This window comes from Silene latifolia, chromosome 9 (assembly GCF_048544455.1).
Source record: "Silene latifolia isolate original U9 population chromosome 9, ASM4854445v1, whole genome shotgun sequence".
NCBI classification, from domain to species: Eukaryota; Viridiplantae; Streptophyta; class Magnoliopsida; order Caryophyllales; family Caryophyllaceae; genus Silene; species Silene latifolia.
This window is the reverse complement of record NC_133534.1, coordinates 180,639,422-180,711,510: the sequence shown is the minus strand read 5'-3', so window position 1 is coordinate 180,711,510 and position 72,089 is coordinate 180,639,422. Positions and strand designations below refer to the sequence as shown.

The window sequence follows — 72,089 nt, the reverse complement described above, 5'->3', positions numbered from 1 at the left end:
GATATATTGTGATGCGATTGGTATGGATGATAATCGTAAATGGATGATGGTGTTGAATGATAATGTTGGATGATGAGAGTTGTGGGCGAACTTCGGGACGAAGTTCATTTTAAGGGGGGAAGACTGTAATACTCCGTATTTTAATAATAAATTGTGAAGATAATTTATGTAATTTATTAATTTATTTAAAAGACATTTCTAATAGTAATTATAATAAGATGTTAATTACATAATAAATTAATAATGCAAGTCGGGAATTGGGTTTGGCTAATATTTGTGCTTTGGGCTTAGTTGTTGATCGAGTGATTGGACCGTGTGTTGTTATTGTATGGGCCGAAATTATTAAATTGGTATTAGAATAATCGGGATTTATATCGGGAATTAATAATAATATAACAAGGAAATAATATTATATAAAGGTAATTATAATTATAATAATAATAATAAAGTTATGGCAATAATAATAAATATTATATGAGGAAATCATAGTGATGGTAGGATTAATAGTATATGATAAATAATAATGATATATAATTATAATGACAATTCCTATATTAATTAGAATAAGGAAAGTTACATAGTTTCCTAATTGGCCTCGTATTCTCTAAATCTTACACTATAAATACCACCTCAAATCTGAGAAATAATTCACAAATTAAAAAGAACAAGCTTTAGGAGACGGAAGAGGAAGGAATTAACATAAACCAATTAATCAACTCGAGGTAATTATCCGTCTTAAATCAATTCATATTCGTTTCATGTGAGCATCTTTAAGACAACTGTATGACTTGTATAGACCGCCATAGGACACGAGATTTGGACCTAGAGCGACCTTGCACTGCATATTTTCTGACTTGACCATAGTTGACCGTCGTTGACCCTGTTACGGTGGCTTTTGGGGCGGTTGAAAGACGGCTGGGCAGAAGGGTTATACGGGTTGGTTGTGGTTATTTGGGATAGTTATTTGACCCACTAATTGGACACGTATTGACCTGGGGTTTGGGTGGTTGATCTTGGCGGCAGGGGGCAGTTGTGCTGGTGGTGTTTGGGTGGTCAGGGATGGTGGTTTGTGCGGTGGTGACGGAAAACAGGGGAGGAGGTGTTGTTCTGGGCAGGCGGTTCTCGGGGGGATTTTGGGGGTTGTTGGTGGCCTGGGTTAGAGGGTTTTTGGGTGGTTCTTATCGAGGGAGGATAGGGGAGTTGATTGGTGGTCGTAGGTGGCGGTGAAGGTGGTGTTAGGTGGTGGTTTTGGGCGTGTTTTATGGGGATGTCAGGTGGGTGTTGTTGGTGTCGTGGGGATTAGGGCGTGCGTGTTTGGGTTCTTGTGGTGTGGGAGGTGGAGGTTGGTGGTTGTCGGGGGGGGGCAGTCTGCAGCTTGGTGTCGGGCTTGGGTGGTGGCTGTGGTGGTTTGTGGTGTCGGGTTTGGTGGGTTTTATGAGGGGTGTCGGTCACGGGTTCTAAACCATGTAGTGGGTAGTGTTTGGTTGTTTGTGACGGGTTTTTAATTAATTATTTTGGGTAACTCGGGTTATAATTGAATCGGGTTTTTAAGTACCGTAGACCTTTAATCATAATAATAAATAATAAATTTGAATAATAAATATAAATTTATAAATAGTAATTTGAAGTAATAAATAATTGAATTGAATTATAATATTTTGATTAGGTGACGGTTGTGAAGAATTATAATCGAATCGGATTGCTTTATTTATTGGATTGATTGAGCTGCGTAATTGGAATTGCTTGCCAGTTAGGATAACTACTCAACTCGTCTTGTCGTTGTTGGTTTGTGGAATTTATAAAAGTATTGTGAAAATTGGATGGATTAATGGATGTGGATTGTATATCGTTGGATTGTTTATTATTGATCATTTATATTGGAATTTCGTTTGCATTGGATACCTCAGCTCGTGTCCGAGATGATTTTTTGTTGGCATGACGTATAATTATAATTGAATACCTCGACTTCGGTTGGGATGATGAATACCTCAACTTCGGTTGGGATGGTGAATACTTCAACTTCGGTTGGAATGATGAATACCCCGGGCCAGGGATTGGCGGGATGAATGGGTGTTTCGGGTGATGAGCTCAGTTGTATTTGTATTATTTATCATATCATTTTACTTTGACTTGTTGTTGGTTATTCCTACTCAACCATTGGTTGACGTGTTTGCTTCTGTGTCAAAATAAAATTGATGCCTGCTTTAATTGATGGCATCCTGTGGTGAACCATTTAATATTTCCGGTTAAATGGGGAGCAGATTTAAATAGCAGGTTTTGAGTTAGCTGACTTGGGAGCATTGGGAAGAGAGCTCGACTTGGAACCTTAGAAGAAGTCTAGATCACATATATAGTTATATCACTTTATTTATTTCCGCTGCGAGATGTATTTATTTTTATAATAAGTTTTAGTTGATTAAAGTTGTAAAACATATGTAATCATTAAAGTTTTATTTAAAGTACTTTGGTATTGTTATACTTTGTTATTCACTTCCTCGGGAAACCGAGATGGTAACAGTCCTATTTATTTGGGAATGTCTAGCTAAAGGCTCCTGAATAAATGGGGGTGTTACAACTAACCCCTCAAAAATTGCCTAAACGTCCACAGTTTCTGACGTGTCGTTCCTTCATCCTTCGGCTTTACAGCTGTTTATCAACTGGCCTCTACATACCGCTTAATTTCACCTTTCTCTCAGTTTTCTGGCACCGACTTACAGATCTAAGCCTAACTTCTCCACTTACGCCTCATTTTTCTACCTTGTTTCACCAACTTGATATGAGGTGTCCTACATGCAATCAACCATCCTTGCCACATTCCTTCTTCCGTTTTGACACCTCATCCCCTTTCCCGCCTAATCTGCCGCCTTTATATCTAACCTTTCTTTCCCGTCCGATCAAATTAACCTACAAATCCCTAACCACAAACCCCTTTCTTTCTTGCGGTACAACAATGGCTTCATCTTCCTCATATCCTACCCCTTGTCATGCGGGAGTCAGTCTAAAATTATCTTTACATCTTTGTGCTGATTTTTCTGGTGTGGATTTCTCGAAGGCTCTCCTTGCAAAGATTCTAGATCAACGCTACCTCGATGTACCCAGAATTTATGACCTTATCTTTAAGCACTGGAAGCTTAATGGCTCTGTTTCCATTAGGGCAATGGAACCACACTACATCTTTGAATTCTCCTCTGCAGTTGATCTTGCCTATTTTCGCCACAGACAGACGGTTAACATTGAAGGGAGTCTTTTTGTTTTTCGCTCTGTTTCCGCTTCAACTATTCCTGATAACCTGCTCTTTCATGTTGTTCCTCTCTGGATCAAGGTTAAACACCTCCTTATTCCTCTGCTAAACACTTCAGTAGCAGCGTTTTTGTTGTCACATGTGGGTGATATTTGTGAGGAGGAATCTTATCCTTCTCTAATTCCGCCTCAGAACTTTGTTCGTGTTAAAGTTTGGGTGGATCTCTCGAAACCACTCATTCCTGGTTGTTACCTTGCTCTTAGTGACCGTGAGCATCAGTGGATTTCTTTCTCTTATGAGGGAGTTTTCCAATTTTGCAAAACTTGTGGACAAGTTGGTCATCGTGTCCCGTTTTGTCCTTCTGGGAAAGTGCAGGGTGCTAGAGGCATTCAATACCGTTTGAATGAACTTGCTTCTCGTGGATTGATGGTCCTCCATGGCCCACCTGGTTCTTCATTTTACTCACCTGACATTCTAGGCCTTCCTGCCCGTTTAAAATATCTCAACTCGGAGATTAAGTTAATCTCTCCCAATGACTCTGTTATCATTGACTCTGGTGGTGCCTCACCAGTGTTTTCCTTCTCATCGTCCCCGTGGGATGATGATCTTAATGGCTCAACTCCTGTTCCCCCACCTGGCTGTGAAATTCATGAAGATCATTCGAGGGAAGTTCTTCTTGAAAACTTTCCACTTGTCAGGGGACCAATTCTGCCAGACCCAGGTTTTGCAACAGTTGGTGAGTCGTCTGCCGCTAGGACGACCTCACCCGCTTTTCGCATGTCCATCCCAGATGAACTAATTGATGCTAATTTAAACTTGGGACTTGGGGAACTGTCAACCCCCCCTCGGTCTGTTGACGTTGGTTGTCTCTTTCGCGTCTCTGTTGCTTCCAACCTTGATGTCCCTGCTATGGATTCTCATGGCAGGAAGGTAAAATTTGTCTACAAACGCAAGGTAGGCATTGGTTTTAACTTTTATAGTCGTACACGTTTCAAAAAATCTAATCGCTCTCAGTTTATGGATTTGGCTGTTGATCAGGACCTTGTTCCTGCGCCATCTGATCTCCTGCTGGGGTTCACTAATATTCCTCCCTTCAATTTTAATGGTCCTGGGATCAACTCTTCCCCTTCGTCAATTCCAATTCTAAATAAAAAACGGTCTCTGGCTCCGTTTGATTTTGAGTTTTTAGATGGGCCTTTGGTTAAGAAACTTCAGCTAGACCAAGTGTTTTTTAACTTCTTACGTATTCATCAGCTAACCTTTGTCTCTTCCTATTGCTCCAGCGATGAAGACAACCTCCCTGTTTTAGGTCTGGTGGCGGACCTTAATTCGCCACCCGTTTTCCAATGAAGATCTTTTGCTGGAATTGTAGAGGGCTAGGTGCAGCGGATGATCCTACAATTCCTTATTTACTTAGATGTGCCCTCCAATATCATCCGTCCATTTTGTTTTTGCAAGAAACTTTGACTTCAACATCAACTGCGTCCTCCAAAACTTCTTACTTGGACCTACCAAACTTTTGTGGGTTAGACTCGATAGGACGTAGTGGTGGCCTGCTTTTGCGTTGGGATGACTCTGTTGTATTAACAACCCTATCTTTAGATCGTCACTATATATTATGTAAAATAGCTTTCACTAGGCCACCTTGTAAAAATTATGTAATGTATATATTATTTATATATGGAGAAGCAAGGTTTGAATATCGACAGTCTTTGTGGAATCATCTTTCGTCTCTAATCACGGGCATCAATCCTTTGTTGTTAATTGGGGACTTCAACCAAGTCGAATTATTCTATGACAAGCGTAATGGTACTTCTTTCATTCGTGGACAACGTGATTTTACTTCATGGAAAATTTCAAATGGCCTTGCGGATCTTCGCTTCTTTGGTCCCAGATTTACCTGGATAAATAGACAGCTTAACTCAAACATTATTATGGAACGACTCGACCGTGCATACGCAACTCAGGACTGGTTTAATCTTTTCCCTAATGCGTCGGTTACTAACCTTCCATATTTTGATTTCGGATCATGCACCTGTTATTTTAGACCTTCTTCCTGTTTCAAAACCGAGAAGAAGACCTTACCGTATCGACAATTGGTGTTTAGCTTTTCCTGAAGTTCAGCAAATCATTCATGAATCTTGGCATACCCCTTTCTATGGTTCACCCATGTTTGTTCTTTCACGTAAGCTGGCCTCGGTTCGTCACTCTATTCTTCAATGGGTACGGCAACATCGAATTTCCTATGGCATTAATTGGTCTGAAATCGAAGGTGATTTGGATTTGGCTACCACACAAATCGTTGATGATCATTCAGCTACATCATTCGTACAAATTCGATCCTCTCGCTTTCACCTTCTACGTACACAAAGAAAATACTGGGTACAACGCTCCAAGATCAACTCTGAAGTTTTGGACGGCTTCCCTACCGGTTTCCTTTACAACAGGGTGAAACAACGTGCAACAAAACACCGCATCCTAGCACTATGTGCTAATGGGGACTGGTTGCACTCTTCTGACTCTATTTCAGCTGAAATCATTAGTTATTTCAATAATTTGTTGTGCCCTCACTATGCTTCGGACGCTGCAGCTCCTCTTGGTCTTATCAACTCTTTTCTTTCTAGCTTACATTTGCCAAAGCTTAGCCCTGCTGAATGCTCCTTGCTATAAGCTCCTTTCACAGAGCATGATGTCCTCCGTGCACTGAAAGGTATGGATGGTTCTAAATCTCCTGGACCGGATGGTATAACACCGAAGTTTTTCCACCTTTTTTGGCCACAAATAGGCCACCTGGTCACCTCGGCTATTTTACGGTTCCTGAACTCCGGAGTTATTTTGAAGGAATAGAATAACACTCTTATAGTCCTTATACCAAAGGTGGATAAACCTGAACTTGTTACGAAATACCACCCGATTAGCCTCTGTAATGTTCTATATCGCTTGGCTTCCAAGTGTCTTGCCAACCGACTCAAATTGGTAATTCCGTCCCTTATCTCTGATTCCCAACAAGCTTTTATTCCCGACTGCCTCATGTCTGATGGTTGTCTTATTGCCCATGAGAGTATGCATTATATCAACAAGACTACACGAGGTACGAACTGCTACTCAGTGCTTAAACTTGATATGCATAAGGCTTTTGATCGTGTATCGTGGCCTTTCCTTATGTCGGTTTTGAGCAATTTGGTTTCCCTACACTCTGGCGTAATATTATTTGGGAGTGTATTTCCACGGTAACCTATAGTGTTATGATTAATGGTGAACCATCGGCTTCTTTCCGCCCCACTTGTGGCTTACGCCAAGGCGACCCGCTTTCCCCTTACCTTTTTATAATGTGTGGAAATTTTGTCCCACCAACTAAGGCAAGCTGAATCTCATCATCAAATTTATGGACTCAAGATATCTCGCTATGCTCCACCTCTTTCACATCTTTTTTACGCGGATGATGCTTTCATTTGCTGTAAGGCGACTCCTTCATCCTTTGAAACCCTCCGTGATATTTTTCAGAGTTTTGAAGCTGCTTCTGGTCAGATGATTAACCTTGATAAATCTTTTATAAAATTTAGCACCAACTCACCTACTGATTTCCGGTCACATATGGTCTCAATTCTAAAGATGAAGGACTCTCCTACCTTTGGTACTTATTTAGGCGTCCCGATGGATCTCCCTAAGCAGAAGACGACTGCTTTTCATGGGCTAATTGATAAGTTAACAACTGTATCTCTTCTTGGTCCTCTCTGCATTTATCCCAAGCTAGCAAATTGGTTATTATCAATTCCATTCTAATTGGATCGATTGCTCATATTCTTGCTATTGTCCCACTACCTCAAGCTATTTCACGCAAGATTGACTCCTAAATCACTGCTTTTTGGTGGAGCAAAGATTCAACAAAACGCTCCATTCATTGGCTATCTCAACCTTATCTGCAAGCTCCAAAGGACAGTGGTGGACTAGGTATTAAGTCCGTAATAACTCTTGGACAGGTAACTCTCATGAAGAATTTTTTGCGCATTCATCATAAACCCACAGGACTACTGGCGAAGTACCTCACTCCGAAATACCGAAAAGACCTCCCTATTCCTGAGTTTAAATCTAAAGTTACTCAACCTTTTTATATTTGGAAAGGAATTTGCCGTGTTGTTGCTTCATGTAAGCCTGCTCTAGTATGGAAGGTGGGTAATGGTGCGTTTTTCGACCTTTTCTCTAGTCTTTGGGTACAAGGCAAACCACCAGTTTGGAAGGAACCTCATCCTTCTTTACTTCCGACTATCTCTGATTTAGTACTTCAGAATGGTTCCTTGAACCACAAGGGTTATCTTCAAGTCTATGGAACCTCCTGTTCTTGCTTCGGATGACTTCCTTTATTGGAAGTATACTGAAGATGGTTGCTACTCTATCCGATCGGGGTATGCGTATTTTTCCTCTAAAGCAACACTTTCAGTCCCATTGCTCCGTCCATTTCCATGGAAGATTATATGGAGACTTCCTTTTTCAAATAAGTTTGCCTTTTTTATTTGGACGCTGGCGCACGACATACTTCCAACTATGGCGACTCTTGCTCACCGGGGTTTACAACTTGATACTACTTGTGTTTTCTGCCGGAGTTCCTCTGAAAATCGAGATCATTTATTCCGCTCATGTGATGCAGTCCAGCATGTTTGGTGCAGCTCGATACTTGGCATACATTCACTTGCCAACCCTGATGTTTCTTTCTTTCGATGGCTAGCTGACCATATTTCGTACCTTCATCGGATTTCACAATCTGGCTCCTCATCCCTCCTCTACTTCTTTTGCGTTCTGAAATCGATCTAGCTCACTCGTAACTCGATTATTTTTTAGCGAAGCAGTGTTGATCATGCACGGATTCTTCACCTCGCTAGCACTTTACAAGGACTGCATTTAGGCCTCCCGACATTACGGAATGATGCTTCTTCGCCCACAGTGAAGCCTTTTACAGCAGGTAACCAAAACGCGTCACCTTTATCCTCCTTTTCTTACTACCTTTGCATTTGCAGGAAGCTTTCCAACAACTACTATATAGCTTCGTCCTTTGACATAAGCTCCGGATGTACTGAGCAGTTCTATGTCCGTGCAACTTCCGTTTTCGTTGCTTACTCACAGGCTTTACTACAGCTTATGCTACAGCCACGTTTGGATGTTTCTGCATCAATCACTTTCTGGATAACCTCCAGAAAACTATCTCTAGTTCTGGCATCTCAAGCGCCAGTACCAATTGTCGCGCAAAATTCATTATGTGAAATTCGCCGTCTTCTTCATCTGTATCGTCATTGGCCAGTCAGCCTTGCGACTGGCTAATTTACTAGCTCTCGGTTTGGTTGTAATAATACTTTTTATTTTATTTATTACATCGGTTTACTATTGTCGAAAAAAAAATACACGGAATTGCATAATAATTCACCTCACTAGCGGCCTTAGTCACCTCAAGGAGACTTGGCTGGCGCCTTAGGCACCTCAAAGGCAACTTGGGCGCTTTGTTGAACTAATTTTTCATTATTAGCAATTCGTCAATTTTATTTTACTGATATGTCACGGTGAGGCATTGTTTTCATCAATTTGGTAATTTGGTAATTTTGCAAAATAATAGTCATGCTTTGATAAAATAAAGGATTAATTAATGGGAATAATCCATACTATGGATGCCCTTCTTATATTACTCCAAACTATCCATTAACTAACTATAATCCTAACTATCCTACACCCTTCTCTAATTGCATTTGTCCACTTTTTTAACCTGCTAATGCCAGTCATCATGTTATTTTCTTCCTAACTGTATCAGGTCTTCTTCTGTGTCTCTTACTTCGTGTCCTTTCTCCATCACCGATCGTTTCCCCCAAATTATCAAAATTATCATACTCCCTCATCAAATTATCTTTACCAAATAATCAATTTAATGAAGCGTTTTACAAGCATATTCCCTCCCATTAGCCTTACAACTAAACAACCAAACGCTCCCAAATCTCCCTTCCCAATAGTCTTAATCTTAAAATAATCATCCTTAAGCTTATTCTCTTAACTACAGATTTGCGTTGCAATATCAATTCACCCAATCCCTTTTAATCATCCTTAAATTAATGAAATTAACAAACATACCCAGAAAAACTAATCAAACCTTGATGCTAAAAGAGAATTTTTTTATAGTAAATGATAAAGAATGAACCTATGAATCGATTAATTGAAAAAAATAGGGGATAGAATTAAGGTTATTTTGAAGGAAAAATTAAATTGTTTAGAAGGGTTTTGGTATAAATTGGGGGAAGAAATGGAGAAAGAAATAGGATGAAAATTTAGGGATTAATTTGATGAACGCTCATGTTGATGATGGTACAATAGGATTGTAACACTCCCATACTCCAAGTGCCTTACCAGGACCACTCAGGTATATGGATACTACCATCTCGGTTACCCGGGGCAATGATAATCATAAGACAATAAAGAAACATATTTAAATAGTAAATATAATTTAAGTGATTACATATCTCAAACCAAAACTGTCAAAGGAATTACAAAGTACTCAATCCGTCTGCTGATAAAACTATCAAGCTACTAGACATCGTCTGACACAGCGGAAGACTTCTAACTGCAACGTGATGACTCATCCCGGCTATCCCGTACGCATCATATCATACCGCTCAATAATCGCTCACCACCCCGAATGGATCACCACGAGTTTTTAAAACATTTAAACGGGGTCGATAATATTTACACAAGTTATATATCAACAAGGTCAACAACCAACACACTCAAGCAATCATACACAATCGGGCACTCCACTCCATCTCCGTCACCGATCGTCCCCTTTGGGACCACCCGATGGGGGACCGCGCACCGTTCCCACCTAAGCCCCGCTCATCATACCGAGCGATAACCCTGTCCCATTAATGTGCACATCCCCTCCCGTGGCGGGTTCCACGGAGGGCGAAACTAGGGCGTGAAGCCACTCCCGCAAGTGACTCCACTCAGCCGAGAACGCATCTCGAGAACCACAGACAAACAATCACAAACACAATATCAACAACCGTCTGAATCAATCAACAATGTATAAGCACAACCGTCTGAATCAATCAATCACACTAATTACAGCACAATCACCACACATTATGTAAGTAATACTGAGTAGGGAAACCCTACCGGAACAAGAACACAATCAGACGGTCTCAACCAGCTGTATCAAAATTCCTCTCCTACGAATCCTCCTCCTAACATATAATCATGCAATTGCTACCAATCAAGAAACATAACAAAAACCCCCAATCCCAAAATTAGGGTTTAACGAAACTTAACGAAATACTATAAAATTGGTATGTAGATCTTACCCTCGACACAAGGATTACAAAGGTATAAAGAACGATGGAATACGACCTCTCGAGCTCCGGGATTTGTCAGTAACACGGATGAATGCGAAGAACGTAACTTGAATCTCTTTTCAATGTGATTAGGTTTGTAAAAGTGTGTTGTAAAGATGACGGAAAGATTTATATATATTAATCCGTGTTATTAACAAAACCCGACAAAACATCACCCGTAAACCGGCTACTCGATCGAGTAACTGACATACTCGATCGAGTGTCAGCTACTCTATCGAGTACCTAAGGCTACTCGATAGAGTACCTGGCTACTCTATCGAGTACCTAAGGCTACTCGATAGAGTACCCTACAGGTCAGAAACTATTTTAAAAAAAAAAAAGCAAAACACCCTTACTCGACAGAGTAAGGCCTACTCGATAGAGTACCCAGAGACTCATAAAACCGTAGTATTACAGTCTTCCCTCCTTAAAAAGAACTTCGTCCCCGAAGTTCAACCCATACATAAAAACAAACATACTAACTCGGTCAAGACGCAATAAAGCTACTAAGAACTCAAAACAAAACCCCAACTTACAAAATATGAAACCATGAACTCTTAACACCAACTCTACCAACTATTCCTACCTCCACACCTCGCTCACGATGTCGTATCAACTACATCATAAACTCTCCCGACACTAACTCCATACATAACCAACTACATAAACATCAAACGGAATGTTATATTCTACCACCCTTAAAAGGAACTTCGTCCTCGAAGTTTACTCACACTCATAACCTCATCATCCAACTGTCAACACTATCGAAGTATTCTCGCATTCCTAACCTCGAACTACTATAAGCACGTCCATGACCTTTTAACACTATCAACCACAACATATAAAAAACCATACCTTATGCTACACCAACACTCTACTTCCAAATATACTACCGTATGTACAACCATCAAAATCTCTTTTATCGCATCCTACTCCTCTTAAGATAAATGTTACGTCCTCGTAACTCACTAATACTAAATCCTAGATATATCTTTCCATTTCCTCATCATCACCGCATGTCAAAGATAATCACCTATAAGCTAAACACTCGCCATGCACATATCCAAGGCTTTCTTACTTCAACATTTTTCATACCTCAACTCATACGGCACACCACCTAATCTATACCATAAAACGCGTGGCAAAAACACCATACTAACTCTCCATTCTTACTGCAAAACAACATACCTCTCTATGTAAGGCACTTATCTCCCAAAAGCATAACTCACGATCTACACTCGTTACGTACACTCACACTAGATCCTCAAGTTCTTTTCTTTATTACCGCAAAACTCATACAAAACTTAACATGACACTAATTCCCCACACCCTACACTCACTGTCCCAAAATCTGATTATGAACCACCTGCAGCGTCCAGATCAGTACAACTCATGTTCCACCAATCACTTACCATGATTATGTCTAAAGCCTCATCTTAAAACAAGATCAAAATCATCAGTAACAACTTCGACAATTGTGTCCCATCACGAATGTCACTATACCATGACAACAACGAAAACATATACAACTCTCTTCCATATCATACTCTACCCTCATACCAAAATTTAACTGGTAAAAAAACATCAATAAACAAAACAACTGTCTATTTGTACAAACTGAAACTCACAGGAAGCAACATCAAACAAAACAACAATCTATGTATGACTGGTATGAACTTTCGAAACTCGAATCATAATCATCCCGCCTACTCCACCACAACCGGTGACGGCATCGCAACACCGCCACCAACAGCCACACCACAGTGCGAAAATACCCGCATCACAATACTAAATACCGTGCCCGGATCACCACCCGAGGCACCACAACCACATCGATAGACATCACAGCTACATACAATTCCCACAAACACTGACTCAAAAGAACTTCTCAGACAAGAAAAACTTATTCAAATCCACTTTACTAAATCACATCGCAACATATTGTATGAATTAAACAGATAACCTCATGAATATCATCCCCTTACCATATCACAGATTAACATGTATCATGAATACCTACAAGCATAACCAGTCACGCCAGATCACTCGAATTATTACCTTTTTGAATACTATTCAATTAGATTAGCGTACCCAACATGCATTACAGAACATTCCAATATGACTTTATAATAATCACACTATACCACTTCTTGTGAGATCAAAACCTCACACAAACATTTATACACATCATAGACCCGTAATCACATCCAACTGGTCAGTCCTGATCACGTAAGTTACCACTCAACATAGGTTACCTGCCGCCCGAGCTTAACTCATATGCCCCTCACAACATTTTCCTCTATTCGCACAACCATCACTTCTTGTCAAGTATAACCATACCATTACTATTCAACTATTAGCATCCGCCTCATCTAACCACATCTTATACCTTCTCACAACTATACACAACAATCAGGTCCCTACCAAATCAACCTCTTTTGAATTGCTACCTTTCTAATATACCATCACTCTTAACCATTAGTCACAAACCATAACACCACCACTTTGCCCGGACATCAAACCTCTTTCACTCATCTCTAAACATCACGATTTCTTTCCTATCTTCGGTTAACATTCCAAATAACTATCATCAAATTCACCAACAAAATTACATCAACGTCATTCCCAATACTATCTTACTCGTATTTTCATCTAACTCTCCACCAATTATCTATTATCGTGCAAATTCTCCACCAACTTCTTACTCCCTTAATTCCTCGAAACTCATGATTAATCATGTTGTCCTGAAATTTCTGTATAATCACTAACTTGCTTACTCTTAATAGTATCATACATCTCGACGATTCTTTACTTTTATGTCACATAACTCCGGTCAACATTTTCCTAGTTTTGCTCCCCTCATTCTTTTCTTGTACACTCGACATAATCAATTATCCATTCAACTCCTTATCACTTCTACCTAACTTTTTAGTGTTCCGGTTACTTTCTCACTGCTCCAAAACTCACATCTAATTATTTCATATCGATATCATCTCACTCTTTCTTATCACAAATATTCTCTTATTATGTCATCAATCACCCTTGCCACTAATCCATCCATAAAATCAACGTTTACTGTTCAACAATTACATCTCTAGAAATCAAAATTCCATTCATACCGCTAATTGCCCAAAGAAATCACACAGTAGTTTCATCTCTTAATAAACCAAATCTCCCAAACTCATTCACTGTCTACAAATCCACCTCGCGACATGTCTCCACAAAATTCACTATATACTACTCTTCTCACCCTTTTAAAACGAACTTTCACTATGTATATTCTTAACCCACACGACTCCTAACCATCCCCCTCCATGATTCTTTACACATCTCAAGATGCCACCATTTGCGTCCCTCATTTCAATCTTTTCATTCTCACGTTCCATAAACTCACATCATCCCTTGCCGACATTCACTTACTTTTACGTTACTCAACACACAACCATATCACTCATCTCATTTCATCTTAGAAAACATGCTTTATGTCTCAATTAAGCCATAACGATCTTCCTTTTCTTTTTCCACTATCTATCACAACCACGTATAACTCATGTCTTCCCATCGAACTCATACTCACCACAGGTGCCACTCACTACACCACAAGATTGGGTAACTTACGCGTCAAGACCAACGTACAAGTAAAACAATGCATAAAGAAGCAAAATAACCACTTTGAATTAAATATAACATGCAACGAATTCAAAAGATAAGCATATGACCCAAAACAGGGGTCACTAGATCGAGTACAGGCCACTCGATCGAGTAAGTGACTTACTCGATCGAGTAGGTGAAGATCAGAAGCACGTAAAACAAATCACCAGTGCTACTCGATCGAGTAACTGAGGTACTCGATCGAGTGCCCCCATACTCGATCGAGTTCCAAGGCTACTCGATCGAGTACCCTACGCAATTCTCAGCATTGTCCAGTTTTCGTAAAACAGTCATAACTCACTCGTTTCTTGGTCGATTTGGGCGTGTGACCTATCGTTAGAATCGTAAAAGGACAAGATATCACCTTTAATTGGAATCACATCAAAATCATTTATGCATCTCAAGTTATAACAGTTTAAAGACAACTTTGTCAATCGACGACAAAACTATTTGATTTTTACTTCTAAACAACTTAGACAACAACCAAGCAAACAAAACCAATCCAAAACTCATAAAACCAGTATTCCTAGTCATATGTTACTATCTTCAAAAGCCAAGCAACAAATAACTCGATGCACATATATCATTCGACTTACCAATCATACAACATGCTTAAAAAAAATATCATATTATCATGCAACACTTATCATCTTTTTCCACCAATTATTCATGCTCTTACTCAAACTTTCGGCTATATAAACTCGTACAACACTACCAACAACATATATGTATACATAACTCTATGTATAACTCAAATCAAACAAATTTTCCTCCCGTATCTCTATAATGCCATATCGTAAAACAACTATCATGCTTTCAATCAATAACTTACGAAATCATATCATTACCATCTTTTCTACACATTACCATTCTCCACATACATACATCCACTGATTCATGCCACACATCACCATATAGGTACACAATTCACAAGATAAACACATAGCGATCCCGACTCATATCCTATGGTGACCGGTTCAAAATTGTAGGGCAAGTTCGCGACTTTAGGACGTCTCCCAAGCCTTTGCATTAGCTCCTACAACCTTTACCCCGGGTTCATTTTAATTGACTCCCTATATTCATTAGATTCATTGGTTACAGGTTTCAGGATCGTCGCTCTGATACCATTTGTAACACCCCCATACTCCAAGTGCCTTACCAGGACCACTCAGGTATAAGGATACTACCATCTCGGTTACCCGAGGCAATGATAATCATAAGACAATAAAGAAACATATTTAAATAGTAAATATAATTTAAGTGATTACATATCTTAAACCAAAACTGTCAAAGGAATTACAAAGTACTCAACCCGTCTCTCGATAAAACTATCAAGCTACTACTAGACATCGTCGACACGGCGGAAGACTTCTAATCGCAACATGATGACTCATCCCGGCTACCCCGTATGCATCATATCATACCGCTCAATAATCGCTCACCACCCCGAATGGATCACCACAGTTTTTAAAACATTTAAACGGGTCGATACTATTTACACAAGTTATATATCAACAAGATAAAGAACCAACACGGCTCAAGCAATCATACACAATCGGGCACTCCACTCCATCTCCGTCACCGATATCCCACTGGACCAGCCACGCCGAGTGGGGGACCGCAGCCGTTCCCACCTAAGCCCCGCTCATCATACCGAGCGATAACCCTGTCCCATTAATGTGCACATCCCCTCCCGTGGCGGGTTCCACGGAGGGCGAAACTAGGGCGTGAAGCCACTCCCGCAAGTGACTCCACTCAGCCGAGAACGCATCTCGAGAACCACAGACAAACAATCACAATCACAATATCAACAACCGTCTGAATCAATCAACAATGTATAAGCACAACCGTCTGAATCAATCAATCACACTAATTACAGCACAACACCACACATTATGTAAGTAATGCGAGTAGGAAACCCTACCGGAACAAAAGAACACAATAAGACGGTCTCAACATCTGTATCAAAATTCCTCTCCTACGAATCCTCCTCCTAACATATAATCATGCAATTGCTACCAATCAAGAAACATAACAAAAACCCCCAATCCCAAAATTAGGGTTTAACGAAACTTAACGAAATACTATAAAATTGGTATGTAGATCTTACCCTCGACACAAGGATTACAAAGGTATAAAGAACGATGGAATACGACCTCTCGAGCTCCGGGATTTGTCGAGAACACGGATGAATGCGAAGAACGTAACTTGAATCTCTTTTCAATGTGATTAGGTTTGTAAAAGTGTGTTGTAAAGATGACGGAAAGATTTATATATATTAATCCGTGTTATTAACAAAACCCGACAAAACATCACCCGTAAACCGGCTACTCGATCGAGTAAGCGACATACTCGATCGAGTGTCGGCTACTCTATCAGTACCTAAGGCTACTCGATAGAGTACCCGCTACTCTATCAGTACCTAAGGCTACTCGATAGAGTACCCTACAGTCGTCGAAACTATTTTAAAAAAAAAAAAAGCAAAACACCCTTACTCGACGAGTAAGGCCTACTCGATAGAGTACCCAGAGACTCATAAAACCGTAGTATTACGGTCTTCCCTCCTTAAAAAGAACTTCGTCCCCGAAGTTCAACCCATACATAAAAACAAACATACTAACTCGGTCAAGACGCAACAAAGCTACTAAGAACTCAAAACAAAACCCCAACTTACAAAATATGAAACCATGAACTCTTAACACCAACTCTACCAACTATTCCTACCTCCACACCTCGCTCACGATGTCGTATCAACTACATCATAAACTCTCCCGACACTAACTCCATACATAACCAACTACATAAACATCAAACGGAATGTTATATTCTACCACCCTTAAAAGGAACTTCGTCCTCGAAGTTTACTCACACTCATAACCTCATCATCCAACTGTCAACACTATCGAAGTATTCTCGCATTCCTAACCTCGAACTACTATAAGCACGTCCATGACCTTTTAACACTATCAACCACAACATATACAAAACCATACCTTATGCTACACCAACACTCTACTTCCAAATATACTACCGTATGTACAACCATCAAAATCTCTTTTATCGCATCCTACTCCTCTTAAGATAAATGTTACGTCCTCGTAACTCACTAATACTAAATCCTAGATATATCTTTCCATTTCCTCATCACCACCGCATGTCAAAGATAATCACCTATAAGCTAAACACTCGCCATGCACATATCCAAGGCTTTCTTACTTCAACATTTTTCATACCTCAACTCATACGGCACACCACCTAATCTATACCATAAAACGCGTGGCAAAAACACCATACTAACTCTCCATTCTTACTGCAAAACAACATACCTCTCTATGTAAGGCACTTATCTCCCAAAAGCATAACTCACGATCTACACTCGTTACGTACACTCACACTAGATCCTCAAGTTCTTTTCTTTATTACCGCAAAACTCATACAAAACTTAACATGACACTAATTCCCCACACCCTACACTCACTGTCCCAAAATCTGATTATGAACCACCTGCGCAGCGTCCGGATCAAGTACAACTCATGTTCCACCAATCACTTACCATGATTATGTCTAAAGCCTCATCTTAAAACAAGATCAAAAATCTCAGTAACAACTTCTGACAACTGTGTCCCATCAACAGAATGTCACTATACCATGACAACAACGAAAACATATACAACTCTCTTCCATATCATACTCTACCCTCATACCAAAACTTAACTGGTAAAAAAACATCAATAAACAAAACAACTGTCTATTTGTACAAATTGAAACTCACAGGAAGCAACATCTAACAAAACAACAATCTATGTATGACTGGTATGAACTTTCGAAACTCGAATCATAATCATCCCGCCTACTCCACCACAACCGGTGACGGCATCGCAACACCGCCACCAACAGCTACACCACATTGCGAAAATACCCGCATCACAATACTAAATACCGTGCCCGGATCACCACCCGAGGCACCACAACCACATCGATAGACATCACAGCTACATACAATTCCCACAAACACTGACTCAAAAGAACTTCTCAGACAAGAAAAACTTATTCAAATCCACTTTACTAAATCACATCGCAACATATTGTATGAATTAAACAGATAACCTCATGAATATCATCCCCTTACCATATCACAGATTAACATGTATCATGAATACCTACAAGCATAACCAGTCACGCCAGATCACTCGAATTATTACCTTTTTGAATACTATTCAATTAGATTAGCGTACCCAACATGCATTACAGAACATTCCAATATGACTTTATAATAATCACACTATACCACTTCTTGTGAGATCAAAACCTCACACAAACATTTATACACATTATAGACCCGTAATCACATCCAACTGGTCAGTCCTGATCACGTAACTTACCACTCAACATAGGTTACCTGCCGCCCGAGCTTAACTCATATGCCCCTCACAACATTTTCCCCTATTCGCACAACCATCACTTCTTGTCAAGTATAACCATACCATTACTATTCAACTATTAGCATCCGCCTCATCTAACCACATCTTATACCTTCTCACAACTATACACAACAATCAGGTCCCTACCAAATCAACCTCTTTTGAATTGCTACCTTTCTAATATACCATCACTCTTAACCATTAGTCACAAACCATAACACCACCACTGTCCAGACATCAAACCTCTTTCACTCATCTCTAAACATCACGATTTCTTTCCTATCTTCGGTTAACATTCCAAATAACTATCATCAAATTCACCAACAAAATTACATCAACGTCATTCCCAATACTATCTTACTCGTATTTTCATCTAACTCTCCACCAATTATCTATTATCGTGCAAATTCTCCACCAACTTCTTACTCTCTTAATTCCTCGAAACTCATGATTAATCATGTTGTCCTGAAATTTCTGTATAATCACTAACTTACTTACTCTTGATAGTATCATACATCTCGACGATTCTTTACTTTTATGTCACATAACTCCGGTCAACATTTTCCTAGTTTTGCTCCCCTCATTCTTTTCTTGTACACTCGACATAATCAATTATCCATTCAACTCCTTATCACTTCTACCTAACTCTTTAGTGTTAGGTTACTTTCTCACCTTTGCTCCAAAACTCACATCTAATTATTTCATATCGATATCATCTCACTCTTTCTTATCACAAATATTCTCTTATTATGTCATCAATCACCCTTGCCACTAATCCATCCATAAAATCAACGTTTACTGTTCAACAATTACATCTCTAGAAATCAAAATTCCTTTCATACCGCTAATTGCCCAAAGAAATCACACAGTAGTTTCATCTCTTAATAAACCAAATCTCCCAAACTCATTCACTGTCTACAAATCCACCTCGCGACATGTCTCCACAAAATTCACTATATACTACTCTTCTCACCCTTTTAAAACGAACTTTCACTATGTATATTCTTAACCCACACGACTCCTAACCATCCCCCTCCATGATTCTTTACACATATCAAGATGCCACCATTTGCGTCCCTCATTTCAATCTTTTCATTCTCACGTTCCATAAACTCACATCATCCCTTGCCCACATTCACTTACTTTTACGTTACTCAACACACAACCATATCACTCATCTCATTTCATCTTAGAAAACATGCTTTATGTCTCAATTAAGCCATAACGATCTTCCTTTTCTTTTTCCACTATCTATCACAACCACGTATAACTCATGTCTTCCCATCGAACTCATACTCACCACAGGTGCCACTCACTACACCACAAGATTGGGTAACTTACGCGTCAAGACCAACGTACAAGTAAAACAATGCATAAAGAAGCAAAATAACCACTTTGAATTAAATATAACATGCAACGAATTCAAAAGATAAGCATATGACCCAAAACAGGGGTCACTAGATCGAAATCTGAGGCCACTCGATCGAGTAAGTGACTTACTCGATCGAGTAGGTGAAGATCAGAAGCACGTAAAACAAATCACCAGTGCTACTCGATCGAGTAACTGAGGTACTCGATCGAGTGCCCCCATACTCGATCGAGTTCCAAGGCTACTCGATCGAGTACCCTACGCAATTCTCAGCATTGTCCAGTTTTCGTAAAACAGTCATAACTCACTCGTTTCTTGGTCGATTTGGGCGTGTGACCTATCGTTAGAATCGTAAAAGGACAAGATATCACCTCCAATTGGAATCACATCAAAATCATTTATGCATCTCAAGTTATAACAGTTTAAAGACAACTTTGCTGTAATCAGACGACAAAACTATTTGATTTTTACTTCTAAACAACTTAGACAACAACCAAGCAAACAAAACCAATCCAAAACTCATAAAACCAGTATTCCTAGTCATATGTTACTATCTTCAAAAGCCAAGCAACAAATAACTCGATGCACATATATCATTCAACTTACCAATCATACAACATGCATAAAAAAAAAATATCATATTATCATGCAACACTTATCATCTTTTTCCACCAATTATTCATGCTCTTACTCAAACTTTCGGCTATATAAACTCGTACAACACTACCAACAACATATATGTATACATAACTCTATGTATAACTCAAATCAAACAAATTTTCCTCCCGTATCTCTATAATGCCATATCGTAAAACAACTATCATGCTTTCAATCAATAACTTACGAAATCATATCATTACCATCTTTTCTACACATTACTATTCTCCACATACATACATCCACTGATTCATGCCACACATCACCATATAGGTACACAATTCACAAGATAAACACATAGCGATCCCGACTCATATCCCATGGTGACCGGTTCAAAATTGTAGGGCAAGTTCGCGACTTTAGGACGTCTCCCAAGCCTTTGCATTAGCTCCTACAACCTTTACCCCGGGTTCATTTTAATTGACTCCCTATATTCATTAGATTCATTGGTTACAGGTTTCAGGATCGTCGCTCTGATACCATTTGTAACACCCCCATACTCCAAGTGCCTTACCAGGACCACTCAGGTATAAGGATACTACCATCTCGGTTACCCGAGGCAATGATAATCATAAGACAATAAAGAAACATATTTAAATAGTAAATATAATTTAAGTGATTACATATCTCAAACCAAAACTGTCAAAGGAATTACAAAGTGCTCAATCCGTCTCTCTCGATAAAACTATCAAGCTACTAGACATCGTCGACAATGGAAGACTTCTAATCGCAACATGATGACTCATCCGGGTACCCCGTACGCATCATATCATACCGCTCAATAATCGCTCACCACCCCGAATGGATCACCACGAGTTTTTAAAACATTTAAACGGGGTCGATTACTATTTACACAAGTTATATATCAACGATCTGACAACCAACACGGCTCAAGCAATCATACACAATCGGGCACTCCACTCCATCTCCGTCACCGATCGTCCACTTTGGACCGACCCGCGAGTGGGGGACCGCAACCGTTCCCACCTAAGCCCCGCTCATCATACCGAGCGATAACCCTGTCCCATTAATGTGCACATCCCCTCCCGTGGCGGGTTCCACGGAGGGCGAAACTAGGGCGTGAAGCCACTCCCGCAAGTGACTCCACTCAGCCGAGAACGCATCTCGAGAACCACAGACAAACAATCATAATCACAATATCAACAACCGTCTGAATCAATCAACAATGTATAAGCACAACCGTCTGAATCAATCAATCACACTAATTACAAAGACAATCACCACACATTATGTAAGTAATACCGAGTAGGAAACCCACGGAACAAGAACACAATCGACGGTCTCAACATTTGTATCAAAATTCCTCTCCTACGAATCCTCCTCCTAACATATAATCATGCAATTGCTACCAATCAAGAAACATAACAAAAACCCCCAATCCCAAATTTAGGGTTTAACGAAACTTAACGAAATACTATAAAATTGGTATGTAGATCTTACCCTCGACACAAGGATTACAAAGGTATAAAGAACGATGGAATCCGACCTCTCGAGCTCCGGGATTTGTCAGTAACACGGATGAATGCGAAGAACGTAACTTGAATCTCTTTTCAATGTGATTAGGTTTGTAAAAGTGTGTTGTAAAGATGACGGAAAGATTTATATATATTAATCCGTGTTATTAACAAAACCCGACAAAACATCACCCGTAAATCGGCTACTCGATAGAGTAACTGACATACTCGATCGAGTGTCGGCTACTCTATCGAGTACCTAAGGCTACTCGATGGAGTACCCGGCTACTCTATCGAGTACCTAAGGCTACTCGATAGAGTACCCTACAGGTCAGAAACTATTTTAAAAAAAAGCAAAACATCCTTACTCGACAGAGTAAGGCCTACTCGATAGAGTACCCAGAGACTCATAAAACCGTAGTATTACAAGGATTCTGATGAGGATCAATGGCGAAAGGAGGACAGATGAAACTAGGCGAGGAAAGAGATGAAGGGCTAACCTGTTCTTCAGGTAGCCAGTTAGTTAGGTGCAATTAGGGAAGGGTTTATGATAGTTAGGATTATAGTCGGTTAATGTATGGTTTGAAGTAATATAGAAAGGGCATCTATAGTATGGATTATTCCCATTAATTAATCCTAAAATAAACCGTTATTTAAGGAATAAGCAAACATATGTTTGCTTGAAAAATACTCCCTCCATCCCGATCATTTGTTATTCTTTGGTTTTGGCATAAAGACCAAAAAAAAGGGGAGGGGACCAATTACCAAAGAACAAGTGGAATAAATTGAGTGTGAATGATCAAATTACTCATCAAATTCATTCTTAAAATAGAAAGGCCAACAAATAGCTGAGACACCCCAAAATGGAAAAGGACAATGGTAACATAATCTTCGACAAACAGTGGCTTGTACAAGACAGTGTAATATCTTGCGTAATTGAATTAAAAATCGGATAATCCATACGGTAACCTTGAATTTTGTCACTTTGCACAAAATACCCAAATTTTTGATCCGGAAAACATAAAAAGGCCATAACTCGTGTTCATGAACTCAGAACGTAAAGATTTTTTTTTTTTCAAATCAATCAACTTTCCGAGAACTACCATTTGAAAAAAAAATTTGACGAGTTTGGAACTCGTAACCAAGAGATATGATCACTCAAAGTTTGTTCGGTCGAAAAGACTTTGAGGCACAATAACTCCTAGTAATGCGATCAAAATGCGACAAATTTTGTTTTCAAATAGTAGTTTCGGAAAGATGAACGATTTAGAAAAAAATTCGTCATTTTCTGAACTCGTAAACACTAGTTATAACCTCTTTAAATTTTCCGGATTAAAAATTTGGGTATTTCGTGCAAAGTTGCAAAACTCAAGGGTACCGCTTGAATTATCCGATTAAAAATTTATCAAAACATAATCTTGATCGAAAAAAAGAAAACTAAATTCCATGCCAAGATCAACTTCAACTTTCCCAAATTAAACCCCAAAACAAATTGAGCAACAAGTAGTAACTGCAGAATCAAGGCATCTCATCATGTAATATACAGCAAAACAAAGACTTTCAAATTGAAAAAAAATAAGGATTATTTAATAGAAATAATTCAAACTATACTTCGTCTTCTCATATTTATCCGTACTCCAATTTAACTCAAAATAAACCATATTATTAAAAGAACAAAATAAAAAAGAGAGAGAGAACCTGGATTTCTGGGTATTGGGAGATTGATTACGAAGAGGCAAGACACCCTTAGATCGCAATCAATAAACATTCCTACTATAGACATTGTCGCCATCTTTTATATATATATATATATATATATATATATATATATATATATATAGAGAGAGAGAGAGAGAGAGAGACAGAGAGAGAGAGAGTCAGGTTCTTGTGAGTTTTGGTTCTTATGGTTAGTTGTGAGTTTGTGCTTGGAAATCTCAGCCACTATATTATATTAGAGATGAATGGTCAAGATCTAATCTTACATGTCATATAAAATCACTGTCATTTACTTATTTTCTCTTTTTTCTAGTGCTACTCTTTTTTTTTACTAGTGCTACTCTTTTTTTTTACTTTAATTTTTTTTATCTCCTTTTTTTTTACCTCATGTTATTATGCTTTTTTTTTACAACTTTGATTTTTTTTTCTATTATATTTTTATCTAATTTTCTCATTATGTTACCTTTTTTTCTTCTTTTTTTGTACCATATTTTTTTTTTACTTGAAATTTTTTTTACTATTATTTTTTTACCTCGTGTTATTATGCTGTTATTGTGCTTTTTTTACTTTGATTTTTTAATGACTTTGATTTTTGTACTCTTTTTTTTACCACATGTTATTGTTATTGTGATGTTATTCTGCTGTTACTTTGATTTTTTTTACGACTTTGATTTTTTTTTCTTTTTTTACCACGTGTTATTGCGCTATTATTCTACTGTTATTCTGCTGTTATTGTGATATTATTCCGGTGTCACTTTGATTTTTTTACTTTTATTTTTTTTACTACTTTAATTTTTTACTCTTTTTTTACGCATGTTATTGTGTTGTTATTCTGGTGTTATTGTGATATTATTCCGGTGCCACTTTGATTTTTTTAACGACTTTGATTTTTTTTCTTTTTTTTTTTTACCACGTGTTATTGTGTTGTTATTCTACTGTTATTTTGTTGTTGTTGTGATGTTATTCCGGTGTCACTTTGATTTTTTACTACTTTGATTTTTTTTACTACATTGATTTTTTACTCTTTTTTCACCGCATGTTATTGTGCTGTTATTCTGGTGTTATTGTGATGTTATTCCGGTGCCACTTTGATTTTTTTACGACTTTGATTTTTTTTTTTTTTTTTTTTACCACGTGGTATTGTATTGTTATTCTACTGTTATTCTGCTGTTATTGTGATGTTATTTCGGTGTCACTTTGATTTTTTTTACTACTTTGGTTTTTTTACTCTTTTTTTACCATGTGTTATTGTGCTGTTATTCTAGTGGTATTGTTATTCTGGTGTTATTGTGATGTTATTCCGGTGTCACTTTGATTTTTTTTACTACTTTGATTTTTTTTTTCTCTTTTTTTTTCCCGCGTTATTGTGCTGTTATTGAGTGTTATTCTGGTGTTATTCTAATATTATTACACTGTTATTCTAGTGTTATTATAGTGTTATTCTTATGTTATCGTGGTGTTACTCTGATATTATTGTACTGTTATTGTGATGTTATTCTTCTGTTATTTTCACGCTTCTCTAATTTTCTTATTATTCTAATGTACCCCATTGTCATTCCGTGTTACTCTTATGTTATTCAATATTAACTATTATTGTTCCACAACCGAGTCAAAAAAAAGTTAAATGAAAGTAAAACGATTTTGAATCAAATGAAAAGGGCTAATCAAGTTGACAAATGAGAGTAACCAGACTGTTCGGTTAGGATAATTGTCTAGCAACTATTAACTCCCAAAGTGACAAGGCCGCGGTTCCTGATCAAATAGTCCAACCATTCCCTTAAATAGCAATGAATCGAAATAATGGAGCAATTAATTGAGTAGTGGCACCCTTCGTTTAGCAAGCAATTAATTCCCCTTTCTCCAGAAATGCATCTGACCGATCACAAATTCAGTCATTTGTGACGGCGATATTCGTCACAAGCTTGTGACGGATACCGTTTCCTCTCACAAAATGCCCATTGCGAGGTGAGTGGGAAGCACATGGGGGGTGCCCCCACCTTATCCCCTCTCCCTTTTTGTGAGAGGTCACAAGCTTGTGACGGGATTAGCTAGTCACAAGCAAGACTAGTTGCTGACCGATTCAGTCATTTTATGAAAGGATCACTCCACATAACCTCTCCCTAAAGAAATATGGAGTAAAAGAAAAGCACGACAGCATGGTGATGATCTTTATTTTAGAAAATTTATCACAGATAGCTTGCTTCACAAAAATGAAGAATGGATATACCTAGTATATAACAGTCAACATCCCTAGTGTCAGACGATGTAGGAAGCTTGCAAGAGTAACATAGCTTGATTAACAAACTGGTCAATAAATCCTTACATTCTAAGACTACGTCTCAGTAACTATTCAACCGGATTTTTCATACTTTAAGGACCCACAGGTTAATAACCGAACTTGAGTTTTATCACAGCAAAAAATTTGAATGCTTTAATACAGCTATATTTCAAAAGAACAGATAACAGTAGAATTCAATTCAAGTAATCTATCTAATCCAACTATTCAGAAAACAAAATAATGGTATAAGCAGATGAAGTTATTTCCAGTGGAATAAATACCATACAGAGAAAGAATGCTGATTATAAATGCGCATTGAGGATAAAAGCACACGTTGAATAGTTTCCATATGAACAAAAGGCAAGAATCTAACGGCGGTACAAGCACAAGACATGCTTACAGGATAGAAGTGTGTGAAGTCTTGGATTCGGAGTGGCTTTCCTTCACATTTGCCGCTTACTATCATGATATCCTCGATTAATCAGCCAAAGCAACCCCAAAATTTGAAATCTCCAAGATACACCATTGATCAGGAATAGTGATACAAAGACCCAATTACTTCAAAATTTCAAAGAATCAGTTCCTAGCTTCTTCTTATTTGGTGTCATGGGAGCTACAAGGAAAACTCTGATGCTGACCACTATGAACAACCCTCAGTTTGACCACTATGAACAACCCGCAACCGAGTTCGAACCAATCAACTCACCACGACAACCTTCAACATATCATCATCCCATGCCAAATTAGCCAAACACCCCAACGCATTCTCCCTGAAAACCGTCGTAGCAGACCGCAACAATGCCAGCAAGACTGAAACCGTACCCTCCTCAACAAAATTCTCTTTAATCACATCATATCTCGCTAAATTCCTCAACACAACTACCGCAACACCTTGAGAACTTAGTGGACCTCCATCATTGTGATACCCGTACCTAATTCAATTACCCTAATTAACTGATTAAGCAAGGTTAATCCTAACCCATTTTTACTCGATTCAACAATGGAAACGCTAGCAATCGCGGAAACAACCTTTTCCTTATATCAAACGCTATAAATCGTCAATAACACCGCCTGCAGCATAATTAAAATTAACATTTACCTACAAAATTAATTATTAATTGACCACAAAAACCCATATATATAATAAAAGAGATTAAATCGAGTAATTAACCAGAATGAATGCAAGAGAGAACATAATGAGCACTGAGAGTATCAATGTTGATGTCGGAAAAGGTAGAAGTGGGACCTGAAGGTGTATGAACATGTTTGATCAAATTTGAGTACTAAATTTGACGCCGGAAATCTTGAATATTTCTTGTATAAACTCAATGATTGATACAACGAAAATTATTTATTTTTAACATTATAAATAGCGCGATGGAGATTGATGATTGCGATTGACGGCTGCCAAAGCGATGACGGAGCTAGAGCTTTTATTTTGGTTAGCTGCCATGGTTGAAGAGGAGAGAGAAAGTTCAATTAGGCGAATGACTATACTGCGAAAGTACGTTTTAAAAGAATCGGTTATTTTATTTTGAGACTCATCTCAGCCGTATATCTACCCCTCATCCAATGGGTTAGATTTATGAGCACACAAACTCACAACTCACCGTAAGAACAAAACTCACGAGATCCCGCCTATATATATATATATATATATATATATATATATATATATATATATATATATATATATATATATATATATATATATATATAAAGCTGGTTGAAAATTGTGGATGTGCCACGTGTCATATACAGCCTTAATGACAAGCATTAATTATAGATAATCATTTAATATGAACATAATAAATGTTGTATAAATCTCAGTAAAATATTAATTATAGGTCGATAAATTTTATTATAAAATTATATTAAATAATTACTGTGATTTGAATGTAAATTTATTATAAAATTATTTTGATAAATATTCTAAAATGTAAATAATTATGTTCATTGCGAAAAATGCTTTAAATTGAGTATAATTGTCATTATATTTATTGAAATATTTTGATATGTAGAGATGATTAAAGTTAGTGTCTCGCAATTTTACATTTTTGTAAAAAAACATTTTGAGAAAGTATAAAACTTATACCACAAAATCCATTAAGGAAAATATATTTGAAGTCATTGTATTTTATTAAAAATAGAACTCAAAGAAAACTATTAAGAGATAAGCTTTTATAGTGTGGGAATGAAAAAAATTATATTACGAGAAATTGAATACATATGAGATATTGATAACGTTAAATAGTGTGATAACGAGTATGTATGTACACAGTGATCGCGAGTGCATTTAAATGTCATCGCGAGTGCATTTGAATAATCAAAACAAAAGTAATGATTATTAAGTAATATAGTGTTATAAACGACATTAAAAACTAGAAAACACGTTACATTTTTTTTAAAATCTTCAACTAAATATGTATACATTAGTATAAAATATTGATTATGACTAACTAAATATTATTTTTAGTTAAATATGTTATATGTTATCTTTTAAATACTTTGAAGTTAAACCTCAAAAAATAATATTTGTGAAAGTGCGACCTATTTTATTTACAGATAAACTCTTAAACGCCATTATATATAATTGTTTAAAAAAAAAGGTGCAAATTTCTTATAGATATGTTTGACACGTAGGCCATAGCACATGCAACATATAATTAAAACATTTGAACAAGTTGAGTTTGGACCATATATGTTTGATACATAAATATCACAAGTTATACATAAAAAATAAAAAATTACATAAAATTATATTCACATAATTTTGAATAAATATTAATTAGTTTGGAACATTACATATTGTGAAATGAGATTATGGAGCAGGAGGTTTGTACTAATGAAGCACCATGACTGCCACCAGCAAGAAGCTTCTAATTGCTTCCAGAAACTAACGAATTCCACCTCATGGACAGCTGGCTTGTTGACCTTGTAACTAACTTTGACTAATAGTTTTTTTAGGAATGGTCTTGTATATAAACTAACACCTGTAACAAACTTGATTAAGTTAATACATTCTACACATTCTACACATTCTATTTACTCTTTCTTCTCTATCATACTCTCTCTCCCAAATTATGTTTTAGATATTTTCTTCATCATTAAGCTTTCAATCACCATTAATGGCGTCCTCAAGCTCCTCTAATGGAAGCTCAATCTGTTACCATGCTCATTTTCACATGGTATCAAAGCAGGAATAGCCTGTTTCTACTTACCTTTACGTTTTACTTCCGCATTTACTCTGATTTTGTTCAAAATTAAAGTTTTTTTTTCTCTTTTTCTTCGTTTTTCTTCGCGATTCTTCGCTCATATCAAAATTGACAATCGCTCCTCTTCTCACTATTTTTCCTGATATTTTGATCAAATTTTCAAAATTAGTAAAACATGACAACTTCAGCTACAAACACTGAAGCTTCTTATGTCAATCCTTATGATGAACCTACTTTTCTTGCTAATTCGGATTCAACTTCCATGGAGTTGGGAAATCTGAAGTTTTCTGGTAAAAACTTCTTATCTTGGAGCAAATGTGTGGTCATGGCCTTAGGAACGAAGAATAAGGAAGGATTTCTTACTGGCGTTGTTCCTATGCCTGCACTCATGTCTCAAAAGTATCAGCAATGGCAGAGGAGTGATAATATGGTGCGTTGCTATTGAATTCCATTGCTCCTTAGCTCAAAGAGAATTTCATTTCATGTAAGTCTGCTAAGAGTTTATAGACAGATCTCTGTGAAAGGTATGGCCAGTCTAATGCTCCATTACTTTTTCAATTAAAGAAGGAATTGAGGAATATGACACAAGGAAATGATTCGGTTGTTGAATATTTCACAAAGTTGAAGCGTTATTGGGATGATATTGATGAATTAGAAGTCATACCTGAATATAGTTGTGGAGCAATGGCAGCTTGTACTTGTAATCTGTATAAGAAAATGCTTGATTTAGCTGTCAGAGAGAAAGTTTTGTATTTCCTTATGGGATTAAGTGATGCATATGAACATCCTAGGTCAAATATTCTTGCTATGGAACCTTTACCCCCTCTTAATCGTGTCTATTCAATCATTCAGCAAATTGAGAGTCAAAAGATAATTTCTAGTATTTTTAATAACTCACAAGATGTTAGTGCTATGAATGCTGCTAAATCTGGTGGTAAAACACCTTGGAATGTATGGAGAAGGGAGGATAAGAAGCCTAAGGCAGATGATAACAGGTGGTGTTATCATTGCAATAAGAAAGGACATCTTTCTGAAGATTGTTTTGTCAAGTTCCCTGAGTTAAAGGCAAAGTATTTTACAAGGTTTTCTGGTAATGTTGTCAATGGACCTGCTTATGGACAGCAGACTAACTCTTCTTCTTCTCAGTATGTTCCTCAGTATGTTCAAGGGACTAATTCTCACAGTCAGCAAGGATTTGTTACTGCTGCACAGCATCAGCAGGGTGCAATGCAGGCAGGGGCGTGTTGGGTTCATATACCCTTATTAGACTCTTCTAATGGTGATTTTAATTAACTTGTTAATATAAACCTTGTGGATCTAATGCATGCATAACAAAATAAAGAAAAAAATCACATTTCTTACATTGAATATGGTTCGAATTTTGGGGCACAAGTAAGACCTCCCACCTTCACTTGTTCTTGAGCTCAATACATTTGGAATGATCCTCCAAGATCTTCAAACATTCAAAGTATAATGTCTCCTCATAGTTGCACCCAAGGCTCTTACCCAAACACCAATACTATTATTAACTAGATAATAGGATTAGTAACCTTAAATATTATTTCTAATATTCATATTTGATGTGGGTGATGTCGTCGGGTCACATCCAATCAAACACATTTATAATACTCAACAAACAACTAGTTAGTGGTAAGTCGAGGTCGATCCATGGGACGGTGTGCTTTGGGTTCTAAGTCTATCTATCTCAATTTATGCTAGTGTCACAATTGATTTGGGTTTGTAGTTGTGTTCTAGACTAATAAAAGCAATAAAGTAAAACAAGCAATAAAAGGAAGGATGTAAACAAATGATTAAAAGTGCTAGGATATCATGGGTTCATAAGGAAATCATGGGAGTTGATCATACAAACATGTTTACAAAGTTGCAAGCAATTAATGTTGTGGAGGAATCGAGTCTGTTTATGTCTTACGGTTCATAGGAAGACTTGGGTCTCGGAGTCGAATCGATTAGATTGTACAACACCTACAAGTCGACTTACTTTCCTCCTATTCAACTTCTATGCATGGTCTAACAAGACTCGAGTTGGTTTATATCTTACAAGTCAAGTTGAGTAGATAAGAGATGGTAAAAATGCAAGGATTCATAGGCTTAGCATTTCATCAAACATAACATGTGCATAAAGTTGACATCATAACAAGCAAGCAATTTAATTATGAAAACATTTTAGATTAAGCATGATTAATCCCATGTTGGTTTCCCCTAATTACTCACTAATCCTAGTTAAGAGACTACTCACTTATTATCATGGTAAACATGTCATTAATGGCGTCAATCATCACAACAAGTATGAACATGATAATAGAATGAAGAAAAGAACAATAAAGAGTAAAGGGTAAAAGAATTATACCAAACTTGAGATGATTCCAAATAATAAAGCAAAGAATAATAGAAGAACTTGATGATTGATGGAAGGTTGTCAATCTCCCAATAAACCCAATAATCTTCAATTACCCAATAATAAACTTGAATAATAAACTTGAACAATAATTAAGGAGAGATTAATGTGAGATTAGTGGAATGATTAAAGAGTAATCTATTCTAATCTACTCCTAATCTAATCTAAGGAAGGATTGATTTAACCTAATGAAAACTTCATGATTTGATTATTACAAATGGGGTATATATAATAGAGCATCATTAGGTTAAGCAAGGGTAAAATAGTAATTTAACAATGCTAATTGTTGGGTAGGGAATCGCCGGTCTCAAGAGAGACTCCGGTCTCCTTTTCGCCGGTCTTTGAAAAATACTAGGTAGTATCCCGCGCTTCGCGCGGCCTGTTTTAAAATTTAATTATTTTAATTGAAGAAAAATAATATAATTCAAATATGATATTTAATATTTTTACTTAGAAATAAAAATAATTTAATTTTTCTCAAATTTAATTTTTTTTAGGTTTAACTTCAATATTTTAAAATAAAATACATACAATTTTAATTATTAAAACTAATAAGTGATAATTAATTATGCATGATAAACGTTTTATAAATAAATTTGTTACTTATCCAATATCATACTCTCTCCGTACCAGACCAAAGGTAACACTTACTATAAATGGACGTACCACACCAAAGGTAACATTCCTTATTTGGCCCACAACATTACCAAGTTATCCTTATACCCATTTGATATTTACACAATATGTCATTACATACCCCACCTATCAACCCACAAATAAACCCACAATTACATACCCCACCTATTTTTTCCCTCTTTACCCTTACTTTTTCCAACTTTTCTTAAATACTCCATTTTTCCCTACGTTACCTTTGGTGTGGTACGGAGGGAGTATTAATTAAAATAAAATTTATTCGAATAACGCAACGATGAACATTAAGTTCTAACATTATATTATTTAACGATACATTATGTCACGAATCAGTTAATATTTGTTTAAAATGATGTGAATATAATTTTATGTAATTTAAATTTTTTATGTATAACGTGTGTTATTCATGTATCAAACATATAGCGTCCAAACTCAACTTATTCAATTCTTTTGATTGTGTGCTGCAAGTGCTATGTGTCAGACATATCTATAAGAAATTTAACCTTTTGTTTTTTAAACAACTATCAATTATATTATTTTTCTACAATGATGTTTAATAAATTACCTGTAAATAAAATAGGTTGAACTTTCTCAATTTTTTTTTGAGGTTTAACTTCAAAGTATTTAAAAGATAACATATAAAATATTTAACTAAAAGTAATATTTAGTTAGTCATAATCAATATTTTATACTTGACGCATACATATTTAATTGAATATATCAAAGAAAAATATAACGTGTTTTCTACTTTTTCATGGCGTTTATAATACTATATTACTTAATAGGGTTTTTTGATAACTACTACCATTGTATTACAGTGTTTTAAGAACTACTACCAAAATAATTTTCGTTTAAAAACTACTACCAGTAAGTTTGAATTTTTTAAAAACACTACCAAGTCTAATCCAAACCTCAATAAAACACAATCTCGGCCATTTACTTTTGAATTTTCATCTTAATTTGTACATTTTATCCCTTTAACACTACCAATACTACCGCTTGTCAATCATTTTGGGGCAAAATCACTTTAACCTAGTTTCATCTAATTTACCTATCTAAGGTAAAAAAGTTGGTTAAACTTCATCAAAGTAAGTGGTTGAAGCGATAAAACTCACTACTTAGGATGAAAATTCAAAAATAAATGGCTGAAATTATGTTTTATTGGTTTTAGATGAGATTTGGTAGTGTTTTTAAAAAAAATCAAACTTATTGGTAGTAGTTTTTAAACGAAAATTATTTTGGTAGTAGTTCTTAAAACAGTGTACTACAAAAGTAGCAGTTATAAAAAAACCCTACTTAATAATCATTACTTTTGTTTTGATTATTTAAATTTACTCGCGATCAATGTGTTACTATGTACATACATACTCCTTATCACACTATTTAAACCTATAAAAATCTCACATGTATTCAATTTCTCGCAATATAATTTTTTTTCATTCTCACATTATAAAAATTTATCTCTTAGTAGTTTTCTTTAAGTTCTATTTTTAATAAATACAATGATTCTCCCAAATATATTTTTCTTACCAGATTTAATGGTCTAAGTTTATAACTTTTTCAAAATATTTTGTTACGTAAATGTAAAATATCAAAATATTTTAATAAATATAATCAAAACTATACTCAATTGAAAGCATTTTTCGCAATGAATGTAATTATTTACATTTTAGAATTTTTATCAAAATAATTTTTTACTAAATTCAGAATCATATTACCGTAATTTTTTTATGTAATTTTATAATAAATTTATTAAATTATAATAATATTTTGCTGAGATTTATACAGCATTTATTATGCCCATATTAAATGATTAGTTTGTAATTAATGCTTGTCATTAATTTGTATAGGACACGTGGCGCATCCACGTTGTTTCAACTGATTATATATATATATATATATATATATATATATATATATATATATATATATATATATATATATATATATATATATATATATATATATATATATATAAGATGCGCATCCTTCATAGAACAAGAAGAACACGAAAGTTGCTGTAAGGGAATCCGAGCGGATTGGTCTCGGGACGCTCGGATTCTGGGCTGTGTAATTATTTTTTTCTTTATGTCTAACAATCCGAGCGTCTTGAGGGGAAGACGGGCGGATTGGGTGAATCCGAGCGTCTTGAGGGGAATCCGAGCGTCTTGTGTCCCAGGAATCCGAGCGTCTTGTGTCTCGGGACGAGCGGATTGGCGGACAGCTTCATTGTTTGACCTTGGATTATAAAACGGACGTCATTTTCTCATCCGGACTCCTATTGGAGTGATTCAAAAGCCTAGATCACTTGTTTTTTCGACGCCGTTCCATCTAGCATACTTTCAGAGCCAAAGGAGCAACTCTTGGTTTGGGTCCGAGCAATTTCTTCTTGCATTGACTTCCTTCTCGTCATCCTTGCTTTTTAACCCTATGATCCTTCTATATACTCTTTATTCCTACATCTTTGGTCATCATTCTTGCCTCCTCTTCATACTAGTCCATCCAATATCATCAAAAATCTTCCAAATATGCAAGAAAGACGGGGATTTCCGCCTTATTATCTCCTTTTCTACAAAACATATGAAATGCGCTAGAAAAGCAAATAGGAAGGTTTTGCCGGATAAAATGGCCATGAAATGATATAATAGTATGCAAAATGGGTTCAATTAAGGGACTAAATGTGCGCAAATAATGTTCACATCAATATTATTACTACACTAGTAATCTTCAATTTTTATTAGATTTTGAACAAATTTTATACATAAACAAGTTATGTATTTTTATGAGAGAGTAAGAGAGATATTCATCAAACATATGAATAAGAGTAAGTAAGAAAAATGAGAACATCACTTCTCATCTAATAGGGCTCTGGTTTTTCAAGTGATGGGAAGACCAATTTTTTTTCTTCTCAATGCCCTTTTTGTCTTACCAAAATACTAGAGTAGGACCCTTAGGTTAAGCATGCTATAAGTGTCATCATGATTTCCTTAAGCATGCAATAAACTAATGACAAAAAATCACCCACTAACCCTTAGTCCCACCTGTTTTTATACATAAAATGGACCTCCATTTTACCTTTGTAATTTGTCATTTGTAATATGTTGTGACATGTGACATGTGACATGTAACATGTCATTAGTAATATAAATGCATATTTAACTAATTAAATATCATTTCAAATTAAATAAATTACATTTAACAAATTAACAAGTAATTCATAATTACATGTATATAAAATGGGTCACATTAAGATTAGTTAATATAATCTACAATTTCTTGTAATTATAACTAACTAATTACTCTTATCTCTAATGTTTCATAAACATTAATCAATCTTAGTAATATGACAAATTAATTACTAACTTGAATGTTATTTAATCACATTACAATAAGATTTATAATTCTCACTTATAAATAAATTTGTTCAATTTAAGGATTTAATTAATCCGTATCAATATACGATTAATTAACTTTTCAGTTTGGGAATCGTCCTATAGGTGTGACTTTAAGGGATCAACTGATCACCACTGTCAAATGACAGTAATGTCAAACTCTAGTTAGCCAATTATTACCGATTAATGTTGATCAATTGACTATATAATTGAATCATCCCTTTTGTATTCTTGTTATGAGATTTAATATGTGATCGCACTATTGTTGAGGACACATACTCAAACAATCTCCCACTTGTCCGAGACAAGTGTGCGTCACCAATTCTCTTGTCCTATTACATCATCTCCCACTCAATGAAAGGTGTCTTGCAGGTCGTACTTGCATTTGATTATATCTTGAGTGGTTTCCTCGATCTGGAGAGTAACTGGTTGACCGGAATTATCTACCGTAGATACCTTCCGAGCGTGGCCACGCATTTTCAGTTCACTACTCCTCGAGTGGCCCTGAGATTTTAGATAACCCTGAGAAGGGGATGGACAATTCCTATCGCACTATTCCCTTCGTACAGCCACAGTTCATCATGACCCAAAAGATACCCATTTGACTTCAGTTACGACAGCCGTAGAGCATAAATCAAAGCCAATCAGAACTGTGCCAACTTGGGCGAACAACCTTTAGTCAAAGAATCGACTCATAAGAATGCTATAGTAGCTCTTGCCACGACCAGGCTGTATATGAATTACCAGAACTCTATAAGCGGTCACTGCCCGATAGAGTGTCCCTTTAGTTCACTTCAATAGGGTTCAACGTTGTCCATACAACCTATTTGGATATAACAAAGCAATAAAAGAGTTTTTAATAAAACTCAAACACTGAATGCATTATCACATATGTAAAATTGATTCCATATCAATTACTACATAATCTATAATCCATACTTAATATTATATATAAATATACATCTCAACTCAATTGAAATGGCATGACTTCTCATGCTTAGCCTATGAAAAAGCATTGGTTAGCAAGTTTTAGCAACACTTTGCACTTTCCCTAACCTTACTATATACTATTTCCCATTCTTGTAAATAATCTTGTATTATAAGAACTTATTTGAGTACGTGTCAAGATCCAATCTGGACATAGGCTCTCTTGCGTTTGAATAACTCCCACTGTCCTCACAGTGTGTAGGGATAGGACCTTTGGTGAACGAACTACCATAGTTCCTCCAATTCATAAAATCGAATCCTAATATGATCCCCTCCTTCTTGCATATGTCATTATTGCAAGTGTATTCAATTTTCGTTGTGTATATCTCATTGTTCAACTGCCTAGGATGTTTCTAGCAGATATCTTCCTTAAATAATATAGCCAAGATGGTTCTCTAACCATCCTTATGTGTTTAGAATATGGTTTTTGTGTAACTCCTTGTACATAAATCCATCTCATTTCTAAATGTTTAGCTTCATATCTTTAGTACTTCTTGAGTACTAACTAATGAAGTATGTGGATATATAGAGACTTCTCTCAAAGATTCGATTTGTAACTTCACGTCATACTCCAAGTATACGAAGTTTAAGAATGGTGATACATCTTAGCGTAATGAATTAATCCCGTAGCGAAAGCATGTGGATTCAATTTCTACATGTTCAATACTTTTGAACTTGTCAAGATTCTTATTAACATAACAATATTCATTCAACGCTAATATTCTCTTAGAACTATCTTTATAGGTCTGGATACCTAAGAGATGTATTATTCTTCTCCTAAGTCTTCCATTATACACAATGATCAATATGTCCCTTACATATAAGACTACTAACACCACATTACTCCCACTAAACTCCATGTATAAATAGAACTACTCGACAATTCGAGAAAAGTTTATCACATGACTGAAACATATCATTCAACTCCTTGACTTTTACTTAAGATTTCTTCTTTAGTTTCCATCCTACCTTAGGATAGTTGCGATTTTCAAAAATTATGCAAGATGATTTTAAAATCCAACTGTCAAATAATATTATGAAATCCGAATTAACGAAGCGTTGCAATTGGTGTAAATCTCTTACCACCAATCAACCAAGTTATAGAAATATCTTTTATGTTTAGTCGGACTATTGCGGAGTTGAAGCTATATAAAGCATCTTAATAAGTTACAGGATTGTTACTTTCAAAAGGTGACATGACTCCTGTCAACTTAGGTTTCGAAGAAATGATCACTGATTTTGACCAAGAAGGAACGTCTTCCCACGTCTTATTCTCAGTTTGTGGCTCTTGAACATTTTCCCCCACTTTGTCTTTAAGAAATAATCCTCTTTTCTTTCATAGACAACATCACGAGCCACAAACCCTTTGTTCTCGTGATCATGTAGGGAAAATGAGCACATGTTTACTATCGAAACAAGCTACAACTTAGGTGCCTGGCCTAACCATATATCATATGAATTGTACTTGATTGCTTTAACTATATTCTGTTTTAGTGGAAAAAATAAAAAAAAATTCTAGACAAATTTGCAACAGAAACTATCTCCAACTTTATAGCAAAGATTAAATCATATCGTATAGGATTCTTTGTAACTTTCTAATACACCTTATCTTGATAAGGTGTGATTATGAAAGTGATCTTGTGATACCATATCACACTCTATATGGTGCAGATAAAAGTCATCACTTTATTATTCCCCATTTTAACAAAGTACTAATACTTTGGTTTTATAATCTGTAGGTTTTGATACCTTTTAAATATTCATTGAACTTATTCAAAGAATTTCTCTTCTTACCTCATTAAGTGGATATCAAGTATCTACCTAATTCGTTGGTAAAAGAGATGAAGAAGTAATAACCTACTCAGATTGAAATTGTATTCGACCATACACTCCAAGTGTAAATAGGGCGAATATCTTACTCTATTCATATTTCTTTTCCAGGAAAAATCATGAATTAACTTGCTTTGAATACAAGATTCGCATATACTAAAACATTTCCAATCAAATGGTTTGGGAGACTAGTTAAAACTAGTTTCTAAATGCGATTTTTAATCGAGAATTGAGAAATGATTGGGGTCACCAACTTCAGTCTTGTAAATATGACATTTATTTGAGTTTGAATATAATTACCTGATTTGTATGGTCTCATCATAAACTTAATCATGGTATATAAGGGCACAACGCTTGTTTTAATTGCATAATAGAGGAACCCTTTGCGTTTTATACAAAAACTTGAATTATATTCTTATTTAGAGTAGTGTACATCATAAAAATTATTGAGGTATATTTCTAAATACAAAACTTAACATGAGTACACTATATCATTCATATATTCTTGGATGAAATGGCAACTACTCTAGTTCCATTCATACAAATTTCTGAACTTATTTTTGCTAGTCGTCACACGATGATGCCAAATATTATGACAAAATCCATAAATTTGTATCAAATACTCATGATGTGGTAATTGCCAATTATGCAATTTCAATGTCATAGATATTCAGGAAGGAATATGTTGGAGTTACACGACCAACTTCCTAGATCTTTTCTTGTGTGGGGTTTGTTTCTATTTTAGTGTCTAACACTTTCTCTTTCGAGCCTAGTGCTATCCTTAAAAATTAACATAGGTACTTACTTCTTATCGCTCACACTCAATTCAAGAATTTCTACTTGATGAAGACTTATCTTCATATAAATTCCTAGTTAATCTTTCACAAGGATGAATTCTATTGAGGTATTTGTTCAATCAAAATTTCTAACAAATTAATTTACCAATTTAACATTGTCATGTTCTTAACAACTTAAGTGCTTGATGATAAGTGTTAAGGTTGAGCAATAAGACTTTTGAACCATGGATGCATAGAAGATATTATCAAAACATATTTTGACTAATCATTACATGTAGTCATATTTTTCACAAGAAATCATACATAGGTATGTTAGGATTTTAAGATGCTAATCTTATATTGCATAGGACAATTCCTATCGAGTTCTATGGAATAGAACGATTCCTATGGAGCTAGTCCATAACCTATGATACGGTTCATTTTAGAAAGAGATTTCTTGTCGTTAGCAATAGTGGTTTAGCGGAGACTCGTGTTACAAACGAATGATATCGCATATGAGTAGGAGTAATGAAATAGAACAACATTAAAAACAACGAAATAGTGGGAAAATTAAACATTCATCGTTATATCTAAAACATTTTAGCATGTTTTAGCATTTATATAATGACCTCCACCCAATTATATAAATGATTCCGAGACCGAAAATTCATATTAAATCTTGGATGTGAGCCTACGGGCCCTCTACACCTCTTGCTAATATAATCTTGGTGGGTTAACCCTTTTAACCGATTAAACAATTAAAACTCTCGGTCGATGAATTTACGTTAAGTTCATCTTTAGCCCGAACCAAAAAACCTCTAATACTTTCGTTGAGATCAACAAAATTTTGAAATGTAATAACATTTTATTACCCCACTTACCCAACGTCAATAGAGAGCACCCCGAAAAATCGCATTGTACCCCTTATAAAATTGAGATTCATGGGCTCCTACTATTTGGTAAGGCTAAGTCACAATCTTTTTAAAAGTAAAGGTCTTGTCAATTTATTATCCATCAATTTTAAGTGAGCTAAAAGTCGAATTATCAATAATTATAATTGACACAGTCAAAGACTCGATATGAAATGCATGTGTTGTTTATGGCGATTTGGCAATGCATGTGACATATAATGAAAAATGCATAAGCAATAAATAAATTTCCTAGTATGACCTTCCTAAAATACAAAATCAAATAATCTATTACAAATTCGGAAACCAACTCCCTTGGTCCCTTGAATCTTCAAGTGGCACGCCTCCCAAGAACACCGTCTTCGTTGGAACGCCTTTCCAAATGGCACCGTCTTGAATGGACTCCGGAATTACAAATAATAATAAAATACATAGCTATTCCTATTATACTTTTGTAACATGAAAAACTAGTAAAATAAAAGTGATACGAGATCACATTAAATTACAACCGAATCAATATCCCCTTACATTACGGGTAATATCGATTAAAAGTAAGGCCATACTAAGATAAATTACATAATTCAAAATTACATAAATAAAATATGACATTCAACAATGAAATATGCAGCATTATAATATGTATCTATCATGCCAAATTATGTGCCAAATCGCCCTACTTAAACCTTATATCGTATATAATCCGGTTTTATGGAAATGCGTGATAATAACTTATTAAAATCACAAATCAATACTTCAATCAAATTTAAGCCCAAGTTAATTATCCTAACCTTATTAGGACTCAAAATTAGTCTTCACTGAATTTTGACTATAATTCAACTTGGTTTTCAATTATTACTTATTAAACATCTTTTAATCGTAACAATCATGAAATAATTCCCAACAAATCATAAAAATTTGGAAAAATTAGAAATCACATTTTTGTTAATACTGGAATATTATCAAGATTCCAAAAACTCAATAAAAATTACCCACAAAATATTTATATTTTATTTCATTAATAAATCGTATAAAACATAACTTTTACCATTTAATTCCAAATTAAACATAAAAATTATGGAAAAATAAAAATAAAAATTTAAACATTCTTAAATAATTTCCAGAACCTGGAAATGGCAAAATTTCAACCAAAAGTTTTGAATTAATTTTTATGACTAATAAAGTTGCCCTTTTATCGATTTTATCACATAAAAATCAATAAACATACCAAATCAATCAAAATTAATCATGCAACTTTAGATCTGATGTTCATATCAAATATAAAATATTAGGAAAAAATTTCATGCCATAAAATTCATTTTAGCTATTTTTGGTAAAAATAGTCACTATTTATATCATTTTAACTATTAAAATTATAAATCATGCATAATAAATCACATTTACCTCAAATTTTACATAAAATCTGTAAAATATGCATGTGACATCATATTAAAATTTCATGGCCTGTTTCAAAGTTCAACTATTTTTAGTCATTTAACCTCCTTTTCTACCATTTTTATCACATAAAAATTATAAACCATGCAAAACTAGTCACAATGATCCGAAATTTTACATACAATATAAAAAATATGCATGTGAGGTAATAATAAAAATTAACGGCCATTAGTAAATTTTAACTTTTTTTTACTAAATAAAAGTTTATTTTACTCAATAAAATGTAATTATTTCACTAAAAATCATTAAAATAAGTAATAATCATCCATAAATCATCAATATGGCCTAAAAGCATTTTAGAACCAGAATATATAACATGCAAAATAATTTCGTGGCTTTATCACGTAAATCACAAAATAACTAGTTTTAATTAAATTATATTTAACTCGGAAAAACCAAACCGATTATGCATGCAACACCAAAGCTCTTGACGCCAATTGTTGGGTTCATATACCCTTATAAGACCTTCTAATGGTGATTTTAATTAACTTGTTAATATAAACCTTGTGGATCTAGTGCATGCATAACAAAATAAAGAAGAAAATCACATTTCTAACATTGAATATGGTTCAAATTTTGGGGCACAAGTAAGGTCTCCCACCTTCACTTGTTCTTGAGCTCAATACATTTGGAATGATCCTCCAAGATCTTCAAACATTCAAAGTAGAATGTCTCTTCATAGTTGCACCCAAGACTCTTACCCAAACACCAATACTATTGTTAACTAGATAATATGATTAGTAACCTTAAATATTATTTCTAATATTCATATTATTACTACACTAGTAATCTTCAATTTTTATTAGATTTTGAACAAATTTTATACATAAAAAAGTTATGTATTTTTATGAGAGAGTAAGAGAGATGTTCATCAAACATATGAATAAGAGTAAGTAAGAAAAATGAGAACATCACTTCTCATCTAATAGGGCACCGGTTTTTCAAGTGATGGGAAGACCAATTTTTTTCTTCCCAATGCCCTTTTTGTCTTACCAAAATACTAGGGTAGGATCCTAGGGTTAAGCATGCTATAAGTGTCATCATGATATCCTTAAGTATGAAATAAACTAATGACAAAAACATCACCCACTAACCCTTAGTCCCACCGATTTTTATACATAAAATGGACCTCCATTTTATCTTTGTAATTTGTCATTTGTAATATGTTGTGACATGTGACATGTAACATGTCATTAGTAATATAAATGCATATTTAACTAATTAAATATCATTTCAAATTAAATAAATTACATTTAATAAATAAACAAGTAATTCAAAATTACATGTATATAAAATGTGTCACATTAAGACTAGTTAATATAATCTACAACATCTTGTAATTATAACTAACTAATTACTCTTATCTCTAATGTTTCATAAACATTAATCAATCTTAGTAAAATAACAAACTAATTACTAACTTGAATCTTATTTAATCACATTACAATAAGATATATAATTCTCAATTATAAATAAATTTGTTCAATTTAAGGATTTAATTAATCCGTATCAATATACGATTAATTAACTTTTCAGTTTGGGAATTGTCTTATAGGTGTGACCTTAGGGGATCAACTGATCACCACCGTCAAACGACAGTAATGTCAAACTCTAGTTAGCAAATCATTACCGATTAATGTTGATCAGTTGACTATATAATTGAATTATCCCTTTTGTATTCTTGTTATGAGATTTAATATGTGATCACACTATTGTTGAGGACACATACTCCAACAGGGCGGGCCAAGAAATGATTTTATGGTGTAGCGAATCTTCATTGTTAAAATTCTTACAGATTTTATGAGGGCAAAATTTTAAAATTTTGACAGTGTTTGAGAAGCCTCTTTAAAATACACTGTATGAGTAGTATTAATGAGAGTTTGAGTTCATAGACCAATTATTCAACATAAATTCTTGTTTAAGACGGGTATTGTCCGTCTTAAGATTACGACGGGTCAAATTATACTCATGTAGGATGAATATGCCAAAAGCAGAATGCATTGGAAGAGGTAAAAGTTTTAATTTGTCCTATATACCCATGACCCATGTGTAGTGATATCTAACCCGCCTTAAGCTTAATACGTATAGTGTCGTCTTAAACAAGACTAAGTGATTATTCAATAAGTCACTCTGATGAGTGGTCATTTGGCCTCACTTTCCCCCTTCTTCCCTATACATTTTGTCCTAAATTTAGACGGTTTTGACCTCTTTAGCTTGCATTTTGTAGCTTTAGTCCCGCACTACGAGTTTATATCTTTTCATGCAGGTTTGGGACCCGAGAGGACTAAAGAAGCTAGCTATGAACATCACGGGACAAGTATGGGAAAGAAGATTGAAGAAAGGCAAAAAAGGGCTCCCAGCCGGTCGGCCGGCAGCCGGTGAGCCGGCTGAGAGTCCCTCCTGACAGCCGGTTCAGAGTCGGCAGTTGGTTTACCGTCTCATCATATTTGGCAACTCAATTTTGGCTGAAAGTTACACCGGGTTTTGTGCCGGTCCATGACCGGCGGCCGGCCAACCGGTCGAGACCCCTTTTCTCCGCATTTCTATTTCCTTGTAATTTTCGGCCCATTTGTTTGTAAAACTATAAATACCCTTCCCCTAATTCATTTTAACACACAACCCTAGATCTATATTTTTCCTTACCAAGTTTGAATCTCTCCTAATTAGTTTGCTAATCCTTCCTTAATTAGAACAAGTTCTTAACTAATTACTTCATTAGTAGTATTAGAAATTGGGTTGTAACAAGATTGAAGATTTCTCCTTTCTTATTTCAATCCAAATTCCATTCTTTGCTATTGAATTGGTACAATTTCTCTCCTTAGTTTCATTTTTTTTATTTGCTTACTCTTTAGTTTTGTTGAGTTGTTTATGTTAGAATTCTTCTCTTTGCGGTTTGATTGTTGTTTTTATCTCTCTTGTACATCTTTTCCTTGTTCACCATTGTTGTTTTCCCCCAAAGATTGAGTCTTTGGGTTTCTGGTGTCCAAGTTTGTGCCTTTTGGTTTAATCTTTACCCATATTAGCTTAATTTGTCAATCATTATAGTTTTGTTGAATTATTGCATGATTAGTTGTAGAATCCAATTTCACATCATGTTTATACTTAAAGAATCATTCTTTATTCATTGCCTTGTCTTAAAAACCATGATTAGTGAGTAGTACCCTTGCTAGGCTGCGATTGGGCACTTACATGAGTGATTAACATGTTTGATTCCATTTAAATAGTCATTAAGGGGAAATTGGTGGGGTTTACCATAGAATTTACTTTTTTGATGTTGAAATTTGGGATTTTGGTTGATTGTTGACCCTCGTCCACCAATGGGAATTGGTTATGTCCTTGGTTGACCACCATTTTACTTCCTTGGCCTATTTGGGTTGAACCCGAGAGGGAGAGCCTAAAGAGGGTGACTTTGGGAACCGGTTTGTCCTTTGCCTTTGGGAGAAGGGTTGGGAAGGCCGGGAATTTATCGTATGCTTAGTGACTCCTAGCAATAATCGACTACCTTGGGGATGGTGCGCGTCCTAGGGTCTTGGAGTATTGTATAGGAGAGTCCGAGTCATGAGCCCGGGAGGGAGTTGAGTCGGTAGGTCTAGTGTCCTATTGTGAGCCCGGAAGGGAGTCAATAGGCAGATTAGAGGCGTTTTCCCCCGCCTTGTACTCCCAAGATGACTAATTGCCGGAATTAGCATGATAATCATGAATGTTTGTAGCCTAATCGTGCCTTAGTCCTTTCATATCTTGAGTAAAACATTATTCAAATTAGTTTTCTATTTTAATTTATTTGTTGTTTAATTAGTTTCATTTGCATGTCATTTAGTGTAGCTCACTTAGTCAATTTATCAATCAAACATATTTCCCTCGACTTAGCTAAACTCTAAGAATAATAACAATTGGTAATCTCCCATACTCCTTGTGATTCGACCCTCAAGTAGTGCAACTACACACGTTCACTTGCGAGGTTAAGCTTGAACCATCAAGTTTTTGGCGCCGTTGCCGGGGAGTATGGCTAGATATTAATCGTTTTTGTTCTAGTTTAGAATAAGTCCCTTGTTACTAATCCTTTCTTTCAAGTGTTTAGGTCTTTTGCATGAGTAGGCGACAAAGAAGAGGTCAACCAACTTATCCTATTGATCTTAAAATTGAAGCTATGGCAAGAAGACTAAATTCTCTAAGAAGAAGGGGTTTACTAGACACACCATCGGTACAAGAAAGTGATCAACAAGAAACATCTGAAGTGTTTGAGAATCCTTTTGGAGTAGTAGAAGAATCTAACATCATGGGTGATCCGGTTCCGATAAGAGAGACTATGGCTCCTAAGCACATAGTAAATCCAAGAATCCAAAGGCCAAGAATTCAAGCTAATAACTTTGAGATCAAAAATGCCTTGCTCAACCTTGTTCAAGACAACCAATTTGGAGGAGGTCCCTTGGAGAACCCAAATGATCATCTAAATGAGTTCCTTGAAAATTGTGATATGTATGTGTCGAATAGGATCTCCGATGATGCGGTACGCCTTAGGTTGTTCCCCCATTCACTTAGGGGTTCGGCCAAGGATTGGTTAAAGAATTGTGATCCGGATTCCTTCAAGACATGGGATGAGTTGGCTTCGGCATTTTTGAACAAGTACTTCCCACCCTCAAGAACGGCAAAATTAAAGAGTCAACTACAAAGCTTTACTCAAGAAGAGGATGAGACCTTATATGAGGCATGAGAGAGGTATAAGAGACTCCAACGGTTATGCCCCCACCACGGCATCTCTGAGGCCAAGCTAGTGAACAATTTTTATAAGGGGTTAACCCAAGACCTTCGGCTTTCATTAGATGCGGGGTCGGGAAAAGGTGCCTTAGACATTTTGGGGCATAAAGCGACAAAAGGAGTTAATTGAAGAGATGGCCTCACAGACTATGGAATGGGGAAGCGATAGACAAATGAGGAAGAACAAGAATAAGGATTCTAGCGCGGTTTTGAATGTGGAGGTTAAGGGAATGCTAGATGAACTTACCCAACAAGTTACTTTGTTAAATTCCAAACTTTCAAGCTCCGATATGAGGCAAGTCTTGTCTTGTGAGTTATGTGGAGAACAAGGGCACACGCCAATTGGGTGTCCCTTGATTACACCCCTCCAAGAGGAATGCTATGAGCAAGAGAATGGAGTTTGGGAATCCACAAGTGCAAGGCAAGGGTTCAGCAATAACAACCAATTTGGTAATGGAAAAAGAACTCATCCTTTCTTGTCTTATGCTTCACAAAACATTCAAAACCCAACCACTTCCTCACCACAACAACAAAGGTTCAATCAAAACCCACAATTCCAAATACAAATCCCACCCGGTTTCCAAGGAAAACAATTTGTCACTCAAAACCAACAACCATTTGGGGGTTTCAAGGGACAAAATTTCAACCAACCTCAAAATCAAAGTTTCCAACCTCAAAACCAAAACTTCAACAACCAAAACTTCCAAACCCCTCAAAAACCTTCTTGGGAGCAAGCCTTTGAGCAATTGGTGATTGCCAACCAAAAAGTAGACTCAAAGCTTGACAACCACATTGCCTGACAAAGCCGGGTTAATGATGAAATAAGAGCATCCCAAAAAGCAACGAAAACCCATGTAGCTCAAATTTCACAACAATTGAGTCAATTGGCTCAAAATCCAGGGAAGTTTCCGGGTAACACGGTTAACCCAAGGGAGATGAATGCGGTATTTTTGAGAATTGGAAGGCAATTGGAGGAGGTTTAGAAATCTCCTAAGTGGAAGAGGAAAAGGGTGTCTAGTGAAGTAATGAAAGAGCACCCGGTTGAAGTTGTAGAAGAAGGTGAAATTAAGGTGGAGAAGTCAATGGAGGTGGAGATGGTTGACCCACCAAAGAAAGATGAACCGATTCCAACAAAAGCCAAAGATTGTACTCTACCACCAAGGGAGTATGTTGCACCGGTACCCTTTCCACAAAGGCTTGCAAGGCCTAGGCTTGAGAAAAAGTATGAGAAGTTTGTTGAAATCTTGAAGGGAATGAATGTCACAATTCCTTTCCTTGATATGATTACCGAAATTCCATCATATGGAAAGTTTCTTAAGGATCTTGTCACTTTGAAGAAGAAGAGTGGAGAGGTGCAAACCATTAACCTCTCAAAGGAATGTAGTGCTATTCTTACTCACACCAACAAGCTTCCAAATAAGCTAGAAGATCCGGGTAGCTTCTCAATTCCATGTTCTATCCAAGGAGTGGCTATAAAAAGGGCATTGTGTGACTTGGGGGCTAGTGTGAGCCTAATGCTACTTTCAATCTTCAAGAGGCTTTATTTGGGAGATTTGAAGCCAATAAGAGTTTCACTTCAACTAGCCGATCGATCGGTTAAATTTCCCATTGGAGTTATTGAAGATGTACCCTTGGTTGTTGGGAAGCTAATTATACCATGTGATTTCTTTGTCATGGATATGCCCGAGGACTACAATGTGCCTATTATCTTGGGCGACCTTGTCTTGCCACCGGTGGAGCAATGATTGATGTAAAAAGTGGCAAGTTATCTTTGCAAGTGGGTGAAGATAAAGTGGAATTTGAACTCACCAAGTCTATGGAAGCTCCATCTTTAGGTGACACTTGTTGTATTGTGGACATTGTAGTGAATCCCATGGAGGAGCATGACCCAAAAGCTTCCTCTATGGATCCTTTGGAAACTTGTCTTGTCAATGGGTATGAAGTTGATGATAAGGACGTTGAAACTCTTGCATATGTGTGGATGTTGGATTCCGCTCCAATTCATGAGCAAGCTCCCAAGTTTGAAATGTTGGAAGTTGGTAAGAAGGAGGAGAGTTCCACACCTCCTCCTACGGTTGAACGTAAACCTCTTCCCCCTTCCTTGAGATATGAATTTCTTGGTGATAATTCCACTTTTCCTGTCATCATCAATAGTGAACTTAATGACACCCAAACCTCAAAACTACTTTCTTTGCTAAAAAGGTTTAAGGGTGTCCTTGGGTACACAATTGGTGACCTCAAAGGGATTAGTCCCTCTTTGTGCACTCATAGAATCTTGCTTGAAAATGAGGATGCTTCCTCCATTAAGGCACAAAGAAGGCTTAACCCCATAATGAAAGAATTTATAAGAAAAGAGGTCCTCAAACTACTTGATGCCGGTATTATCTATCCTATTTCAGATAGTAGGTGGGTAAGCCCGGTTCATGTAGTTCCAAAAAAGGGAGGAATGACGGTAGTGAGAAATGATAAAAATAAATTGATTCCCACTAGAACGGTAAGCGGGTGGAGGATGTGTGTGGACTATAGGAAATTGAACAAGTCCACCCGGAAGGATCACTTTCCTTTACCGTTCATGGACCAAATGTTGGAGAGATTGTCTCAATATAACTACTTTTGCTTCTTGGATGGTTATTCGGGATTCTTCAAAATCCCTATCCATCCAAGTGATCAAGACAAGACTACCTTCACATGTCCATTTGGCACCTATGCATATACGAGAATGCCATTTGGCCTATGTAAGGCACCATCTACTTTTCAAAGGGCCATGATGTCCATTTTCTCCGATTTTGTTGAACAAGAAATGGAAGTTTTTATGGATGATTTTTCGGTTGTTGGAAAATGCTTTGAAAGTTGTTTGGCAAATTTGGAGAAAATTTTGAACAAATGTCAAGAATCTCACCTAGTCCTTAATTGGGAAAAGTGCCATTTTATGGTACAAGAAGGTGTTGTGTTGGGGCACATAGTGTCTAATCGTGGAATTGAAGTTGACAAGGCTAAGGTTGAGGTCATTGCTAGTCTCCCACCCCCCACCAATGTCATGGGGTGAGAAGTTTCCTTGGTCATGCGGGCTTTTATCGCCGCTTCATCAAGGACTTCTCCAAAATTGCGACACCTTTGACCGAATTGTTAGCCAAGGATACTCCTTTTGTGTTTTCTAACCGATGTCTTGATGCTTTTAATAGGTTAAAGGAAGCCTTGACAAGTGCTCCAATCATACAACCTCCGGATTGGAACTTGCCATTTGAGCTAATGTGCGATGCAAGTGATCAAGCCTTGGGCGCGGTTTTAGGCCAAAGGAAAGATGGGAAGGTACATGCAATTCATTATGCTAGCAAAACTCTTGATGAAGCTCAAACCAATTACTCAACAATGGCAAAGGAACTCTTGGCGGTAGTTTTTGCTATGGAGAAGTTCCGGAATTATTTGGTGGGAGCTAAAGTGATAGTGTACACCGATCATGTCGCTTTGAGACACTTACTCATCAAAAAGGAGTCCAAGCCTCGGCTGATTAGATGGAACTACTACTACAAGAATTTGACATGGAGATAAGAGACAAAAAGGTAGTTGAGAATGTGGTGGCCGACCATTTGTCCCGGTTGATTAACCACAATGTTGAGGATGAACTTCCCATCAATGACTATTTGCCCGATGATCATTTGTTGTCCTTAAGTTTGGGAGAAGCACCATGGTATGACGACTATGTGAATTATTTGGCATGTGGAGTGATTCTTTATAGCTATGACTCGCACAAAAAGAATAAATTTTTCCATGACATAAGGCAATACTATTGGGAGGATCCTTGTCTATACAAGACATGTACCGATGGGGTCGTTAGAAGATGTGTTCTGGAGGAAGAATGAAAATCTATTATCTCTTATTGTCATGATCTCCCTTGTGGAGGACATGCAAGTGTGACAAAGATCGGAGCTAAGATATTGCAATGCGGATTCTATTGGCCATCCTTGTTCAAGGATGTTGCTTCTTATGTTAAGGCTTGTGACCGGTGTCAAAGGACCGAAAATATTTCCAAGAGAAATGAGATGCCCCAAAATTTCATATTAGAGATTGAAGTATTTGATGTTTGGGGAAAAGATTTTCAAGGACCATTCCCCTCCTCCTATGGCAACAAGTACATTCTTGTTGCGGTAGATTATGTCTCAAAATGGGTGGAAGTAATAGCCACCCCCAATTGATGATGCTAAGGTTGTGAGCAAGTTCATGAGGAAGGTGATATTTCCGAGATTTGGCGTGCCCCGTGTCTTGATAAGTGATAAGGGCACTCATTTTCTTCAGACCAAATTTGAAGCTCTATTGAGGAAGTATGGAGTTCAACACCGCCGTGGAATTGGATACCACCCACAAACAAGTGGGCAAGTTGAGATATCAAACAAGGAAATTAAGTCTATTTTGGAGAAGATGGTAAATAGCTCAAGGAAGGATTGGGCAATGAAGCTTGGTGATGCTTTGTGGGCTTATCGAACGGCTTTCAAAACGCCGATTGGCACCTTGTCCTTCCGCCTAGTATATGGGAAAGAATGCCACCTTCCGGTTGAGTTAGAGCACTGAGCCTATTGGGCAATAAAGTACCTCAACTTTGATTTAAAAAGCTCCCAAGAGAAGCGGTTGCTAGATCTAAATTTGTTAGATGAATTTAGGCTTGAGGCCTATGAAAATGCTAAGCTTTTCAAAGAAAGAACAAAGAGATATCATGACAAGTGGGTCATTAGAAGAGAATTCAAAGAGGGCGAAATGGTCCTTCTATTTAATCCACGCTTGAAACTCTTCTCGGAAAAATTGCGGTCAAGATGGTCGGGGCCGTTCACCGTAACACCTGCTTTTCCTTATGGCATGGTGTAGATACCTCATTTCTGCACCTCCCGCAAACCACCCGGTGATGATTGGGCCGCATGTTTTGTACGCGAAATGATTTGTGACAGTTCGTAAGTTTATCGTCAAGTGATTGCTCAAACACTGGTGTCTACCTCTTAATTGTCATCTACGCGCCGATAAAGTCGTTTTGACAGTAATTAGAGTACATTTAGAGTCCGGGCCTAAAACCGTCTCCATTTTCTGATAACCGCTAAATCCCGAGTCAGAATGTTCTGGAATGTTCCGGATATTTCTATTCCATATATTCACAATCTTTTAATCTTTGGTAAATAATTTCCCGTAATATTCACACAAAATATTAAGGAAAACCAAATTATTCCGTTATTCCATAAATTAAACACGGAAATCTTTCTTCTGCAGGAGGAAACCACTTGGGAACAGACGCAGCAGGTGCTGCGCCTCTTCCAAGAGACGCAGTGCCTGCTGCGCCTCTTCCCAGGTCCTTTTCTACGTATTTTTCGTATCTTTTCATATCTTTTCGAGATTCACTTCCAAAGTTTCTCCGAAAACCCTAATTCCTCCACGTGATTAGTATTAATAGGAGCCTTCGCTCCTCATATTTCTCACGCGAGTGTCCGCCCTTCTCTTCTCCCTTTGCATTCTAGACCACGTTCTTACTTTTTGGCGTCTACGTGCTTGAACATTCGACCATGTAAGCTCGGATCCTTCTGAGTACCAGCCTCGTTTGCATGACCGACCAATTTGACCAACTCCACCATAATCAACTTAACTAATCTTAATCGTTTTCCTCTTAAGAGGGCACTTTCGTCACATTCGAGTCGAGCATCACTAAAACGTTAACTTAGTTCATCTCGTTTCGTCAAACATGTAAGTCTGAGGGTGTAAATCCCTATTTTATTATTGTTATTTACTTTTTGCATCATTAATGTAAGATTTATGTCGAAAGTACTTCTAAAACCGATTTTTAAAACCATGTTTAAAACCCTTTTTACGGATTATCAGGAGACAGACGTTGAGAAAGGACGCAGCACCTGCCGCGCTTCTTCGTGAGGCTGCCGCAGTTTCTGCTTCCTTTCTTCTTCCTTTCTTCTTCCTTCGTCTTTTGATAATACGATCGTTTTGCTTCGTTTTCAATTGTTCATTGTTTCTTTAACACGATAATTTTAAGTATAACAATTTAACATATTATTTATCACTGTTAGTATATAATTCATCATTAATTCCCGACTTAAATCCCTTAGAACCAATATTTGCGGGTTTTCGTCATTAAAATCAATCCGGGTTGTAGAGATTCGATTCTTTCATATTGAGTCTCTGGAATTCGATCTTTGGTATATATCCATCTGTCTATTGTCGTATCCGTCATTAATTCGTTATTAATTCGTTATATTTACCCAATTTAGTTCACCGATGTCACTAATCAATCTTTCATTCATGTAATTAATTCATTCACATTCGTTTCATCCATGTTTTATCGTTTTTATGACTCATTCGCATGTAATTAACCTATTAATCACTTTCATCTGAGTCGAATATCATAATCAATCATTAAATTCACCCAAGAATATTAACGATTTGCAGTTCCGGCTTCACAGCCAGAACTCGCCTTGGGAACAGACAAAGAATCTGCTGCTGTTCAGGTTGATTTCTCGTCTCTCGAACTTCCGTTCAACTTTGACCTAGTTTAATTAGTTTACGTAATTAATTAACTATTAATCGTATTATCGCCTAATTCCTGCTCTTTTATTACTTTATTCTTTTTTTCTCAAATTATCCGTTTTGAAAGTATTTTCGACATAAATCGTTGAATCCGATGTAATTATTGTAATTTTTATTATTGTATTTATTATTGTTTTTCTTTTATTGTACCATTTGTATGCCTTCACATGTAATTGAGCTTAAATTCCTACTTCGACCTAATTGTTTGCTAATTAATTGTTCACCGACTTAGTTAATTCTTCACATGCTAGGATTAAAACTTGGATGTTGCATTGCATGCATATAATCGACGATATATCAAGTACGAATAACTTCCCTAATCATTAGTAGAGGCCGATATCGAGGCGGGCGGGATTAGGTGTTCGATCAAAAGAGCTTCCTAATACGTACCCTCACCCCTTACTCCAGATCTCTGTGAACATCCGTGTTCATTGGCATCCATGAGAGTCATTCTAGACATAGAATGCTAAGGGTAACGAGTTCTTGGTGTTCATGTCACTAATTTGTGTCTTGACATGGCACGAGGTATTCGAACGGTTTCCAATTTTCCACAATAAATTGGTGGCGACTCCACAAATGCAAACGCTTGTTCTCCTCCCAAGCGCCCCCGTGGGCCCGCGTCCACAGTTTGGCGACTCCGCTGGGGATAATACACTTACGTGTAGCCAAGGGTGAAACTTGAACAAGCTTAAGGAATAGTTTGTACAAGATAATTGTCGGTTTTCATAACTCGGTCTTCCTAGATCGTTTCATCGGCCTTCCTAGGCTCAACCCAACCCATTCGACCAATCGTCCCGTCTAAACGGTCCTAATTCTTATTTGGGCCTAAGGATGGATAGCGATTGACGTCATCCATACCATGGTATTTACTCTTGTTTGTATCAAGGACTTTCACTACTTGAGGAAATGGACTAGGAATCGGCCTTACTCTTGTTTGGTACGAGCCTCTCCACAGACTTCGGGTTTGATCGTTCGGTATGGCAACCCACCCTTTAAACCAAAACCTTTTAAATGCACTCAGCATCCCGTTATAATGCTCGTATAAATGTTTGTACCTTACGTGATCACCATTTCTAAACGAAACCATGACGATTTTTGTAAAATCAAAATCCTTTTAAAGTGTAAATTTCGAAAAGGCCAATGATTATTGCAAAAACGAGTCAAAACTCTGTCCATTTGCCGAGTCAAATTTCGGGCCCAAGCCCATTTCAAAACCTCACTTCGAGTCCACTCCTACAACTACACCAAAGTTGACTAGGACCAACATTTTTCAAATCTTTTCATTTCTTCAAAAGCTTACTGACACAAGTGGCACACACCCACTTCACGAGTCAAAACTTTTCTTTCTTAGTAAGTGTGTTAGAATGGTCGATCGTATTTTTATTCGTCGTCGATCTCTTATCCAGTTTCCAAGATGCCTGAAACAAGCGACGTGAACTTCAATCAACTTCAAGATAGTAATGATCGAATCCTAACCGCGCTAGCTCAACTCCAAGTTACTCAAGACCAAGTGCATGATCGCCTTGACACCATCGAGGGCCGGATCTATACCGTAGAAACGAGGTTTCCTCCTCGGGAAAGCGAAGTCGTTGATGACTTCGTAAATGACTTCAGGAACGAAAACCCTCCCATGGGTATGACTGTAGCTGAGAAACGACTCCAATACTTAGGGGAGCAATTGATATATCTTAAAGGGGATGACATTTATAGGGAGAATAATCGCAAGTATGAGGCCGCGAGTTCCAAGTTGCCAACCAACTTCAACATGACGGATATCCCTAAATTCAAGGGGCACGAAAACCCTTTGAACCACATCCGTGCTTTCAAAGACTACATGTCTATCAAAGGCATCAAACCCGAGATGTTCTTAAGGATCTTTCCTTCATCTCTTGACACCATCCCAAAGCAATGGTTCTACTCTCTAAAACACAAGAAAATCGCTACTTGTGAAGACGCCGCAATTGAGTTTGCTAAGCAATATGCGGATAATGCCGAGATCCATGTTAACATGCGCACTTTAGAGGTTCTTACCCAAAATGACAAAGAAGGTTTCACCGAATTCCTAAGTAGGTGGAGGAAGACTAGTACCCAACTAGTTGAACGCCCGGATGAGGCTACCCTCGTGGAGAAATTCGTGGACAACCTAAAGCCCATCTATGCAAATCATTTGAGATACCAAAACATCAAAACTTTCAAAGACTTAACCGTACTAGGAACGAGGATCGAAGATGACATCCGTAAAGGGCTCTTGTCTAAAACGGTAGGCCGAGGATATCAAGGCTCAAAAAGTCGTTCTTACGGCTCCACTAGCAAGACCGATGAAGTTAACCTCCTCGAGCCATCTAAGAAGAGTTCCCCACCAAGGAAATTTACAAATCTTGGGGACACTTACTCCAATGCTCTAAAAAGGTTAATGAAACAAGGCAAACTCCAACCCATAGGCCCTACACCCGAACCGGAAAAGAAATCCAAGTTCTGGGATGAGAACTCATACTGCCAATATCATAGGGGTAAGGGACATGACACAGAAAAATGCTACAAATTGAAGAATGTGCTTCAAGACATGATTGAGGATGGTCGACTACCAATACCGCCGGGAGGTAAGCCCAACAACACTCAGAATCCTCTTGGAATTCTAGTGATCAAAAGTGAAGAATCTACCTTAGATTGTTCACACCTCATTTCTCCAATCGAAGACGAGGTTCACGCGATCAAGAATGAAGGGTTTTACTCCACCATCTCCCCTACCATTACCGACTTCATCGCATGGGCAAGGAGTGTGGATGGGGAAGTTTCGGAATTGGAAAATGTGGTGACAATTTTACATGACCCCAACGCGACACCTAAAGAACATGCGCCACTAATCTTTTCCCAAAATGCTACTATGCAAGAAGTAGTTGCCGTGGTTGATAAACTAATCGACCAAATTACACAATTAGAGGACGAGATCATGAAAATGAGGGGACTAGCTACAGTCAATGGAGTATGGGCCGATGATGATGAAGACGAGTATCTCATTGAACACTCCCTAGTCAAGGAAATAGTCCAAAATGGTGAAGACCAAGATGTGAGCCACCTAACTCGTTCGGGGCGTCCATATCAAAGTACTACTCAAAATGGTCCAACCAACGTTATCACACCAAATGATAACGAAGATGTCTCTACTGATCATTTGCTCAAGCAATTACAGAAGACAAAGACTGATCTTTCAGTCTGGCAATTAGTAGCAAGCTCATTCCCACATCGCCAAGTTTTACTGCAAGCTTTGGCCAAACTAAATGTAGCACATAACTCCACGCCCGACGATGTAGTCAACTTGGTCTTCCAAGAATCACCGAAGCTAAGTAATCCTATTACTTTCTCAGATTAAGATTTGCCACCCTTTGGCGCTAGTCACAACTTGGCTCTTTACATCACTGTCATTTGCTTAAAGAAGAATGTGCCAATGACCTTGGTAGATGATGGCTCCGCGGTCAACGTCATACCCCTGAAAACGGCATACAAACTAGGCATGAAAGAGTCGGATTGGACCCCTACCAATCAAGGTGTCCGTGCATATGAGGGTACACGACGAAAGGTCGTAGGACTCGTTAACCTAACCATAGCCACATGGCCAATTGAGCGAAAGGTTAACTTCCAAATAGTGGACATTGAAGCTTCCTTCAACATACTTCTGGGAAGACCTTGGATTCACGCTTCCAAAGCGGTAACATCCACCCTTCACCAAAAGATGAAAATCCCACTAAATGGCAAAGTGGTGACGATCACTTCGTCGCCCATCAAAGCAATAATCGAAAAGTCAAATAATCAAGTCCTTGCGGATCTAGTACATGAACTTGGGAGATTTCAAAGCATAAGTGTCATAGAAAGCGAGTTGGAACCCTTATACTACGATCCCTACTCCAACTTGGTGGTCAACCACATACTCAAATCCCAGGGATACCTCCTTGGAATGCCTTTGAACCCTGTCCAAAGAAACACCTTCGCACCCTACAAGGAAGGCAACTAAAAAAGGATACCACTTGGCCTAGGATACAAACCCACTAAAGAGGAAGTTCTCGAGATGCTCGCTCAAGTTCAAAGCCGTAAGCACGTAGGAGTCCAAATGCGACCCTATCTCCCTACCCTAAATGGTTACTTCGTTAGGGAAGGAAGTCAAGAACTCTTTCACGGATTTCTCGAACCTTGGCACTATCTTGGAAGGAAGCTAGCCGGAATCGAGATCTTTTACAATTCTTACTTCATTCCTCCAGAAACGGTTCCTACCGTCAAAGCTTGTCAAGCACCTTGCTTAGACGAACAAGTTGTTAGTCTACAATTTGGAGAAGATCGATTTGTTAGAGCCGCGCAGGATGAGATCATTACTATGATACTTCAAGACAACCACTTCAACCCTACCGAGTTAATCACAGAAACGAACGCGAACCAGCAGAAAGGATGGAGAAAATCAATCAAGTGGACCAACAATCAAGGAAGACTCTTCAAGCTCACCACTAGAGAAGGAGAGATGTTCAAGGGAGAAACAGAAGACGATGAATTCGAGTCAGAGTCAGAGTCGGAGTCAGAGTCGGAGTCTAGAGAAGTCACTAAGGAGTCTCCTCCTGTCGTCGTCCCCACTCCCTTTGTTTCTCCTAGCTTAGCCTCAAATAGTAACAGTAGTTCAGGAAATGTCCCAACAACTGTCCCTTTACCGCCGCTGACCACATATCAGATGGCTTCTTTGTTTCAACTTTTCTCAAACTTTAATATGAATAAATCAGGTTCTGCTCACTCTTTGTGTTATCTTGAATGCCATCCTGTTTACGATGATACTGAGGATGACCCAGACCCAGACTCAATTGAGATACCTCCCTACATATCCAAGGAAATATTACAAGAGGGGGAATGGGGACCATTAATAGAAAACACCGAACCCATCAATGTAGGCACCGAACTAGAACCCCAAGAACTTAGGATAGGGACTACCTTGAGCTCTGCCGAGAGGGCCAGTTTCATAGACCTCCTACACGAGTTCAAAGACGTTTTCGCTTGGTCCTACAAAGACATGCCAGGGATCGACAGGGATATCGCCGAACATAGAATCCCAATTAGGCCAGGTTTCTAGCCCGTGAAACAGAAGCTTCGTTGAATGAGGACAGAATGGGCTCTCAAGATCAAGGAAGAAGTCGATAAACAATTCAAAGCCGGGTTCATCAAAGTTTCCGAGTACTCTGACTGGGTAGCCAACATAGTACCCATACCCAAAAAGGATGGGAGAATCCGTGTTTGTGTTGATTTTAGAGACTTAAACAAAGTAAGTCCTAAAGATGACTTTCCTCTACCACATATCGACATATTGGTGGACAATACCGCAGATCACGCGTTACTATCCTTCATGGATGGGTACGCGGGTTATAACCAAATCAAGATGGCCATAGAAGACATGCATAAGACCGCCTTTGTCACTCAATGGGAAACCTATTGCTATACGGTTATGCCGTTTGGGTTAATCAACGCCGGAGCTACATATCAACGCACCGCAACTACACTCCTACATGACATGATGCACAAAGAAGTTGAGGTATACATAGACGACATGATTGTCAAGTCCAAGGATAGAGAAGGGCATATTGCGAACCTTTGCAAATTATTCTCAAGGCTACGAAAGTATAACATGAGGCTCAATCCTCAGAAATGCGCATTCGGAGTAACATCTGGCAAACTCCTGGGATACGTCGTTAGCCAATGAGGTATAGAAATAGACCCTTCCAAGATCAAAGCCTTGATCGAAATGCCACAACCTCAAACGGAAAAAGAAGTCAGCGGATTCCTGGGAAAAGTGCAATATATAAGTCGATTCATATCGAAACTCACCATGATCTGTGAACCTATCTTCAAAAAGCTCAAGAAAACAGACCACACCATGTGGGATGATGACTGTCAAAAGGCATTCGACCGAATTAAAGAGATATTAGCTAAACCACCCGTGCTCATGCCTGTGGACATGTTGCCACGGGGGCGCTTGGGAACAAGCGTTTGCATTTGTGGAGTCGCTACCAATTTATTGTGGAAAATTGGAAACCGTTCGAATACCTCGTGCCATGTCAAGATACAAAGTAGTGACATGAACACCAAGAACTCGTTACCCTTAGCATTCTATGTCTAGAATGACTCTCGTGGATGCCAATGAACACGGATGTTCACAGAGATCTGGAGTAAGGGGTGAGGGTACGTATTAGGAAGCTCTTTTGCTCGAACACCTAATCCCGCCCGCCTCGATAGCGGCCTCTACTAATGATTAGGGAAGTTATCTATACTCGATGTATCGTCGATTATATGCATGCAATGCAACACCCAACGTTTTAATCCTAGCATGTGAAGAATTAGACTAAGTCGGTGAACAATTAATTTAGCATACAATAAATGTCAAAGTAGGGATTTAAGTTCAATTATATGTGAAGGCATACAAATGATATAATAAAAGAAATACAATAAAATAATGAAAATTACAATAATTACAATGGATTCAATTGATTTATGTCAAAAATACTTCCAAAACGGATAATTTGAGAAAGAACAAAATAAACAAATAAGCGAACAGGAATTAGGCGATAATACGATTAATAGTTAATTAAATACGTAAGCTAATTAAACTAGGTCAAGGCAGAACGGAAGTTCAGAGACAAGTCAAACTGGAACAGAGCAAGCAGAGTCGCGCCCTCGGAAGAGGCGCATCGATTCTTTGCGTCTGTTTCAAGGGTGAGTCTCAGGCGTAGCGGAAGCGCAAATCGTTAATGTTAATTGGTGAATTTAAGGATTAATTATGATATTCGACTCGGATGGAAGTGATTTAACAGATTAATTACATGCAAATGAGTCATAAAAGCAATAAAACATGGATGAGACGAACGTAAACGAATTAATTACATGAATGAAAGAATGATTAGTGACATAAGTGAACTAAATAGGTTAAATATGACAAATTAATGACGAATTAATGACGAATAGACAGATAGAAATATATCAAAGGTCGAATTCCAGAAACTCAATATGAAAGAATTGAATATCTACAACCCGGATTGATTTTAATGACGAAAACCCGCAAATATTAGATTACTTGGGATTTAAGTCGGGATTTAATGATGAATTATACGTATTAATGATGATAAATAATATACATGTGAAATTATTGTGCTATTATGTCAAAGAATTGAAGAACAAACGAAAACAAATAACGAACCATGAATTGACAGAGGACGAAGGAAGAAGAAAGAAAGCAGAAACTGCGGCAGCCTCACGAAGAGGCGCAGCAGGTGCTGTGTCCCTTCGAAGAGGCGCAGTAGTTGCTGCGTCCTTTCTCGACGGTCATCTTCTGGTAATCCGTAAAAAGGGTTTCAAAGCGTGGTTTTATAAATCCGTTTTAAGAAGTATTTTCGACATAAACCTTACATTAATGATACAAAAAGTAAATAACAATAAATAAAGAAGGATTTACACCCTCAGACTTACATGTTTGACGAAACGAGATGAACTAAGTTTATGATTAGTGATGCTCGACTCGAATGTAACGAAAGTGCCCTCATAAGAGGAAAACGATGAAGATTAATTAAGTTGATTGATGTGGAGTTGGTCAAATTGGTCGGTCATGCAAACGAGGCTGGTACTCAGAAGGATCCGAGCTTACGTGGTCAAATGTTCAAGCACGTAGACGCCAAAAAGTAAGAACGTGGTCTAGAATGCAAAGGGAGAAGAGAAGGGCAGACACTCGCGTGAGAAATATGAGGAGCGAAGGCTCCTATTTATACTAATAACGTGAAGGAATTAGGGTTTTCGGAGAAACTTTGGAAGTGAATCTCGAAAAGATATGAAAAGATACGAAAAAATACGCAGAAAGGACCTGGGAAGAGGCGCAGCAGTCACTGCGTCTCTTTGAAGAGGCGCAGCACCTACTGCGTCTGTTCCCAGGTGGTTTCCTCCTGCGGAAGAAAGATTTCCGTGTTTGGTTTATGGAATAACGGATTAATCTTATTTTCCTTAATATTTTGTATGAATATTACGGGAAATTCTTTACCAAAGAATAAAAGATTGTGAAAGATTTATAAAATATGGAATAGAAATATCCGGAACATTCCAGAACATTCTGACTCGGGATTTAGCAGTTATCAGAAAATGAAGATGGTTTTAGGCCCGGACTCCAAATGTACTCTAATTACTGTCAAAACGACCGTATCGGCGCGTAGATGACAATTAAGAGGTAGACATCATTGTTTGAGCAATCACTTGATGATAAACTTACGAATTGCCACAAATCGTTCCGCGTACCAAACATACGGCCCCATCATTACTGGGTGGTTTGCGGGAGGTACAGAAATTAGGTATCTACAGAGCCCCCACTTTGACTGAGGCTGGGACAAGGCGAAAGTCAAATTATAGCCATCAGGTCAATAGAAGATTACAACCTGACGACTATGGTGACGCGAGGCGGTTCAAGGGGTCTGAACCAAGGACCTGTCATCGGGAACATTTTAGAGTCTGTCGATTATCGGGGAGGGTCGTTTAAAGTCCATTAGACTACGTAAGGAGGCTCGCCAGCCATAAGAAGAGACCATACCTGAAACTTCTTGAGAGACGTTTCCGGAGGTGCATTGGAGCTAAGGGTAAGCGTATGAGCTAAAGGATAAGACCTAAAAGATAAGTAAGGACTGTGCTAGGGTGTGGGACCCTAAAGGAAATCATCAATGGGAAGGAGGCCCAAAATATAATTTCAAACTGAGGGGTAACTAAGGCTTGAGTGTAAGAACCCTGCCGGTCAGGGAACCTCTGGAGAACGACACTTTTATCGCACTCCGTGGGGAAACAGGAAATATTTTGGGTAGCAGGACACAGGCGGAAACTGCTGGGAGAAATCTGCTTGGGTCGTCTTCAAACAAACTTCATAAGAACTCGAGAAGGACGATTGTATGTCGCAAACTCTCGTTGGGGAAAACCTTATCAGGAATTTATCTTCATGTCCCGAGAGGGATTGTCTATCCGCTTACTCTCGCTGGGGGAATATAATGAAGGCTTGTCGAAACACCTGTCAAAGAATACCTGCTCGTTGTGACAAGCAAGGTCTTGGAAGCAATAAATAATGTATAACAGTCTGTACTTGGCTTAGAAATGCGGGTCTGAACGAAGAATTATCGTCAAACGGGCCGAAAAAGATAAAATGGCATCGGGGAAGAGGCGCAACAAAGATGGGCCCACAAATAACGAACTCATAACGAATTTTTGAAAATTCGTATGAAGGGAAGCTAAGGAAGAGGCGCAGCAAGAGTTGCATCTCTTGGAAGGGGCGCAACACCTGCTGCGTCTATTCCTGGTGGTGTCTTTTCTGCGTAAAAAAGCGATGAAACAGGGAGTTCACTTCATTTGTTTCGAAACACAATTCATCAATTTCTCTCTCAAACTTCAACCATTTCCGCCAAATTTGATCCAAAAGATTGCATTCGCCATGACTAATCGAGGTATGTATATCATTCTTGCATTAATATTCTATAATGGACGAATTGGATCGACAAAATTTAGGGTTTTCAACCCTAAAATGTCGAAAATTTGGGGCTTTTCCCCCCCAAATGATCTTGCCTTGTAAAATTGACCATGTAAATGGCTAATGGTAGCATGAGGATCATAACCATGTATTTATTTTGGACTTTTGTTGAGTTTTGAGCATTTGAGTGAAATTGAGACGGTTTCACAGCTAAACAGTAAATTGCTTCGAAAATGGCCTTAGGCTTGCCTATTTGCGATGAAACTTGACATTTGGAATCCTTAAATGATAGGTAAACTTCTTACCATCTCGGAATTTTGGTTTGTCACGGCTTTTTTAGGACACTTTTCTAGGGCATAATCGCCGTTATAACGAAATGCTGCCGAAATTTCGACTCGAACCCATGACCAGGCTTCAACTTAGGCTTGACTTAACCCAAATTACCACATGAGTGATCGGGTTTGTGGGAATACGGCCAAATATGGCGAGAAAAGAGCGACTTCGAGGTTCTAAAAACTCGGAAATCCCTTAATCAAGGCTTGTCGTCACTTGACGCGGCCTAAATATGCCTTAATTTTGTAGGTGACGAGGCTTCTACTTCTGGGAGAAATCCCATGGAGAGAGACACTGCTGTTGACGCTTCTCGTGCTCTCGGGGTCGTCAGGTTTGAGCCTTTCTTCATTTTTAAATTTTCTTATTTTCTTATGATTGTTTGAAATGATTGACATGAGCCAATTTTGTTGTTTGCAGAGGTAGCGTGAGCTGGAGCGAGAGCTTGCCCAGTCTCAAGAGGAGACAGCTCATTTGCTGAGGGAGCTCGAGGTTCACGACGCCGAGGTTGCTGCTCTCGAGGCGAGAGTTGCGGAGTTAGGCGGTGACCAGTAGTACCATTGTTGTTGTTTGTTTTTGTTGGCTGTATCTTGCACATTTGTACAATTTAGGACCTACATTTTGGACATTTTGGATTTTGCTTGGGGCTCGAGCCCCCAGTTTGTTGTACATATCCCTTTTTTAGTTGTATATGATGTCCTGAGGGCCTTTGCTGCTGGGTTGTGTTGCTTGTACCTGCAGGTTAGCTTTGAACAGGTTTGGTAGATGACGGTTTACGCCGTCATGCTACCGAAATTTACATCGAAGTTCACGTAAAACATACATTTGATGATGTATGGCCTAAATTGGCGCAAAACGACTGACTCAAAAGTGCAAAAAAATGCAAAGAAATGCAAAAAATGCAAAAAAATTGCCGGAAATGACCGGACGGTAGAGAGGGTTACCCCCCAAAAAATGAAAAAAAATAGAAATCTATAAGTTAGAAATGTAATGTGGGACGGGAGCGAAATGATTCCCGAAAAAAGAAATAAATAAAAAGAAGCACATAAGTTTGATTTCCTAAAAAGGAAGAAAATAGAAAGAAATATGTAAGTGTGTTAAAATGACGAAAAATGCTGATATTGCCTCGAAATGCGCATCCGCGAAATTAGGAAACACGAACTATGGTAATTTTCACGTATTTACCAAAATAATAACCCGTATGAATAGGAAATTATTCGTTAAGGAATTTAGGAAAGATCCAACGCGGAAATTCACAGAAACAATGCTGAGGAAGAGGCGCAACAGGAGCTGCGTCCCTTTGAAGAGGCGCAGCAGGTGCTGCGCCTGTTCCCCGGTGTTTCCGTCCTAGCGGATTTTAGGAAACATATTTTAGTATAAATAGAGACGTCGATAGAGGTTTTATTCACACAATTCTTTCGTCTCTTCCTCGTCTTATTACATAAAGTCCTTAAAATAATCCTTCATCATGAATACTTTAGAGATTCGTCTAAAAGAGTGGACCAACGAGTTTTCCAACATGGAAAAACACGACATAGGTGCTTATAATCTTGGATCATTGCTGAGCTTGAAGCTTATCAAGGTGGTCAAACCATTCCTAGATGCTTGTCTTGATTATTGGGACCCGAATTATCATGTTTTTGCTTTCTTCGGAGGTGACATTTGCCCGTTCCCTGAAGAAATTGCCGCGATCGGTGGGTGGGACCCAGAACACTTGCCTGCTATTGCTTCTACTTCACAAGGGTATAAGAACAAGTTTAGGGAGTTGCTTGGATTGACAAGAATTGAGGTGGACCGTATAGTGACCTCGAAAGGAGTGCGAATGTTGGACTTTATTGACCGATTCATTAACAAGGCCGACCCCATCGTCTCTTATGTAGCCAGGCGAAGGGCTTTTGGAATTTGCTTGTTACATGTATATGTCCTTCAAGGGCATGCTGATGAAGATTTGAGAGGTGATCCCCGTCTCTTGGGCCTAGTTGAACAAATGGAACTGCGCAGGAGCCCAGCCTGTTTATGCTTAGGAGAGATCTTATTGGGTTTGGATAACAGGAAAGCCAATCGCGACCTACCTTATTTGGGATGTCCCGTTATTCTGCAGGTAAAAGAACACTTTTATTTTGCTCTCTTTCTTTTTTTCTTTCTTTTTGTTTCGTTTTTTTTTCGTCGTTTTTTTTTAATACCCGCTTTTGGTAGGTCGGGCTTATGGAGCGCCTTCGATTGATCGAGCCCCCAATTAATGTTCCTTCTTATCATGCTCGCTCGATTGTAGTGAGGACCAGGCTTTACATGGTGGACTTCACTCGGGTCTGTAATTACTGGGAAAACAAATTGAAGAGTGACGATGGCCCCTTGATTAGATGGGTTGTACCATGGTGGCATCTCAAATCTATCACTGGAGTATCTTCCTTGGATCCTACCCGATCTGTTCGCATCCCTGGCTTGGAGTTCATGGTATGCATCTTCCCGGAGAGGCTGATGAGACAGGTTGGATTGAAGCAGATGATCCCGAAGCTTGACACTGTCCCGCAGACTACCGTGGCGCTTACTACTGAGAGCCGAAGTGAGTGGGCCATTAAATGAGCTCAAAGGAACATGTGGTTCTTGAACTCTTCTGTTAGTGCCTTATGGGTGTCGGACTCCTATCTGCGGTGGAGAAAAGCTACTACTCCAGAGGAGCGTGAGAGATTGAGGAAGCGCGAGCCCGTTGACTACAAGGTGCACGAAGTGGAAAAGGAGAAAGAGAAGCATATAACTGAGGGAGAGGAGGAAGCCGGGTTTCGAGTTGTTCATCCTTCGAAGAAACCAAAGACCTCTCCTGTCGTGGACAAAGTGATTGGCAAGAATGGGAAGGCTAGGCCTCGAGAAAGACCGTTGGTGATTAGATCCGAAGTGGTGCAGGAGCGTCCGGCTCGAGGTCGTGACAAGATATATGACAAAAATGACAAGGGCAAAGGGAAGATGAACGAATAACCCAAGTCTTTATTATTATTATTGTAATAAGACGGTGGGGTTTTTAGAATCCTAGCCTATTTTTATTTTTGTTTTAGCATTATTATTATTATGTAACGTATTATTATTATTATTATAAATGAATGAAATAAAAGAGGTTAATTGGTTATGAAACCGTTGTGATTTTCAATTTATTATTCTTGTCGAATTCCAAATGCAATTGCAGATGACCTTCTATTTACATTTTGAAATTAATGGGTTGTATCCTGTGAAGGATTGTCTACGTATTCATTTAAAAATGAATTCAAACCCTTGCGCGTAGTTCGAGTAAATGTAAAAGAATAATTATTTCAAGCAAGAGCTTGTAATGAACTTAGAAGATAAGCATGAGCTTTTTACTTACTCTTAAGGTGCAATTTAGTTTATTTGATGATATGAGGATGACAAATTGTCAAAATGCAAGAGCAGAGTGACATTAACTTATTTCAGCTTGGCCGGGGGCCGTTTATTTAGTGCCACAAGAGCGGAATGTGAGGTTACGCGAGGCGCATTTTATTCTAGGCATAATACCGCTTTAGTTGGTCAAGGTTTGTCGGGTTGGCAAATTCATTCCCATCTAGGTCTGTGACCGCACCCCCTAGAAGTATGGACTTGACTAGAAATGGCCCAGCCCAATTAGGTTTGAATTTTCCCCGTGGATCGACAGGTAAAAGAGCTCTAACCGACTTGAGTACCAAATCTCCTTCCTTGATGTTCCTTGGCTTGACCCTTTTGTTGAAGGCTCGTTTGATACGTGCTTGATATGTTTGGACATTATGTAAGGCGCGTAGCCTACGTTCATCCAGGAGGATGAGTTCTTCGTATCTATCCCTCTTCCAATCGGCTTCCGGGATTTGACTTTCGAGTAAGATACGCAATGATGGTATTTCTAACTCAACTGGCTGTATAGCTTCCATGCCGTAGGTCAAATAGAAAGGGGTGGCCCCAGTGGGCGTCCTAACTGATGTGCGATATCCCTACAAAGCAAAGGGTATTTTGCTTGGCCAATCTCGATTGTTTTCATTCATTTTCTTGAGAATTGTGACAACGTTCTTGTTTGCCGCCTCTACCGCGCCATTAGTCTGTGGTCTATATGGCGAAGAGTGGTGATGCCTAATTTTGTACTTGGCTAGCAATTTCTCAGTCTCGGCTTGGAAATGTGATCCATTATCACTAATGATCTCATGTGGGTAACCGTATCGACAGATGATGTTGTTTTGTATGAACTTTGCCACGTTTTTAGCTGTGAGACTAGTGTAGGAAGCTGCTTCTACCCATTTGGTGAAATAGTCGATTGCCACCAATATGAAACAGTGACCTCCTATTCCGGCCGGAGTTATCTTCCCGATTATATCAATTCCCCAGGCATAAAATGGCCAAGGAGATGTCATCGTATAGAGTAATGAAGGAGGGACATGCTGTACATTCCCGAAGATTTGGCAGTTGTGGCAATGTCTTACGTATTTGATGCAATCGGATTCTATTGTGGTCCAATAATACGCCAAACGTGTGATTTTCTTCTCCATCATGGGCCCACTCATGTGAGGACCCCATTCTCCATCATGATCTTCTTCCATTACTTTCCGCGCCTGTGAATGATCGAGGCAACGTAGGATTACACCAAGAGGTGTTCTTTTGTATAACTGTCCTTGCATGAGAACGTATTGGGAAGCTAGTAGGCGTATAGCGCGTTGTCCTCTTTTGTCCATATCCGGTGGATAGGTACCGTTGAGTTTGAAATTTAGGATTGCTTGGAACCAAGGCTCCTCTGTGATTTCCTCTTCATCGGTGATTCAGTGGACATAAGCTGGCTCTGATCGTCGTTCGATACACAAAGGCATTTCCACCATGTCATCTGGCATATTAATCAAAGATGCGAGTTTTACAAGAGCATCCGCAAATTGATTTTCTTCTTGAGGTAGGTGTAGATAGGTCACGTGATCAAAGAATTGGGCGACTTAGTCTATTCTGGCTTGATAAGGTGCTAAGCTTTCGCTTCGGATTTTCTAAGATCCCGTAACTTGATTGATGATCAGGGACGAATCCCCATGCACTCGGAGGTTTTTAATGCCTAAGCTTACTGCCGCCTGTAGTCCAATGAGACAAGCTTCGTATTCTGCAGCATTGTTTGTCACCTCGAAGTCGAGTTTGACAGAGATCGGTGTATGCTGACCTTCAGGAGAAATGAGTAACACTCTTATTCCAAATCCTCTTAAGTTTGATGCTCCATCAAAGTAGAGGTCCCAGGAGTCCACATCGGTTTGGAGTATATCCTCGTCTGGAAATGACCACGTATCTATTGTTTGTACATCATTGATGGGGTTTTCTGCAAAGAATTCGGCAACGGCGCGCCATTTTATAACTTTCAGGGGCACGTATTTGAGATTGAACTCTGAGAGCATCATTATCCATCTTGTTAATCGTCCGTTGAAGACGGGTTTCTCGAAGAGGTATTTGACTGGATCCATTTTGGAGTATATTTTGACGGAGTAGCTAAGCATGTAATGGCGTAGCTTCTTCGTTACCCACATAAGAGCGAGGCATGTCTTTTCGAGTTGTGAGTATTTGCACTCGTACTCCAAGAACTTCTTACTAAGGTAGTAGATAGCCCTTTCCTCTTTTCCTACGGTTTGAGCTAGCATGGCGCCCATGGCTGTTTCGGTCACTGTGAGATATAAACCAAGAGGTTGATCTCATTGAGGTGGCATGAGCACGGGTGGTTTAGCTAATATCTCCTTGATTCGGTTGAACGCCTTTTGACAGTCATCATCCCACTTGGTGTGATCTGTTTTCTTGAGCTTTTTGAAGATAGGTTCACAGATCATGGTGAGTTTCGATATGAATCGACTTATATATTGCACTTTTCCCAGGAATCCTATGACTTCTTTCTCCATTTTAGGTTGCGGCATTTTGATCAGAGCTTTGATTTTGGAAGGGTCTATTTCTATACCTCGTTGGCTAACGACGCATCCCAGGAGTTTGCCAGATGTTACTCCAAATGCGCACTTCTGAGGATTGAGCCTCATGTTGTACTTTCGTAGCCTTAAGAAGAATTTCCGAAGGCTTGCAATATGCCCCTCTCTATCCTTGGATTTGACAATCATGTCGTCTACGTATACCTCAACTTCTTTGTGCATCATGTCATGTAGGAGTGTGGTTGCGGTGCGTTGATATGTAGCTCCGGCGTTGATGAACCCAAACGGCATAACCGTATAGCAATAGGTTCCCCGTTGAGTGACAAAGGCGGTCTTATGCATGTCTTTTATGGCCATCTTGATTTGGTTGTAACCCGCGTACCCATCCATGAAGGATAGTAACGCGTGATCTGCGGTATTGTCCACCAATATGTCGATATGTGGTAGAGGAAAGTCATCTTTAGGACTTGCTTTGTTTAAGTCTCTAAAATCAACACAAACACGGATTCTCCCATCCTTTTTGGGTACGGGTACTATGTTGGCTACCCAGTCAGAGTACTCGGAAACTTTGATGAACCCGACTTTGAATTGCTTATCGACTTCTTCCTTAATCTTGAGAGCCCATTTCGTCCTCATTCGATGAAGCTTCTGTTTTACGGGCTTGAAACCTGGCTTAATTGGGATTCTATGATCGGCGATATCCCTGTCGATTACTGGCATGTCTTTGTAGGACCAAGCGAAAACGTCTTTGAACTCGTGTAGGAGGTCTATGAAACTGGCCCTTTCGGTAGGGTTCAGGGTTGTCCCTATCCTAAGTTCTTGGGGTTCTAGTTCGGTTCCTACGTTGATGGGTTCAGTGTTCTCTATTAATGGTCCCCCTTCCCCCTCTTGTAGTATTTCTTTGGCTATATAGGGAGGTATCTCAATTGAGTCTGGGTCTGGGTCATCCTCAGTATCATCATAAACAGAATTGCATTCAAGATAACACAAAGAGTAAGCAGAACCTGATTTATTCATATTAAAGTTTGAGAAAAGTCGAAACAAAGAAGCCATCTAATCTATGGTCAGCTGTAACACCCCCATACTCCAAGTGCCTTACCAGGACCACCCAGGTATAAGGATATTACCATCTCGGTTACCCGAGGCAATGATAATCAAATAAACAATAATGAAACAACGTTTAAATAGAAATACTTTAGTGAAAGGTTACAATCCAAAAACCAAACCAAAATACGTATACATGTTCTCAAACCAACTGTCTACTGATCTAACTGAAATGTTTATGAAAACTACTAAGGTACAGCGGAAGGCTTCTATTATCAGACGCTGGCACATCCCAGCTATCCCAGTACTCAACTTATACCTGCTCAATATCTGCTCACCATCCCCGAATGGATCACCGCAGGTTTTAAAACAATAAACCGGGGTCAGTACTACTCACACAATTTATATAACCAACAATACAGTAATCAAGACACCTCAATCAGTCACACACAATCACCCACTTCAATCAATCTCCGTCACCGACTGTCCACTGGACCAGCCCTGCTAGTGGGGGACCGCAGCCGTACCCACCAAATCCCCGCTCATCATACCGAGCGATAACCCTGTCCCATTAATGTGCACATCCCCTCCCGTGGCGGGTTCCACAGAGGGCGAAACTAGGGCGTGAAGCCACTCCCGCAAGTGACTCCACTCAGCCGAGAACGCATCTCGAGAACCAGAGACAAACAATAAGCAATCACAATACAACATCAACAACCGTCTGAATCAATCAATAATCACTAACTACAGCACAATCACCACACATTATGTAATTAATACTGAGTAGGGAAACCCTACCTGGAAAGCACAACAATCAGACGATCTCACAGCTGATATCAAAACGCTTCCTCTACGAATCCTCCTTCTAATATACAAACACATAATCACTACCAATCATACAAACAACAAAACCCCCAAATCCCCAAATTAGGGTTTAACCAACTTTAAAGAAACATTATAAAAACGGTATATAGGTTTTACCCTCGACGCAAGGATCACAACGGTATAAAGAAAGGTGAAATCCGACCTTCCAAGCTCCGGGATTTGCCAACAATGCGATTAAAGCGAATGACGTAGTTTGATTTCTCTTCTCACAATGATTAGGTTTTAAAAAGTGTTTTAAGAACAATGAAGGAAGTATTATATACTCTAATCGCATTATTAACAAAACCCGAGAAATCATCCCCCGTAAACCGGCTACTCGATCGAGTAGCTAAGGTACTCGATCGAGTGCCCCCTTACTCGATCAAGTATCCACGTTACTCGATCGAGTACCCAACAGTCGAAACTATTTTAATCGCAACTCGCCCTTACTCGACAGAGTAAGGCCTACTCGATAGAGTACCCAGAGACTCATAAATACGTAGTATTACAGTCTTCCCTCCTTAAAAAGAACTTCGTCCCCGAAGTTCAAACCACAACAAAACAAAGACACACACTACGCACTCCCGACTCAACAACCAAAACAAAACTCAACATAAAACATGTTACTAATCCAAACTCAACCCGACTCAATGACAACAACCATACCGACACAACATAAAAAGGGTGTAAAAACTCTTAAAAACTCTTTGCAATCATCTCTTACCCCTCTAAAAGAAACAAGGTTACGTCCCCGTAACCATACATACCTGATCAAAAAGGAAAGGGTAGCGCTCTCGCATGGCATCCTCTGCCTCCCATGTAGCTTCCTCAGTCTCGTGGTTAGACCAAAGGATCTTAAGCAAAACTGTCTCACCACTCCTAGTCTTCCTAACCTTCCGGTCAAGAATCTGCTTAGGTACCTCAAGATATGATAAGGACTCATCTAGCTCTAAGCTCTCTGCCTCTAACACATGTGACGGGTCACTCACATACTTCCGCAGCTGCGATACATGAAACACATTATGCACTCTCTCTAACGCAGCCGGTAAAGCCAGACGATATGCAACCTCCCCAACTCGCTCCAAGATCTCATAAGGCCCGATGAACTTCTGACTCAGCTTGCCTTTCTTCCCAAATCTCATAACCCCACGCATAGGAGACACTTTCTGAAGAACCTTATCCCCAACCTGAAACTCTATATCCCGGCGATGTAGATCTGCATAACTCTTTTGCCTATCTTGAGCTGCCCTCATCCGTTCCCTGATCATCTTAATATGTTCAACCATCTCATGTACCATCTCTGGTCCTAGAACCAC

General features: G+C 38.1%; 2 protein-coding genes across 2 annotated transcripts; both read left to right on the top strand.

The window, feature by feature from the left end:
* Window positions 1–29,559: 29,559 nt before the first annotated feature.
* LOC141601952 (uncharacterized) lies at window positions 29,560–30,677 on the top strand. Its single transcript, XM_074422260.1, has 2 exons — window positions 29,560–29,814; window positions 29,919–30,677. The coding sequence occupies exons 1-2, from the start codon at window positions 29,560–29,562 to the stop codon at window positions 30,675–30,677; spliced, it is 1,014 nt and encodes a 337-aa protein (XP_074278361.1).
* A 16,899-nt stretch (window positions 30,678–47,576) lies between these two features.
* LOC141601951 (uncharacterized) lies at window positions 47,577–48,296 on the top strand. Its single transcript, XM_074422259.1, has one exon. It carries the CDS (start codon window positions 47,577–47,579, stop codon window positions 48,294–48,296), a length of 720 nt encoding a protein of 239 aa, XP_074278360.1.
* Window positions 48,297–72,089: the final 23,793 nt, after the last annotated feature.

Coding starts and splice junctions, on each gene's coding strand:
- LOC141601952 (XM_074422260.1), top strand. CDS start 29,560: ATGACAACTTCAGCTACAAACACTGAAGCTTCTTATGTCAATCCTTAT. Junction 29,815..29,918: donor GGCAGAGGAGTGATAATATG/GTGCGTTGCTAT, acceptor AGGTATGGCCAG/TCTAATGCTCCATTACTTTT.
- LOC141601951 (XM_074422259.1), top strand. CDS start 47,577: ATGAAAGAGCACCCGGTTGAAGTTGTAGAAGAAGGTGAAATTAAGGTG.